The sequence below is a fragment of the Bidens hawaiensis genome, unplaced genomic scaffold (assembly GCF_021521415.1).
Source record: "Bidens hawaiensis isolate Kalapana, Puna unplaced genomic scaffold, B.hawaiensis_p1.1 tig00039502_1, whole genome shotgun sequence".
Lineage (NCBI taxonomy): Eukaryota > Viridiplantae > Streptophyta > Magnoliopsida > Asterales > Asteraceae > Bidens > Bidens hawaiensis.
This window is the reverse complement of record NW_027496947.1, coordinates 18,283-79,230: the sequence shown is the minus strand read 5'-3', so window position 1 is coordinate 79,230 and position 60,948 is coordinate 18,283. Positions and strand designations below refer to the sequence as shown.

Sequence of the window (60,948 nt, the reverse complement as noted above, 5' to 3'; positions counted from 1 at the left end):
GAAATCGAGTTATATATATAGTGATGTTGAGAAAAGAAAGAGAAATTTTACTTTTTTTATAAATTGGATAGTGGTTGGTGTTTATTTTTATATACTAGTTTTAGTTTTTTGTTTTATGGTAATGAAATAAGTAGAAAGATTTGATACATTCGTTTTGTATTATTGAATCTGTTGGCCTAAGCAATCAAAGATTTTCAAACAAATTGTATACAATAATTGTTGTTTGTGTAAAATATAAACATTTGGAGATAGAAAGAGAAGTAATACAAATTACATGATTTTGTCGTTTTTTGTTTATCATACGAAAGTAGATTTTTCTGTGCATGTCAAATAAAGCGATCAAGGGAGGTTTCTTTAAGAGTATTTCTTTGCCAAATAATGGTCCGATCTTATCTTACCTTTGATTCATGGATGATGATTTTTATACGCAGATGATGTTTATCTAGTCGGTGAAGGTAAGAAGAAAATGTTATTAAATCTTTTACTCCTTTAAGAGATGCTAATGTGACGTTTCTTATCAGATGGTGGTGGAGGTATAAGAACGAACATGAGGTGCTTATGAGGAAGGTAATTTCATCGATGCACTCGTTTAATCGTTTAGTCATCTTCAATCTTAATTTAGTCAACCTCTTTAAAGGAGAGGTGAGCTTAGATGATAAAACCCGCTTTTGGATTGATCCCTAGTAATCTTAGGAACTCATTAAGAGTGCCCTTTCCAAATCCATTTTTGAATAAAAAGGAGAAAAGTTGTATGGTGCAATTGTTTGTTTAGTGGTATATGGGAAAAAAAAGTCTGGAAACGGAGATGGAAAATGATTACTTTAACTCAGTGAGAATCCAGAGAGCTTGTTAGTTGTTTACTTTTGTTGAATCAAGTATTTTTCACTTAACAACCAAATAAATGGGTTTGGTGAAAAGACCCATTGGGATGATTTTCGGTGGTGTCCATGAAGTCTTGTTTGAATCATTGAAGATTTTGGTTCCTTTTGCCATGAAATTGAATACCTAGGAAAGTTAACACTTTTGTATTGATGGCGGAAATGGACAGGATCACAAGATTGTTGATTCTTAGCTTTAGAAACATTGATGTTGGATCTACGGTTTGTAGGCTATGTGGCGAGTATACTGAAACTAGTGACCATCTTATTTCCTCATGCTAGTTTGGCAATTTCTTATCAATGGGCGTCATATACCTCCCATTTACGCATTCTCAGTCAACTGTGTGCTTAAGATTCATGTATCAAGAAATCTTGATCAAAGAAAATAAGGGTCATACAAGACATCATTCTCACATTATGTTGGTGTATTTGGAAGGTGTGATAATAAATTGGCTTGTATTTCCAAGATGGTCAGAGATATTAAATTTTTAGGTTAATAATGAATTAAAAATAAATAATATGGGAATATCATTCTATAGAAGGATTTGTGTAATTTCTTATTATAAATTTATAATAATTGTTTTGTGTTGTTCTAATTCTATAGCGTTTCTAGTTGTGGCAAGTAATTTATGGATGTAGGTTTTTTTTTTCTTCTTATTATGATAAATCATATGATAATTAAGAAAATTCTTGATAGGATAACATATTTTGTCTTTTGTGGGATGCGATGGCAGCACCGTTTTCCCCTTTTTTTCTATATTTTTATTTGGGCTTCTATTGGATTATTTTGATGATTACTGACAGATACCGTTGATAGTGATTTGTCGTCGGGAATGTGTATTTATGAGTAACATTACATATAACCCATAAATCACCATAATTTTATACAGAACTTAACAGGTTTAGACATATAGAAATGTTACATGTCTTTATATCTTATTAAGATCCGTTATCTTTGTTATATAGATGATAATATAAACATATTAAAAATGTTAGATGTCCATCTTATTAAGTCAAATATATTTGTTGTATAGATGATAATGTAGTGGTAGTAGAAAAAAAAAATAGACCCATGCCTAATTGTACAATTAGAAGTATGAGAAGTTAACTGAGTAAATATGATAAATATACCACAAGGGCATTTTCTGTGGACATCTTAACCCATGTCATGTCTTGGGAATTCATGGTTGTAAAATTTTAACTAGGTTTTGGTTAATCCCTGATTGATCGTTAGTTTTTAGAGCACTAATAAATTTTTGAATAATCGGTAAATGGTAAAATCCTGCCAAAAACAGGATTAAGGGTGTGTTTGGGAATTGGGATTGCTTGTTTTTACCAACTTATAACTTATTATATTGTTGAAAAGTAATAAGGTGTTGGGGATTTGCTTATATTGTGATAGGAAAGTTTCATAAGTTACAATTTTGTAACTTGTTAACTTAATGAAAAAATTATAATGAGGTAAAATAAGGAATCCCAAACAATTTTGTAACTTAGTGTTTTATGGCAAGGTTCGGGACAAAATCGACGGTTTCTGACCAAAACTGACGGTTTTCAGCAAGATCCAACCAATTTCTAGCAAAAATGTATATGTATATATATAAAAATGAAAATTACATATAAAAATGTGTGATTATATATATAGACTTGAAGATTGTGCATTATAAGTCCGATCAAATTTTGTTAGTCCATCCGAGTGTTTGACTAGCGATTACTACAACCTTAATTAGGATCGAAACTAAATGGACCTAACAAACATGTTTTTTTCGTAGAAACTCACACATTTATATAGACTACTCCTAAATTTACCATATGGTTTACAACATGACTAGAACCCTTTCAAAGATAAAACACCATTTAACACACCAAAATACCATTAGGCTAAATGTCTTTGGTACCATTCTAGCATGCATCAATGGTATATTAATATCCTTTGATGACATGAAAATTTCAAGTCTTCACTACACGAACAACTTTGCAACACTAAAATTATTAAAAGTCTCGTAATTACATCATATAATACATGCAAACCTTAAATTCTGAAACCATATCTCATGGCCATATGTACTTCATTCCAGATAAACGATTAAATAAGTTACTCGTTAAATTCATCACATCAGAAAGACTAGTCTTTCCACTTCATTTAGCGACCCAAACAAAGGGCCGCTTTAACATCCAATCTCCATGCATGCCCACCACCACCCATCCTCCACGCGTCACACGGCACCGTTAGTGTACTTGAAGTCATCCGGCACGTGACCACCCTCACATTGCACGTGAACGCCGCCGGCCACCCACCCTCTAATTTCCCAACCACCACCACCACCTCATCTCCACCGGCCACCATCTCCTTATACGCTCTATTCGCCCACACCACCCTATCTCCACCGTCAGATACAAACCTCGGACACGTGTCCCTACCCATCTCCGCCCATGTCTCCACCACCACCCCACCGTCCACCACCGTCGTCTCCGTAACCCTCTCCACCGTCACAAACGACACCGTGTCCGGTAGTGTCACGTGACCATCACGTGATAATATCTTCCGTTCTGGCGTCTCTGGCATCAACGACAGCGTCACCGCCGCATCACCGCCGCTGGAAATAACTTTCTCCGATGAAGTCGACGTTCGTGCTCTTCTCTTATTATTATTATTATTATTATTATTATTATTATTATTTCTTTTAACTCTAACGTACCTTCTCTTGTTTCTGCAACTTCTACCAATATTGTTATCGACTCTCGGGTCAGTGAAACCCGACCCGGAAGCAAGCGGTTTGGGTGCAATGGGTCTGAACTTAAGCATCATCCTGTTGACCATGGAAATATCATAAGACCCGCAACCACAACCACCACCACCACCGTATGGTCCGTATCTAGAACCGTAACCTCTTACACCAGTAGTGTATCTAGTATTCATTTTGGATTAATAATTTGTTAGTGTTGTAGTTGGTTTATATATCTATATAATAACATGACTTAATATTTATTAATAATATAGGCATTTTGGATTATGGGAAAGAGAAGCAACACGTGTGAGGACTGAGGACATTGGTTGGAAAGTACAGCACACAGATCTGACTAGTGGAAACTGAAACGTGGTTTTGGTGGGCCATGTGTTTGGAGGTCACTATGTGGGTCCAGTGACTGGAAGTAAACCAATGAGTACGAGGTAAGTGTCGAGTTTTGGATCGTAGGGAAGGACATGTGGCTTGGTAGTGGTCCTAGTACTTGGTCTGTGAATAATGAGAGTTAGGGTTTCTGATGAAAGCATATTGGAAAGTGGGGTTCTAGTTCCAGTTGTTGCAGAAAACTGAAAACTAGATATGCGGTCAGTCGACAGAATTTGACTATATATTTCCAAAACTATATTATATTTCTCATGTAGATACTAGATAGTAACATAGAATTCACAACACTCCATCCATATCCAGTTTTTCGACACGTGACATTCAAGCAGGGCCGGCTCCGAAAAGACGAAATTTTTTTTGGGCCAAAGACGAACTTTTTTTTAGTCCTTAAGTAAAAGAAACATTTTGTTGGGTTTAAACAATTTAATTATAAATGAGCTTATTTGATTATGATTTAAGTTGTGTAAAAAACTTTTGTATAAAAATAAGCTTAAAATTATCTCAAATAAGACCAGAACCTACAACCTTTTGGCTAGATGTCATACCCTTTACCATTAAATCAAGCTAGTGGTTATGTAATTGTGTTGAAACATTGATTATACACATGTTTTTGATAAAAATACATATAATTTATTTTTGAAAAAAAAAAATTCGGGTCTAGCGGGGTGTCGGGCCTGTGGCCGTCGACTACCCTGCCATGCCTCAAAGACGGCCCTGCATCCAAGTCAATAATAAGATATCATGTAAAAGTGGTATAGTGATAACATGCTCAAATAATTATTGCTCAATCATTACTTTGACCAACTCTCCCCTCACCACCATTGTATACAAAATGGTAGCCATCGAAACGGTCCACAAAACGCCCAAGGCTGTGTTCCAGCGCTTTAAATCGTTAGTATAATGCTGACGTGACTTGATGTGTTGGCAATAAACTCTCACCCGACTTTTTTGATCATCTGACTTTATTAATTGGGTATTTAACCCGTATACCTCATAAATCCCTTCATATTTCCAATCGCAAATTTGAACCCAAAATTGAATCCTCTAACCCTTAAACGAGGAAAGTCAATCTCCAATCAAGCAATGATCAGGTGCTCTTCGTGTTGCAACCGGTTTCATGGTTACAATAAACCTGTCCATTGGTATAAAGTCTAAAAATCTTCAGCTTGATATGTGGCATACGCAGAGGATGAACTCATATGGGATCCAATCTCGGGGTTCTATGCTCTCAATTCTGTTGCAGATGTGGAAAACTCATTTTCACTATTAATTTTTCCAAAAACCTCTCTTATAAATGGAGATCGATCTAAATGCACAAATTAACCTTGTTGGTTGAATCTTGCATAGGATAGACAATTATTCACTTTGAACTTTCCATTGTAAAATATACCGAGTCTCCAGCACTTAATGTCCTTGAATTAACTATTGTAAGCATAGACGACAATGGATGATTACACAAGACTTCTTCCTAGTCGGGTCATCCCCTCATTATCATGTCCAATAATGATCATGGAACACTGACTTGGTTATGTGAAAGCACTAGGAATTGATAGTATGCCAAACAATTACATTTGAATCGACTTCACTTCTCTTTCACATATGTGATTTTGTCCTCGATCATTAAAGGTATTATGGTTACCACGATTAACTGAATGTTAAGCTTAGCCTCACTTTTGTCACTGAATGTCAAAGAAATGGACTATGACGTTATTTAAACACCCTTTATGGTACGGAAGATGCATATATTCAAACAGTAATGTGAAAGGCTCTCCCTTTCTAGATAAGGTTTGAGAAAACTCTTAAATACCATTTCTATAAACCCAAATGGTCGTATTTTAAAAGGCCTTCCTCTTTTTCTTGCATTTTGAACAAGTTAAAGGGAAAAAAAACTGATTAAAGAAATGGTTCACTTAACATGTTTGCATTTTATTGATATTAATTCAAGAAATATTGTTTTTTATTAAATAAAACACAGAATGCCAATAATGCAGCTGCCAAACCAGCTTAGATTTTTCAAACCAACCATTACATTAAACTTCAAAGAAGTAAACAGAACAAAAGTAAAAATTATCACACAAAAATAAAAGCTTCTGTTCAAGTTGATGTAGACTTGTCTTCATTTTGCAAATACCTTTAGTAAAAACAAAGAAGAAAGAGATGTAAGTAGAAGTGAGTTGAAGCTTTAGAGCCACTAAAACCAAAAACCAAACCAAGACCGGCTATTAGAGGTGTAAACAAGCTGAGCCATCCACGAGATTCTCAAAATCATGAGCCTAGATAAGAGCTCGTTTAATAAACGAGATCAAGCTCGAGCCAAGAGGTGTGAATTTCTGACACGACATGAACCTCATGAACCTAACATGAAATTCGAGAGTTTCGATATAATCTAAACAGGTTCAGGCCAGTTTCGAGTCAAACTAGCAAGCATGTTTAGACAAAGGTGTCGTGTTCGTGTCAGCCCGGCGTCGCAGGTTGACCTGACCCATTATTTATTTATTTCTATATTTTTTAAAAATGTGTCTTGTGTAATAACTTAAACTATCTGGGTATTTCTTATACCAAAATTTAAACGTCAAATTCAAATGACATATTTTAAATATAAATTCTTCAAAAAAATAAATATATCATGTGAACTTAGAATTTTAAAATACTAACATGTGAAAAAAATCAAATAACTTTCTTTCCAGGTTAAACAAGCTGTATTCGTGTCAACCCGTGAATAAACGTGCCATGTAAGTTCAAGTGTGTGACACGCTTTTTAGGTTAGTGTTGGGTTTTGAGTTCAACCTGCCAACACGCGAACACGACCCTTATCTACTCGAGCCCGAGCTTCACATATCAAATTTGACTAGGCCCATGAGTAAAACAAACTAATTTTTATACTACAAATATAACTATTTGTATTATATATGTAAAGTACATAATTAAATACTAAATATTAATATGCATAACACTATGATAAAATAACTAAATAATATATATTCTGAAATATACCAAATTATAACTATAAATACATAAAAAATATTATATATGTCTATAGATAAAATAACTAAATACTTATTGCTGGAATCCTTATTTTCATCCATATATTTAACTAAAAAACATCTTAATCCATACAATATATTCATCTTTAAGAAAACCCTTACATCCGATTTCTTAAACATCTCTCTGTTCAATTTATTCTTTTTAATTTTTATACTATGCTTTCTCTTTCTTCCACTAAAAAAAATATATGGAATGACTATATGGAGTGAATAATAATCCATAGAATAGAAATCACTATTTGATCCATAATTCTATGCCATATTTTAGGAGATCGGATGGAGTGCAAACTTTGATAAAAACCCTAAACTGTTTCTTAAATTATATGGTTGGAGATAATATAGGGATTCCAATGTGAATGCTCTAACATAAGCTTTCTTAAATTAAACGAGAAAGCCTCAAGCAGAGGCGAGCTCCAGCTCCGCTTGTTTACACCCTTATCGGCTACGTCTAGCACAATTTTTGGTGAAACCAAACCGTTTTTAATACACTGAAAAGGCCTTTAAAAGAGTACTCAAGCATTGTAATATCATTATACACTAAAATATTTAAAAAAATACAATGGTAGTTTCATCAAAAGTAGCTTACCCTTGATGTTTTGCCCAACGTGAGAGTTGATACAACTGAACCGTTTCATTTGAAGCATGACATCCTAAAAGCAGATAATTACGAGGTTGCACCATCCATGCAAACCTCATGAATAATCCAGAATACACACACATTGCTGCACAAAAAACGTGAGGGTAGTTTGTTGATAAGTTATCTTACTAAATAGGCTTGTCAGGCGCGTTGAATAACAATTTAAAATGTCACTTTTTATCCGAAAATATAATTGTATGGGTAGGTTGTGTGCCAAATAAGATTAAGAAACTTATATTGTTTCATAGCAACCTAACTTACTTTCAAGTTTCAACTGTTTGACCAAGTTGACCCTTTTATTTTCACCTTTTTCTTTAATTATTTTATATCCTAACAGATAAATAAAAAGCTTAACCTTTATAACCACATTCATTTAATCTTTATCTGCCTGGACTTTTTAGCCAATTAATTTTGTTAATGACTGATAAGTGTTCTCAAAAAAGATTAAGAAAACTATATATTAATATCCAACAGTAACCTATTTTTTCAAACAAAATGATTTAGAAGGTTTTATGCATTAGAAATAATACACGTTGGTCTGGTTTCGGCTCATTCAGCCAATTTGACCAATAATTTTCAACCAGTTTGACCATTTGACTTATTTTCTTTTCAAATTCTTTTGTTTTACATGTTTGACCAACTAGAGATAAACTATAAGTCAAGTGAACCTGCAGTCATGTTGCCAGATATCATCTCTGGAGGTTTCTGCATGTCCAATAGCCCCTGTCATATTTAATCAATCAAAAAATAATAATGAAAAATTCTGTGATAATATTATTAATGATGTAGTAATGAACGTACCGCAGCAACAAATCCCCAGTTGGCTACAGGACCCCAAAAATGAGTGGTTTTAGGCCCAACAGGACTGTTCAAGAATGCTCGAAAAGAAGCCATATATAGTCTTGCTTTTAAAACTTAAAGCACCTCTGAAACGATCAATTTAAAACAAATTATAAATAGTTATTAGTTCTAATGCGTGTGATGAAACTAGATATGAGCATACGATAACATCATAGAGATATTGAAAACTGCCAAAAGAAAAAAAAAGATGGCCACTGACATGACTAAAAGACTATAACTGTATGTCACATAATGCAACAGTTGCTGGAATAAGATGATATGAAATTATGAAAGGCTAAAAATGTTTTTTTCAAGAAGTCTACAAAAAACACAGACAGGAAAATTAAATAAAATGCACTAGAATATGACCAAAAAGTCTACAGCTGTATGTAACACAGTGCAACAATTGTTGATATAAAAGACAAAAATTTATACTTTTTCAATATACAAATCATGTACCATTAAAAACAGCACAAAAGACATGAAGTCCAACTTGAGTAAATGATCTTTTGTGACTTCTGTTTCTATTTTATTCAAGTAGCAATACGCAACTTAACCGTACATTATATAACAGAAACACTGAATTCCAATCACTTATGATTAAAATATGATATTACTTGTTAAAGAATATAAGGTATTGTGTTAGATACTTGACATACAATGAGACTCTTACCATGAGCCATATATGTGATACTAATACATAATGATATAAAACTTGTTAAAGCCTTCAAAACAAAAACATACTTTTGCAGATTAAACCCTAGCAAAAAAACTACAGCAGCAGATCATCACCAACAAAATCCCTATAAAACACAGTATCTACACTAATTCATCAACAATAATCGACTAAATAATGAATCGTATACGATCAATGTTGATAACTTGCAATCAATCGGAGTAAATTAACAAAAAGGATTGTAGATACTTGATAGTGTGCCCTAACTTCCAAAGCAATTGGTAATCGAATAATAATAATAATAATAATACAAGTGAGATATTGAATGAGAAGAATCGAGTGATTAAATATGACCGGAGAATAATTAAATAAATGCTTACCGTCGCCGCCGCCGACGACTAAAGTAATTGCTTGGCAGGAAAGCTCGAAGACCACTTACTCTGCTGGAATTTACAATTTTTTATCCGACTAAATATACGTTTATCTACACCCCCTAATCTATTTGTTTGTACGAATACAGTCCTTAGACATACTCAAATATATGTGGTCATACTCATAGACCTGTATGACTATGCGTATACGAGTCATGGAGATTTATCATTGGTCGAGTGGTGTGGGTATACCCAACCCCAAAATTCCTTTTTACTATTTTTTTGGACGGTGTCAAAGCAATGACTCGGTTATGTACTGTTAGGTCGACATAGTCTCCTTATATGAGTAACCGAGTTCGAAACAAATCCAATTCAAACCTCAAAAAAGAAAAACTATTTTGAGAAAGAGCCTTGACCATTTACCAAAGTGATGATGGCAAAATTCCTTTTTGTGAAAATATTTTTTTTTGGTGAGAAGTAGCAGATAGGGGTGTTCAGGAAATCCGAAAAACTCCAAATTCAAGCCGAAACTTGAATAATTTGATTCAAAATCATATTCGGATAGGATCGATATGAATGCCCGAATAACTAATTCGAATTCGGATAGAGATTTGAAAAGAAAATCGAATAGTTCGGATTATTCGAATATTTGAATAATCCAAATAACATGTGATTTAATTATTTTGAAGTTTGGCTTTATTCGTATATGTTTTAATTTTTAGAATCATGATGGATCATAGATTTATTTCGACTTTTATTTGAAGTTTGACTTTTCTTCGTGTATTGTTTATTTTAGTTTGCGGTTTTGTATTTTTATTTAATTAGACGTTTGTTTGAATGTTTGTTATACCGTTTATTTCGGGTTGTTCAGATCATTTCAGAATATCCGAATCCATCCGAAATCAATTCGGTTGGATTTGGAACGGGTAAGAACACCTCTAATTCAGATCGGATTTCCGATATAAAATTTTAAATCCTAACGATCCCAACTTAATAATAAAAAAACCGAATATAAGTCGTTAGTAGCACAGAGTCACTCATCAGTCACCAACACCGAAGAGAAGACCATCCTACGGTGATCAAATCCATGGCGAAGTCCGTAGCTGATGATCTGATCGACTTCTTAAACTCTTCTCCCACAGCCTTCCACGCCGTCGGTAACATCCTTTCTTTCTATTGATATTTATATTAACAATTAAACTGTTATTAATTCCATCATTTCATTTACAACTGATTGATGTGTGTTTCGACTTGCAGATGAAGCAAAGAGGCGATTGAAACTTGCAGGTTATGAGCAAATTTTCGAAAGAGGAGATTGGAAACTAGAAGCTGGAAACAAGTATTTCTTCACAAGGAATTACTCTACTATTGTTGCCTTTGCCATTGGCAAAAAGTATGTATTCTATTCTATTTATCACTTCACTTGAATACTTGATAATCCATAATCCATTATTCGGCACACGATTATTAGTATTTCAAGCTCGAGTACGCCTCGTTTATTTTCTTGTAGTTAGTTTTTATACAATTTTTATTTTAGTTATAGTTTTTATATTACATAATATATATTGTTTAGTATATTTATCATGATTTTGTACATAAACAATGATTATGATATAAATATATATTTAATATACTAGATGAATATTATATAAATAATAGCTTGTTTAGGCTCACGAGCTAGCCCGGTCTTGGGCTCATGCTTGATTAATAAGCAAGCTTATATTTAGGCTCCACTTAGTTTGAACTTTTAACGAGCCAATCTCGAGTAGCTCATGGGCAGCTTGGCTCGTTTACACCCCTATACATAATAACTCACAAGATGCACATCAAAACATTTTCGATGTTTTGGATACTAATTTTCCTTTTAATGTAAATCTTTGGGTTTCTTCATTTTGGGGCATACACGTATTAATGTATTGCCATGGTTTCATAACTGTAGTTTACCATAGCTCAATCAAAGGCCTTTTGAAGACACTATATGTGCATCAACTTCTTTTAGAATATTAATTTTCATCTTTTTGTTTAGATATGTTGCTGGAAACGGGTTCCACATAGTTGGTGCACATACCGACAGTCCTTGTCTTAAGTTAAAGCCTGTTTCGAAGGTAATTTCACTTAATTTTGACAGAAGTTAAGAATTATGATGTGATAATTATTATATCTTGATTAGGTATCAAAAGGCAGTTATTTGGAAGTTGGTGTTCAGACATATGGAAGTGGTATGTGGCATACATGGTTTGACCGTGATTTGACCATTGCTGGAAGAATGATTATTAAAGAAGGAAAAGGTGACGGTGCATCATACTCGCATAAGCTTGTTAGAATTAACGAGCCTATTATGCGAATTCCAAACCTAGCAATCCACCTGGCAGACAGGTAATATTTCGTATGAATCGATATGGGCCGGGTGATTGACCCGAAACACCTTTTGTACTGAAAATTAAAACGATTAGTGTGTTAACTGCTAAACATGATTGCAGAAAGTTACTTATGATACAACTCAGCTAACTTTCATACTGTTTGACCCTGTTTTCTTAGAAGCTATATTTTACCTTTTAACACAAACTTAACTTGATCTAGTGGTGTAAACGAGCCGAGCCGACTTGACTAGCTGGCTCGAGCTCGGATCTTTTAACCTACGAGAGCTCTAGCTTGAGCTCGGCTCGTTTAACCTATGAGAGCTCGAGCTCGGCTAGATTCGAGCTCAATTTCTAAAGCTCGAGCTTAGCTTGTGAGGAGTTTTTCAAGCTCGAGCTCGGCTCATTTGTTATTTAATTAATATACATTTATAATTATATTTTTTATATATATTTTAATTACAAACAAAGAAACATATCTGGTAAAATCTCACTTGAAGTAAAGCTATTAGTAGCAAAACTTATATACATGTTCATTATAAGTCATATATGTTAGTTACATATATCATCATTTTATTTATCATAATAAGTATATTAAATTATGTCTATCATATTAAATTAAAAGTTTTATAAATAATAGGCTCGTTAAGGTTTGTGACACAAGCCAGCTCAAGCTCAATAAGTGAAGCCCTGGCTTTGGCTTGTTTATTAAACACGTTTTTTTAGGCTTGAGCTCATTTAAGCTCGGCTCGATCCGCGCTTACATTGAGCCGATCTCAAGTAGCTCACGAGCGGCTTGGCCCGCTCATACCTCTAACCCAATCTACACATTCATAAATTTCAAGTAAACTGTAAATGGGTCAAAATTATTAAACTGTAATTGTTGTATCGGCTTTTGTTGGGTAGGAGCGTTAATGATGGATTTAAGGTGAATACACAAAGTCATCTGGCTCCCGTGTTAGCAACCTCTGTTAAGGTAATCATTTTAATTATTTTATTTGATATATATTAGTGACACATTCTGTCAAATAATTGGTATATGTTCATTAGGCTTCCCTCAATAAAGTGGTTACTGATAATGGGCCAGATGGGAAGCCCGATGAAAGCCCAAATACTTCTGGTAACCAGAAGCATCATTCTCTTCTTTTGCAGGCAAGTCACTTTATTTATTTAATTTCACATAATCAGTTTTAGCACGTGCATTCAAAAACTAATAGAAATTTGTTACAAGTTTATTTATTTGAATATACTAATTGCTGAATTTTCTTGAATGTAGCTGCTTGCAGCTGAAGTTGGATGTAAACCAGATGACATTTGTGATTTTGAATTACAAGCATGTGACACTCAACCAAGTGTAATTGCTGGTGCAATGAAGGAATTTGTATTTTCTGGAAGGCTTGACAATCTTTGTATGTCCTTTTGCTCTTTGAAGGTTAGAATTACTGTTTTTGTCCATTGTATATTTGCATGTTTCCATAAGAAACATGTATGTACGTGTGTGTGCGCACATATATATATATATATATAGAAAAGGGTTCAAATAAGAATAAGGAGTTTCCTAGGAATGGTAAGAATCAACAAATTTTTGACATTTGGCATTACAAATTATGATGAAAGAACAATTCTAGGAAACTATGTCGGTTATAATGATGAAAGAGTAATTCTAGGAAACTATGTTGGTTATTGGTAATTTTAAATCTCAACCATTGATTAACATGATCCAATGGCTATGATTTATTCCTAGTCTTCCTAGGTGTAAAGAAGAAGATGGTTGTAGTGAAAGTAATGTTTATTACTTGAATGTGTGAATAATACAAAGACAACTACATCTATTTATACACAAACAAACCCTAGCTTTCAACCCATAAAAGGCCTATGGGCTTTAACCAACTACATGGGCTAAAACCCTAATTATAACTAAATACAACTAACACTTCTCCTCAAGTTGGAGCATAGATGTTAATCATGCCCAACTTGTTACAAATAAAATCTATCTGAGCTTTCCGGAGCGGTTTAGTTAGAATGTCTGCTAGCTGAAAATTTGTCTTCACATGAACTGGTTGAATGGATGGAGGATCAGTTTGTGTGCCTACTACTCGATCTCTGATAAGGTGGCAGTCGACCTCAATATGTTTTGTCCTCTCATGAAATACTTGATTCTTGGCTATGTGAATGGCTGATTGACTATCACAGTATAACCGCATCAAGTCATTAGAAACAACCCCGAGTTCTATGAGAAGACGACGTACCCATGTCATCTCTGATGTTACATCTGCCATGGCTCTATACTCCAATTCGGCACTCGACCGGGAAACCGTGTGTTGCTTCTTTCTCTTCCATGATACAAGATTTCCTCCAACAAACACACAATATCCGGTGGTAGATCGTCGAGAAATCGGACAACCTGCCCAATCTGCATCTGAGAACCCTGATATCCGACCATCTCCTTCTTCCGTGAAGGCACCCACACGACAATGACCCTGATCAGAGTATAATATACCCAAACCAGGTGAGGTCTTAAGATATCTTAAGACACGAATGGCAGCATCCCAGTGACCGGTGTATGGCGCAGCCATAAATTGGCTCAGAACACTAACAATAAAGGAGATATCCGGTCGTGTGACGGTCAAATAATTAAGTTTACCAACCAACCGTCTGTATCGCTCGGGATCTTTCATTGGATCTCCTTCCTTTGGGAGGAGTTTCTTTGTAGGAAGCATTGGGGTATCAACAGGTTTACAACCCAGTAAGCCACATTCAGTCAACATATCAAGGACATACTTTCGTTGGGAGAGAAGTATTCCTTGTGGAGAGCGAGAAACTTCTATGCCAAGGAAATACCTCAATCGACCTAAGTCGCTGACCTGAAACTGAGACTGAAGAAACTGCTTGAGTTCGGTGATCCCGACCTCGTCATCACCTGTGATTATAATGTCATCCACATAAACAACTACGATAATCCTCTTTCCTTTCTAGTGTCTAAAGAAGACAGAGTGATCGTAGGCACTCCGAGTCATCCCAAACTGTCCCATAAATTGGCTCAGAACACTAACAATCACACTAGAGAATCGACCAAACCATGCCCTGGAAGACTGTTTAAGACCATATAAAGAACGACGTAGTCTGCAAACTTTCGAGGCCTCCTCCTCAACAACGAACCCTAGTGGCTGCTCCATATATACCTCCTCCTCAAAAACACCATTAAGAAAGGCGTTCTTGACATCAAGCTGGTGGAGCGGCCAATGATTAATGGCAGCAAGAGCAATACAAATACGGACAGATGGCATTTTAGCAACTGGCGAGAAGGTTTCATCATAATCAATGCCATATGCCTGAGAATACCCTTTTGCGACCAACCGAGCCTTCAAGCGGTGTAAGGAGCCGTCCGGGTGTAGTTTAACCGTAAACACCCAACGACAACCAACAATACGCTTCCCTTTAGGAAGTGTTTCAAGATCCCATGTATGATTGGACTTTAGAGCCCCAATTTCGTCTTCCATAGCCTTTCGCCATCCTGGGTGAGCGAGAGCGCTCGTCACATTTTTGGGAATCGGGTAGGAATCAAGAGTAGTGGTGTACGCATGAGATTCCGGAGATAGGTGGGTGTAGGCAACATAGTCCTGAATTGGGTAACGAGTGCATTTCCGGGGTTCTTTGCGAAAAGAAATAGGTATATCGGGTAGTGGTGCACCAGGAGGATCATAAACGGGTGTATCAGGGGTAGCTTCTGGTAAAGGTGTCGGATCGGGTAAGGATGTATCAGTGAAAGGTGTAGATTGTTCGGATGCAGACGGAGGATCTGAGGGTATTTCGGGGTTGTGGCCTGAATGTGAATCAAGTGTCTCTGATATTTGACCCTTCCCTCGCCTAGCATATGTGAAAAACAGTGGCGGAGGTTCTGTCGGTGGGTCAGAATCAGCAGAGATTGGATCGGTAGAGGGAATCGACACAGGAATGGTGTGGAGGAAGGGAGATGTGGGTATATCGAGGTCGGGAAACGGGTCAGAAACAGGAGTGGAACACTCGGGAAAGTAAGGAGACTCATGAAAAGTGACATCGGCACTAGTAAAGTATCGGTGAAGTGATGGGCTATAGCATCGATACCCTTTTTGAACCCGTGAGTAACCAAGAAAGACACAACGAATGGCTCGGGGATCAAGTTTGATGGTTTTCGGACGATGGTCATGAACATAGGCGACGCAACCAAATACTTTAGGTGCGAGAGGAAATGGATCATCGTTGGGAAATAGTACAGAAAACAGTGTTTTACCATGAAGAACGGTTGAGGGCATGCGGTTAATCAGATATGTGGCAGTGAGAACGGCATCTCCCCAAAAACGATGAGGAACACGTGATTGGATCATGATTGTGCGAGCAACATTCAATATGTGACGATTTTTGCGTTCGGACACACCATTTTGTTGAGATGTATAAGCACACGATGATTCATGAATAATGCCGTTGGTTTTTAAGTATGAAGAAAAGTCGGTGGAAAAATATTCTTTAGCATTATCAGATCGTAAAGTTTTAATGGTGGTGTTAAATTGGTTTTGAACATAAGCATTAAATTCTCGAAATATGGAAAATACCTCACTACGAGATTTCAACAAATAAACCCAAGTAGTGCGAGAATAGTCATCAATAAAGGTAATAAAATATTCAAAACCCAACGTAGATTTGATAGGGCAAGGACCCCATACATCAGAATGCAACAGTTCAAAACAAGAACTGACTCGATTGGGCACCCTAGGGGGATAGGGACGCCTGGTATGTTTACCAAGTTGACACGACTCACAATGAAAATTAAAAGACAAAAGTGGTAAATCTGGTCGCATTTGCCTCAGAACCGCTGTAGAGGGATGACCTAACTGACAGTGAGCCTCCCTGACAGCGGAATCACATAAGTTTGCTACAGGATGTGAAAACGGGAATATACGATAGAGACCTCCTGATTCAAAACCAGTACCAATTACCCGGTTTGTTCCTAGTTCATGAAAAACGCAGTGAGTTGGGTAAAAGGTCACAGAACAGTTGTTTTGTTTGGTAATCTGACTCACTGAACAAAGACTGGTAGGAAATTTAGGAACAAATAGGATAGAAGACAGTTTTAGGTTTTCCGAGTTACTGATGGATCCTATGCCGAGAACGGGACATGAAGATCCATCGGCAAGACGTACCGGTGCATGGGAAACATTTTGAAGACTAGAAAAAATACCCCGATTCCCAGTCATGTGATGTGTGGCTCCAGAATCAATCACCCATGATAAGTCAAGGCTAGAAGGTTTACCTGAATGTGCCGAGCTGGTTTGAGGATGAGGCAACTGGGAGGTAAGAAACCGTTGAATAAGATCATGCTCCTCTTTAGTAAATGTATACATGTATTTATTTTCGCCCATAGTGATACACGAAACTGAAAATTGACTGTGAACAGTAACAAGTGCGGGTGGAGGGCGGGAACAGATTCCGGCGTAAACAGTTACTCGTCGCGAACAGTAAATCCTGGCAGCGAACAGTAATTCCGGCAGTGAACAGTAACCTTCCGGCAGTGAACAGAAATTAGGGCAAATGAACAGTAACTTCCAGATGTGAACAGTAATTTCCGGTATAAACAGTAACTTCCGGCTGGAACAGTAATTCCGGCGATGAACAGTACTCCGGTGAACAGTATTCCGGCGATGAACAATGATTCCAACGTGAACAGTGCTCGTCGGTGAACAGTACTTTCACGGTCGAAAAAAAAGGATTTCGTGACAGGACAGAACAACAAGGCAGGAGCTTGTTTCAGATCTGAAGGCTGCTGGTGACGGCTGGTCAAACTCGGGTTCAGGTCAGATCGCGGCTAGGGTTTGGATCGAGAGTGATACCATGTAAAGAAGAAGATGGTTGTAGTGAAAGTAATGTTTATTACTTGAATGTGTGAATAATACAAAGACAACTACATCTATTTATACACAAACAAACCCTAGCTTTCAACCCATAAAAGGCCCATGGGCTTTAACCAACTACATGGGCTAAAACCCTAATTATAACTAAATACAACTAACACTAGGAAACTACTTGTTTTTAGGATAACCCTCCCCTATATATATATATATAGAGAGAGAGAGAGAGACTAGTTATTCCACAAAGTGGAATTAACATGTGAAGGTACGAAGCCACCAACATGGGAAACGTGGTGTGTGGGAGATGGGTATAAGCATCTGCAACAATTACACACAAATATTAAATAATTACACAGCCATATATAACTAATTACGCACAATAGTACGCACACTACATAGACGCTTTTAAAAACAGTTGATTTTTTAAAAGTACATCAATACCGTACTTAAATCAAAGAGAATAAGATGCTCGATTTTATGGTATAATTTAAAAAAGGGTTTACAAAGTATATACAAGTTTTTGCGTTTAAAATAATTAAAAGCCAACAACTGAGGTTTTGCCTATAATGCCCTTCTAGCCGTAAAATTCCTTTACTTTTGTACACATGGCACACCTCTAACGTCTCAACCATTGATTAGTATGATCGAAGGCGGGGGTCACTTACACGTTTTACATCAAAAACACTTTGTATTTGATCTTCTACACACACACAGCAGACACACATTATTGTGTATTACGGTTTTGGGTTTGTAATAAATTGTTTATAAATTTTAGGCGTTAATAGACGCCACAGAGTCAGAAAAAAGTCTTGAAGATGAGAGTGGTGTAAGAATGGTGGCATTGTTTGATCATGAGGAAGTTGGATCTAATTCAGCACAAGGAGCTAGATCTCCAGTTATGTTTGATGCTCTTTCCCGCATTACAACCTTCTTTTCTTCAAATTCACAGGTAATAATAATAATAACTTCATACCCTAATTCTTTCTTTTTAATCTGTAATTAGACTTTATAACCAATCACAAAATACAAATCCATCTGTAATGTTATGCAGTTATTAGAAAAAGCCATCCAAAGAAGCTTCCTGGTGTCTGCTGACATGGCACATGCCTTGCATCCAAATTATATGGTTTGTGTGTATTTATTACATTATTATTCTTTTTATACAAAGACTAATTCATGTATTATCTTTTTTTCTTTTTCTCTCAGGATAATTATTCATTTTATACAAAGATTAATTCATGTATTATCTTTTTACTTTTTCTCTCAGGATAAACATGAAGAAAATCATCAACCGAAGTTACATTCTGGGCTTGTGATTAAACACAATGCAAATCAACGATACGCTACGAATGCGGTTACTGCTTTTATATTTAGAGAAATAGCAGCCAAACATAGTCTTCCTATTCAGGTGGGCCCGTTAACCTTTTGAACTTTGATAAGATTATAAAAAGTATGTAAATTAATAGTTTGTTTTTTAATAATGATTAAGGTGTTGTAATCATTTGAATACTCTTTGGGCTGCTTTCACACGTTTAAGTCTGGTTGGTGGGTTGACGGGTTGAATTGTTTAACCTGAACACGACTCGTTTATTAGTGTCAAAAACCTCAACCCTAATGTGCACACACTTAAAGTCGTGTAGCCCAAACACAACCGGTTTAACTCGTTTATCTAAACGTGTCAAACAGGTTGGCGGGTAATACTCAAGTTGTAAATGTGTTAATCGGGCTGGAAAAAACTGGGTTAAACAGGTCATAAACGGGTTGGTGGTTGACATGTTTACTAAACGGGTTGGCAGGTCGACCCATCTAACTAAATGGCTTAAACATGTCAACCCGAAAACAACCAGTTTATGATCCAACCTGGCCCGTTTCAACTAATGCCACCTCTATTGAAAATAAAGATGAAATAACCAATAAGTTTGTACATTTATTATTATTCTAACTAATGCGCGCACACACACTTAATCAAGAAAGGTTTTATGTAAACAGGACTTTGTGGTTCGGAACGACATGCCGTGTGGTTCGACCATCGGGCCGGTCCTGGCTAGTGGAATTGGGATTCGAACCGTTGATATTGGGGCCCCACAATTGTCAATGCATAGCATAAGAGAGATGTGTGCGGTTGATGATGTGAGGCATTCATATGAGCATTTGAAGGCATTCTATGAAGAGTTCACATGTCTTGATGCCAAGATTGCAGTTGACATTTAGGTTCATCAAAGTGGTTTATTGTCGTTAGTCAAAGCTCTTGTGTTTCAGCTATTGATTTTATACATGCAGTTTGCTTTTGCATTGGTCTAGTGTTTGGTTTAAAAGTATTGTCACCTGTAATGAATGGATTGGGATGGTCACTACCATTTATAGTGTAACTATCAATATAGATTTGAGATAGAAGATAACTGTCAATGCAACTATTAATGTGATTATTCTAAGTATACTGAGTATCATTCATGGGTAATCTGTGCAGAGGATAATCAGAGTATAGGTTATCCTAAAGCATAGGATAATCTAGACCAGATGTTTTATAATCTAGTCGGAGTGGAGGTTATTTAATTAGTTGACTGAGCAGAGGATGTTTGTATGTCATGGCTAACCTTAATTGATCCCATATAAATACTCACTTTTGTACGTTTAACGTTTCTTGAGCACCTACTAGAAAGATAACTAGCTGCAGAGAGTGGATGTAGATCAAACAAATCGAACCACTATAAATCTATTGTGTTCATCTTGTTATTTCATATTAGTGTGCGCGTATGGGTATATCTTGTGTTTGTGTTGCATTCGTGTGATTGAATCGAAACTCTATCGATCCTGACAATGTTTTTGTATGTCTAATTATTACAAAAACTAGGATAACTTATCCAAAAATGATGAATTCAGACACACTTTAATATGCATTATATATGAAGACTCGTCAACTTGAGACTCGAGTTACATAATTGAGTTCAAATAAGATTTTTGTCCATTTTGCTCTTCATGTACTTAGGAGTTAGGTCCGTCTCATCTAATGATTGGTTATATAGGAAATGGACTTACTAAGCAATGTCATTCTATTAGTGCAAAAAGGTGGTGTGGTTTGCACACATTTCCCTCTGGTTTCTTTTTATTTTCATTTGTTAATTTGTTATATATATATATATATATAATTGTTTATTTATATTTCACCGATGAATGTCACGTTCAGATGCCAAAGCCCATGACAGCTCTTGAAATAAAAGTCTTCATCAATAACTTCACATGTAGCGAAAGCGAACAGTGATGGGTCTAGATGACACTAGTCCCCTTTTGATGTTAACAGATGTATCCATAAATTTTTATACACCACATATATGCATCATCTGCAAACATACACAACCATATTCTAGGATTTTCATTATGTTATAAAAAAACTGAATTTATTTTATAGTGTTTTCCCTAAATATGTAGAGTGTAGACAACCATATATAATTCATGACATTTGCAGTTAAACTCACCCCTTAAAACTCATCAATAGGGGGAAATTAATACAAAACATTATCCGAAGTGCATACCAATTGCATCCGCATGCATAAGCTTCTTGTACCCAGGCCCACCATTGGCATTCAGTATCTGAAGGCCCAGTTTGGACCATGAGACTAAACCATGCTTTTTGTTTAGCCCAAACTTTAATAACCCAGTTACAAAATGATTAAAATATGATTGGTTTTCTCGTTTTACTAAAGCTTGAATTTTTTTTTTTCATATACAATTTACTTTACTTTAAATACGTTTTCTTTAATCTTATTAAATGATCTTGTCATTTGGATTTTACAGTTTTATTATTTTTAGGTAAGAGAAGATAATATTGTTTGTAGTTATTAATTTTGTATATAACTTTAATATAAGTCTTATATTTCAATATTCAATAATTTTAATTAATTACAATTTATGCAGTTCTTAAAACCTGTCAAAACAATCTAACCGGTCAGACCAATGAACTGGTGACCACCAGTTCGATGTCCTGTTCGGTTGTGAAAACATTGGTTTAGTTCTAAATTGTAACTTATGCCATTTATAGTTTGGAATATTTTCTAGCCTATTTTCTTTTGTCCAGTTGGTCCAAATATGATTATGTTGGCTATTGGATCACTTATATAGATTGGCTTTTGTAATTTAGTTGGTTAATTAGTGAAAATATAGATTTTATGCTTAGAACGATATAATTTTAAGATCAAACTAATAGTACAAAACATGTTAGTTGTAATTCATAAATTAGATATTTAATTTGACTTCCTAATAAAACAAAACCTATGAATCATCACTTATATTCACTTACTCGTGGACGAGCTTATTCTCACGGGTCGGGCCCAACCCCAAAAAAGTAGGACGGAAAATGTGCACTTTTGGGGTATGTGTATTTTTCTTATGGAGACCACCCTATAGAAGACCCACTTATGAATTAAATAAGTAACCAATAAACACAAGCCGTCAAAATAAATGAATAAATATGATCCACAAACACTTGATAAGATGACATGCTGAAGTTTGTAAAAAAAAAATGTTTTGAACGACGAATATTATATAAAGCACCGACTAGCAAGAAACTAGCCGGGTAAAAACAAGAAAGAAAATTACATGAAGAAAAGAGAGTTCTTCAACCATTCTAGTCAATTAACTTTACACCTATTTTTCCTACACGAATACTAAAAAAAAAGAAAGAAAAGAAGTAACATCATCAAACAACATCGCATACTTGATACGTCTTTTCAAAAACGACATCAATTCGAAGCTTCCAAATTGTTCACCAAGCGACATATATAATCGCACCCACAATTTCTTTCTTAAGCACACTTAAAGACGAGTTTTCATCCCACTCCATGAAATCAGTTGGAAAATGCATGGCTGACAACTTCACATCAAGTCACATTTCAACCAAATCCCAAATCTTCACCGAGGCGCACTCTCCAAAAACATGAATAGCGGATTCCGACCCATTGTTACACAAGGGGAAACTAGTGGACGGAACATCTATCACCATAGTAGCCAAATTTGTCCGAGATGGCAACCGATTTCCCACAACCTTCCATCCATAAATCTTTATTTTTCAAGGCAAACAAGGGAACCAGTTAATTTCCTTGAATCACTAAAGAGTGTACTATTATCATGTGTCTCTCAAATCCCCTTAACCGAGAATTCATGCATCCCTTGCCACGACCGAACCCACTGATCATTAGCATTCGAAAGCGAAACTTTATCAATCAAATTTTGCATAGTCATTTCAGCATCCCATCGGAGATACCTACACCACTCCCACGACGAGATCTGGCATATCGTGTATACCCGTACACGAGAAGACACGAACACGAAACATGTATACATGTACACAACACGAAAACTTATCGTGTACCTGTATCACAAACCTGTTAATGTTAGGTATACACGATAAGACACGAACCTATTAATATCGGTGGCACCACTGCAACTGCGAGGAGGCTGAACTGCCGGAGAATCAGAAATGTGGAAAGATAGACTTAAGAATCGAAGGGCTAAGACTACAATAGATGTGGAGGGAAACCACCGGACTACCGAATATTCGGAGAGGGAGAATCGGATAAGGGTTTATACACCGTCTGCTTATGTTGGATTGGAATGATGTGCGTCGTGTTCAATTGCTTGGTATAAAAATTTAAGGTATACAACATACTATATTATTATATATATTATTTATAAAAAAATATAATCAGGTAATTAACAGGTACAAGGGTATTTTACGCGTTTAGACACGAAAATTAACAGGTCGATTTGTGTCTACCTATTTAGTACACGAACCTATTAAGGCCATACATGATACATGCTAAAGTTGTGTAGGTTCGTGTCGTGTATTTGTGTATCATGTCCAAATTGCCAGCCCTATCCACGACTCTTCCATCACCCTTTGCGCCACTGAACAATTCTTTACCATTACTAATGCGTATAACCATGGAAACTTCTCTTCTAAACATAGAGTATGGCACCAAGGATGATTCCAAAACAATGTTTCTATTTCCACTGCCAATTTGTTTTTTTGATCAAATTGAAAGGTATGATATCTGAGACATTAAGCTTTGAAAATTATTTTAACATTCTCTGTCAAACGCTATTTCCTTTAAAAGAAGAAAACAAATCTCTTTTCAAATCATTGAATATAAATATTCATGATGTGGACGCTGACTAGGCAGGTAAGGACGCTTAAAAGCCTCTTAGCATTGAAGATAGTCTTATTTAAAATAGTTGAGTTTGAAATTGAGGCTTTGGACTATCCGTTATGGGAGGTGAAATGATCAAGGTGAAAGAGACAAATTATGACGTGTAGGAGATGGGGTGGTAAATCGGTTTTCACTGTGTTTTAGTTGGTTTTAAGTGAAGATAGATTTTCCGCTATGTAACGATTGAAACTTAAGATTAAACATATTATAATATAATGTTGTAAAATTTTTAAGATCAAACAATTAGTAACAAACATGTTATAAAGTTGTAAAACTTTTATATCCAATTATCATTACTCAATAGGTCAAAAAATTCGTAATATGAATAATTTATAAAACTTCCTTATTTTTATTAACTATGCCATCTTCATTTTAAATTAAACTGTCATTTTCCACTAGCATTTTGTCAAGTTTTGTAGTTGCATGTGTCTCCGCGACCATGCGTTCTTTTATATAATAATTTTATTTGAACGTCCTTTTATATAATTATTATATAATTTGACTTCCTAGTTGAAAACAAAAAAGGATAAATCATCGACTCTTGTTTCAATTATTTATAGATGACCTAGTTGTGAGGGTCGGGCCCAACCCATAACGTGGTTTGGAAAATATGTAAGCACTTTTTGAGGTTTCTTCTATCGGGACCGTTTTTAAGATTGTGACCACTCTTATTAATATATTAATGGTTCTAGTGTTCCGACGTCATTCCCAAAGTAAGTTTCACACCCCTCAAACTCATACGGCCGTTTGTTTGAAAAGTACATGAGCTATGATGATTTGATATTCTACCTCGCATACTGTTTTTTAGGGATGAGCATTTTGTCCCAAATACCCGTACTCGTACCGATTTAGTATATTCGATACGAGTATTGGTACTCATTTTTGTTGAATTTTGGTACGGGTATAACCGGGTACGGGTACGGTACAAGTACATTCGGTATATTATACCCGTTTGGAATGCGTAGAGATTTTTATGTGATTCTCAATATTTACTATCTATAATTAAATTCTCTATATTCAATTCTCCATATAATAATCAAACTTATCATTATCATTATAATTAATATTAATATTTCACATAACGATTAGGGCTAATTCTCCGTATTTCATTCTCCTTCTCACTTCAGTCATCATCAATCAACCAACTGTTGGAGCATCGAACATCATCAGCCATTAAGCATCAACATCATTTAAATTATATATCATAAAAAAACAGGGACTCAAGTCAATTCATGTTGTTTGTTACTTGTAAACATATCATTACACGGACTAATTCATGTTGTTTGTTACTCGTACCGGTGTCGGTTTCAAGATCATTAAAGATTTGGATATAAAAAAGAAAAGTTGTACATAAGCGGGTACCGTACCCGAAATACCCGTACCAATACCCGTACCCGTAACTGTACCATACCGAAAAATTTGGTACGGGTATTGGGACACGATTTTATTGATTTTCGGTACGGGTACAACAGGGTACAAGTACAGGTATGGATACTGTTCCAAGCTCATCCCTCCTGTCTTTTGAAAAGTTGAGAAGCTATAATTTGATATCTTAATCTTAAACCGTTGTTTGAATAATCCTCAATGTGGGACTAGAATGAGGATGACATGTGTATAGGAGGTCCCCTTAAAGAGTTATAGAAGTAGTCAATAAACATAAGTGAGTCCATGCAAATAGACAAATACAATCTTTAAATTTTTGACACGTTCGTTTTGAATGATATTGATATTTATTTATATATAACATTTCAATTTTAAACAAATACAATAAAACAATACCCAATTTCATGTTGGGTAAAATAGTTACAATATGAAGTAGAAAATATAGAATTACTAGAACCGTTGGATGTTTCAAAGATAACCAATCAATCATCCAACGACAAAAACAAGCTTTATATTTTTTTATTATGGTTCACAATAGTGACTCCTATTGCGAACCCTAACTTTGAGCCCACCATTCATGTGAGCCGTGAGCATTGGCACAAAAACCGGTTCTTCCGAACTAACCGGTTCAAGCTCGAACCGGTTCAAAACCGACGCCATTACATATTTCATTTGCATAAACGCCATTTCTTTGCCTAAACAAACCCTTGGACCGGCTTGAAAAATAGGAAACTTATACGGGCTTTCCTTCTTTAAAACACCCGACTCAACAAACCATCGGTCCGGGTTAAATTCCAAACAATCTTTTCCCCATATTGTTTCCATCCTCCCCATACCATATGGGAAGTACATCACTCTGTTCCCCTTGTAAACTCGTGTCCCATCTGGTAACACGTCGTCACTGGCGGCGTGCTTAGAGTCCCACACCACCGGAGGGTACAACCTCATCGATTCACACAAACACGCTTTCAAATAATCCATTTTTTTCAAATCGTCAAAGTTTAGTTTACCGTCGTCTTTATTAATGAACGCAACATCCTTTAAAACATTTTTCTCGGCATTCAAATTTCGTTGCAACAACCAAAAAAGCCATGTCATTGCCGCTGATGTCGTGTCTCTTCCTGCCATCAAAAAGCTAATTACCATGTCACGAACCATATCATCGTTGTGACCGGCGGATATGAAACGCGATAACAAATCTCTATTGTTATCGCTCCCGTTCATCTGTTCTCGCCGTTCACGTATTATATCGTTAACGGCTCGATGGACGACTTCAACAGCTTCTTTTAGCTTCCTTTCACTTCCCACGTTAAAAAATCTCTTGACCTTCCACACCCAAGTGGCCAGCGCCCTGCCACGCATGGCGCTGGCCCCCGCTGCCACATCAAATGCTGGTGCTAGTGGTGGGACAGATCTAGTGTAATCCAAACAACACGGGTCCCACCCTAGTGATATTTTACAAATAGTATCAAAAGCTAACCTTCTAAGGACATCTTGCATGTCCAACACCTCGTTGTTTTGGACAGCGTTTTCTAGTAATGGAACAAGTCTATTTGTCACTTCTTCTTCAAGAACACTAACCACGAACTCGCGCAACGATTTTGCGCTAAATTCGTGGCTAGCTAACTTTCGTTGGGTGCTCCATAGATCACCATCCACGTTAAATATTCCCATTCCTAGAAAGTTTCCTAGGAGGTCCGTGAATGGTTTGCCTTTCGGGTAGTTGTCGAATTTTGTTTTTAGAATATGTTCGATGTTGTCAGGATTTGCGGTGACGATCATTTGGTTTTTTCGGCTACCAAATCGATTTAAAGCTATGGTTTGCGATGGTGACACCTTTAGGAGGTCAGTGAACCAGTGGATGAGCCTGTGGCTGTTCTGATGGAACGAAATCAACGAACCGATAACCGGATATGAACTATGTCTACACCCGGTGGCAGTGGTGGTTTTGGTGGTGGTGGACTTGATTAATATTCTAAGCATGGAAAACAAGTATAGGAGTACAAAAACAAGAGAGAGAAAGTGGAGGAGAGAGAGTAAGTCCATGGTGGTGTAGTGGTGGTGGTAGATGGTGGTTGTGTACTTGAGTTATGCAATGGTGGTTGTGATGCCGTTTGAGAGACTTATGGTTTACTCTTTTATAGCATAAGTATTTAATAATGGCACGATTATCACGCATGCCGTAATATCTAGAGATCAACTTTAAATGATCATTTGAAACACGTGCTTAAAGACACGAGTATTTACTTTGTAAGATTGTTGAATTATTATTTCAATATACTTTTAGATGGGTAGTTGTCTCAACAAGTAAGGAATCATGTGGTTGATAATCATGTTTTAAACTAAAATATAAAAACATATAATAATAATAATCACCGACTAGCTATATCATATATGTCTGTATACGTAGTTTGTTAACCTTAATAATTCGTTCATTGCTTGAAGATTTGGATTCTACATTGGCTTTAAAGGTGAGGAGTATGACCATAGCAATGATGATGAACCGCATTCATCTTCAATTCTCTTACCCGAAGAAAATTAGATATCTATACTGATAACTCAAATCATTATTGTAGGTCGTCGAAATGGATCTGGAAATGTAATTAGTGTTCGGATCATACACAAGCCTATCAATAATATTGTCCTACGATTACCAATTAGGAACTCATAGTAACCCAATCACACTTCATTCCAATAGTTTAAAGAATACGCTCGCTCATTGGTCCAAAAGTTCTACCCGAATATCCCAATTGAAGAAACACCAACCCCACCCGATTCATGGTACGCCTTCCCTCATTTTCTTCAAGTTTGTGGTGGTGGTGGTAGAGAGCAAGCAAAGATAGATAAAGGGGAAATGTAATTCTGAAATTCGACTTTCAAAGAATGACATAAATGATACTCCATGTAAAAAAGAAAAACGGGAGTAGTCTTTCATTAGCTTGGGAATGTTGAGAAAAATAGGTTGAAAGTTGGGATTGTCATTAAATATTTTTAAGTTGCGTTTAACGTCGGCAAATAGATCAAAGCTAAGATTATTAAAATTCAATTAAAAAAATAATGTTAATTTGTGTTAAATTACTATGCTTAGCATATCTAATTTTAGTAACGTTGTTGTTATTGAATCTTTAATTTGAATGTTATGGCTCGATTTTAATCTATGAAATAGCTCAAACTAGTTATCGGTTTGGTTTCACGATCAATTTATTTTTTACTTAATGTTTAATCAGTCGATTTCAATATTTTCAAACCGTAGCAAACAGTTTTATTTACTTATTATGCCGAAAACCAGTCAAATAAAACCAACCTGAACAGTGAGAATTTTATATATTGCATGTATGTGTGTGTATGCTAAGTTAATGTAAAAAATCAATAGTTTTGTGAGAAAAATAAAAATAAATCTAGGCCTTCGATTTATAATCTAGTAGTTGAGATTAGTTGTTTCTAAAAACTATATGGTTTCTTATTTACATAGTATAGTGTTTTATTTACATGGTGTACTTTATTTTAAATTCTTCTCATATATACTTTTTACAAAACAATTGTTTTTTATGTATACACACATACATACATACATACATACATACATACACAGATATACATATATATATATATATATATTATACGTAAATAAAATTAAAATGATAAAGTATAATTGATAAAAGTAAACCCATCCCCACTTGTGGCCTAGTGACATAAAGGATTGGGTTTTCTAGTGAAGACCCAAGTTCGCCCTATTTGCGTCACTTTGGGTTAGTGGCGAAGCTTGGACTGAGGTACCGGGGGCGAGCTCAAAATGTATACAAAATTTCCCAAATGATGGGGGGCCGGACTCAAATTTTCGGCCAAAAAAGGCTAAACTTAGACTACGTATAAATTTTTTCGATCGAAAACGGGTAAATTTACACTACTGCACACAAAAACAGGGGGGTCGGGGCCAGCTCTGGCCCCAATGAAGATTCGCCCATGCTTTGGGTGGATATTGGTAATGAAATATTTGAGCTATGCTTTGCGAAGTTGGCAGTTTGGATCCTGAGCGCACCCAGGTTTTCGTCCCACCGTGTGTTACGCCATAAAGTTCTGCTCTTGTGGTGACACAACGACTGTCAAGTGACAGTCGACGATATGGTTTCCGGATGAACACCCAAATCAAACTCTGAAGCCAGCATGGATCCGTTTAAGGCAACCTAGTTTGACCAGAATAAGTGGGACAATGAAACTCTACAAGTTTGAGAGTACAATAATGTTTTAAAAACCGGTATTTTATTTGTATCGGATTGGATTAAAAAATGGTACAACCGGTTGAACCGGGTTAAACCGTAAGGTTCAACTAGTTGAATAGTTTACCTTATAATTTTTTATAAATATAACTTCAATCAAAAAATAACACAAAAGTAAATGATTTCATACCAAAAAATAATCCTACATTAGAAAATAATGCAAAAGCACTCATTTTTTTAAAAAAATAGTCATAAAGTTTACATGTTTGAATGTAAAATGTTAGGTTAAAAGTAATTTAAAAAAATATGGGCCGCAAATATCAAATATTTTTCGGACATAAAACCGGTTTGCCGGTAAAAACCGGTATTTTAGACAAAAATCGCCGGTACGATGTTCTAGCAAACCGACCAAAAATACCGGACTCAAAATACCGGCATGTTGTACGAAATCCGGTTCACCCGACCGGTTTAAACCGGTTTTTAAAACATTGATACAATCCCTAAACACTAAAAAATACAGTGGTCATGTAATAAAAAAAAGACACCAAAGTGGCTCAGCCCATTTTCACACAGTCAAACGTCAAACATAGTAAGTCGGCCCTCTTCTGTGGGTTTTTTAAATTCGAACTTTCCACGTTCCAACAGCAAACAACTAAGAGTTTAGAGCTTATCTTATTTTATATTTTTACTTGTTTCTGAACAACGTTGTTAATTAATTTTTTTTTTCACATTGTTTGGGGCATGTTTGACAACTTGTTATATCCTCTAAATTTTGAACAACTTTACTTGTATATATCATACCTTATTTTGAAGATCTTGTATAAAGGCCCAATGAGTCCGAACAATGAAACCAAACCATACTCAAATCGTCATTAATGGCTTGATTTGATTTGGTTTAACTGTTTTTTGGTTTGGTTTCGGTCTACCAATATTAAGAACTCGTTAGTAATGGTATAACCAAAAACTCATGAAAACCGACCTTAAATACCCCATATTTTTAATGCGAGTTAACTGAAATTGAGGTGCGTGTGACAAGTTGGAATTCAATTTTGTTGATCTTGTATATTTTGAGGGCTTGTATCTAAAATTATTTTCTTTTTTTTTCGTTTTCTGTTTTGCTCTTTTTTCCTGTTTGTTTTTAATAATTTTTTTAATTGTGTTATTTTATTAATATTTTAAGAGAGAGTTGAAGGGGACCAAATTTCGGCTATAAAAGAAGCAATTATAGTCACTTACCGTCCAACACAAGCTACCACTTCATAAAGTGTTGTCTTTATCAAAACCAATCACTTATAATTGGTTACTCGTTAATTTAGCCACATGTGTAATTTATTATTATTATTTTCGATGATGATGCCGTATACGTTCAATTCTTTATGGTTCTTTAGTCTTAACTTGAAAAAGAAAGCACCGAATGCCTATAAAGAGTTGAGAATAATAATAAAATCAATTATGACTTTCTTTTTAGATAAAATGGTCGTCTTGCCGTCAAATTATATTTAGCAACGTGATTTTAATAATGATATATCTTACTTTTTTGGTGAATAGTAACTATGATTAAGCTTCAACGTTTTTTTAAAACCAAGACTAACTCGAACTTAAGTTTTGAAGAAACACTAAATGACCCCGGCAGATTACGGATGATCTTAGGGTTAAGTAGATGTTTCCCACGAGGGTTAGATCCGGCAAAGATGGTTATTCTTCTTGACCTGCAAAACAGACACCGTGAACTCGTCACTGAGAAGGGGGGGTTCCTTCTTGTGACCACCATCCGGCGTGAGAATCAGACTAGATTGCTCTGAATATAAGTGTATATTGAGAGAAATAGCTAGAGAGAGGATAAGATGATGATACCGTTCCAAGATGTTGGAGTATTTATAGCCGAAGGTAGGTTTCCAAGCAGGTACGGCCAGCTGTATAATATTCCTTTTCCACCAACTACGGGCTACGTACGTGCCACGATGGGAGTTGGTGGGTAGGCAGCGGCTGATAGTGACATTTTGTACTGGAGCGTGCTCCTCCTCGTACTATTGTCTACTTTTTTAGCCCAACTATGAACTTAAGTTTTTAGCTCAACTTAAACTTTTAGTTGAACTGAACTTGCAATGACACGTTTCATAAACAATCCTAATATACATAGATATGCTTATTTCAGAAACAATAATATATTTGGACTACAAAAGTTGCACAACTCACTTGTACGTCGGTTATATGACCGTTTGATGCATCATACTAAAAAATCTACGTAATACGGTTATTTTGTTACGAAGTGAACGTCTCTCTCCCTCAGTCCGTCCCTCGCGTGTGTGTCAAGCAACTTCCAATAAAAGGTTATGTGTCTTGTTTTATTTACGCCGAACATTTTGACCCAACCTGCCTCCCATGTCAAAATGCTTTTGCAATCATCACTGCGTATGACACGAATATGTGGATAGTGGATAATTATTCGACAAGTATGGCCCATTTATTTTCTGATAAATCCATTTGTTCCTTGAAAAAATGTTAATTATGATCAGACAGACTTTGTACAACTTTACAAATCTTCTAAGACGAGAATTTAATGGCATCGTTTAAAACATGTTGAAAAGATTTCGGCAACTTGAAGACTTGAAGTGTAGAGTAGACATTGGGCACACCGTCCAAAATGAGGATGCCCAGCCTGTGTGCGCCCGTACCAATTGGACCAAGCTCATCCACAAGTTGCAAGACATGATGGCGTTGTGGCTTTTAAAGTAGAAATGTTGGAGAGATGTCGTTTGACAAAGGTAAACAACAAAATAGTTGTTTCTGATATGTTACTTCAAAATTGACCTGTGAATTATATTTTGAAAAAATATGTGTTTATATTTTTATTAGTGGTTTTCGTTCATGTAATTTGTCTAAATTTGCGGTTTTAGTCCAATAGTTTTAAATTTGCGGTTTTAGTCCAATAGTTTTTAAATTTACGATTTTCGTCCGTGTAAATTCATTTCATTTGCAATTAAACCCGACCCCCACTAACTCCGTTAAGCTTGGTCGTTAAATCCGTCAACGTGCCCCTCACGTGAGGGACAGTTTTGTCCTTTTTCTCTCCAAATAAACCTCAACCCTAATTCGCAAGCCACCTCAGGGGGTGGGGTGGGGTGGGGTGGGGTGGGGTGTATTCGAGAAAAAAAAAGGACAATATTGCCCCTCACGTGAGGGGTATGCTGATGAGTTTAACGATCAAACTTAACGGCGTTAGTGTGTTCGGGTTTAATTGCAAGTGAAATGAAACCACATGGACAAAAATCGCAAATTTGAAATTATTTGACTAAAATCACAGATTTAGACAAACCATATGGACGAAACCGCAGTTTACTCATTTTTTAAGAAGATCAACTAACTTACTGTTACCAAACACACACTACCTAACAATAAGAATATAAGATCATAAATTGAATGGTAAGAGTTTTGAAACATGGCTAATACATTATACAATTGCAGATTAAAATAGTAAACCTTAAAATAATAAATAGGATAATACATGTGAAAATGACTCGTGTACAGACTAATTTTTTTTATCAAGTTCATGAATATGTTAATATTACAATTTATTGGTAACCCAATTAAGCATCGTGTTTCTCTATATCTACAATTACCTTGTAAGAAACAAAGATTCTTTTCAAAAGATTATTGTTGTGGTTTATTAAGGTTATCAATTGTGTCGGTTGACGGGTTCAGATTGAACTAATTTTATTTATATAACATGGTTGAAGCATATTATATACAAGAAACGACGAATATTTAATGGCAAGTTCAGTTTACACAACTTGTTAATTTGAAGCTCTGAACCGTCATCTAAATAGCTAAACCCAACTTTTTAAACAATAAACGGAAACACAATATCTTAAACCGGATGTATCTATGCTAGGGAGGCTTCAACGATTTACAAATGCCATTTTTGTTTCAATAAGTTAATCGTTTTTTGTTTATTTTGTCACGAATTTTTTGTACATCCTAAACTTGAACTCGGAATCTTTGGATATTTAAGAGATTTTGTCTATGCCACTTGATCACTAATCCCAGGACGTAAGTGATTTTGTTTTACATTTTCGTTTTCTTATCCACTAAAAGTATCAACTAAGAATGACATTCATAAAACAAAACCACCTTAATTTTTTTATTCTATTACATAAGTAGTAGTGTATGAATCAGTTTTCGTAGTTCATTTAAATATAAGATGCAATTTATACTTCTAGTTATTATAATACAAAAAAAATTATATTTGAATATTTTAATTTATTTATTAAATTTTAAAACTTACTATCAAACACACACCACCCAAGAACTAGATAGCAAATTGAATAGTATTTGTTTCGATTTTTTAATCCTGCCTCACACATTATACACTTACATATTAAAAAAGTAGACCATATGTTAATATGATAATATACGTGAAAGTGACTAATGTTCAAACTAATCTTTTATTATCAAGCATGTATTTAAACTACTTTATCGGTAATCCAAATAAAATAAAATGCAATACCCTTGTCAAAAGCAACGATTCTATATAAAAACACTAGTGTTTTCCTTGTCGTATCAATAGTGTTGGATTGACAAGTTAAGCAGAAAAATCAAATACTACCTATAATTTTATTCATGTGAACAAAAATAATCCTAACACGCACACACTTAGAGCCATGCAGCTCGAACGTGTTTATCAATTTGTAAAAAAATGTATTGTTGGGTAGAAATGTCTAACTAAACGGTATAAAGAAGTCAACCCGAACACAATGGGTTATATATGACAAACCCAAGACCATATTGTTTAAAGTCGTGGCATATATTGACACGACGACCCTAGTTTTTTTTTTTACAATACTATGTTATGTGTGTGGCCAACGATCTAAACCACTAAGAGTGGCTCTATAAAAGCGTAAGCTATCCCGAGCTCAAGCCTAAGGTTCTTTAACAAACAAGTCTACTCCCGAGCTAACTCACAATCCTAAACGAGTCTATGATTTATATAATGCTTAATTTATAAGATATATATATATATTTATATAATTATTATATCTATAATTATGATAAAAATAACTAAACTGGAACGACTTCTCATATTTCACACACCAAGATGACTTTTAACATGGACTTATAAACATATATAAATTAATTATTGAATAATAATTAATTATTGAATAATAAACGAGCCAAGTTTTAGATTGACAACTACTCGTGAATTGAGCCCCCGCGGTCTGAGTAGGCTAAACGTAACATCACACGAGAATCAAAATAACTGTATTACCAAAATGAACTAGAAAGATAACAACAGTACAGTACACCCCATGTGCCAGTAGTAGGTCACATCCAGAATCCACATGCACAAAACTTCTAATTAAATAACAGTTAAAAGTGACAACTCATTTCACTGATGCAACCAAAATACACAAGTAATTTGGGCCCAGTAAGAGTCTAGAGGGTGCACTTAATATATAAATATATAGATATATATATATTCTTACATACTGATGCACAACCTTATAATGGGTTGGCTGCAGATGAGCTTGCAGAAGCAGCACTTGATCTCAGCCGTCCGATCAACTCATCCTATCACCACAAACACCATATCATATTAATCTAATTGCGAGATAAAATGAAGAACAGAAAATTAGGGAACCGGAAAGAAGACTTTGAACCAAATACAAACTTGAAGTTTTCTAATTAAAAACAAGACATGTGCATACACACACATATATATAGAGTAGCGAAAAAGAGAAAAAGATTAGAGTATACAATGCTTGTGTCGGTTTTGGGTCCAAACCTAACTTAAAACTGAAAACTAAGAGTTTGGAATTTTGAAAACAGTTCAATTTTGGATTTTACAGTGGGTTCGGTTCGGTTTCAGTTTTACCAGTTGGGCTCGAAAATTGTGGGCCAAAAAAAATGATAAGAGTTTGAAATTTGAGCCTAATTATTTTTGTTAATTAATATGATTGGTTGATTTTTATAAAATTTGGACTTAAAATTTATGGACTATAACATTTGTTACTTTCTAATAACTTACTTAAAATCGGTTTTCGGTTCGGTTCGGATGCAGCCTATTCGGTTTCTCGGTTGACAAAAACCCAACCAAAAAATCATTTTGTAAAAACATAAACAAAATCTCAGTTTTTAATCGGGTTCTTCTATTAAGTAGGTTCTTTTGGTTTCGTGCACACCCCTAAAAAAAGAGGCGGTTACATAACCGAACCGAAAACCTGTATGGTCCAGTTCTCTGCCCATGATCTGGAAAAAGGCGTCCCGTCCGATCCAAATCCAACCCCAATTATCCTTAGTTCCATTATTTTGAAAACCAATAAGAAGATAGAGAGTTCAGGCTAAGTCAGACGGGCCTCGGTTTGGATCTTTTTAGTATGAGTATGGGCCGATATATGCACACCCATGGGTATAATAGCATGTAAGTCAATATCTCAAAATGTTAAATTAGGTTATTTTCTGGCATAATGAAGCATTTAATCCCTGAAATTAAATTAGGTTATTTTCTGGCATAATGTACATTGATCAACGTTTCTTAATTTGGAGGGAGCGTTAACGATCTTTTACAGTTATGAAACTGTTGATTCAAAATAAAGAACTATAACATAAGTTAGTACCAAAGTTCTAAATTCTTATGTGTTTATACGATCAAGACAATATATGTTTATCAATTCCAGGCTTTGTATAATTCCAATAAAAAATTCAAGTGATTATTGTATGTAATATATAATTCATGTGATGTTTATATGCAGCAAAGAATCTTAAATCGTTCAATGTGAAGAAAAATTGTATAATGCAAGTTATACATACCTTCTTCCCTCTGACGGAGAGACCTCTCTCCTTCAAAAGCGCTCGAAGTCTCTCAACGGTCAAACTTTGAAGATTTTCAGGTAACTTAGTTCTTGATCCGTCTACATGACGAAGAAATGTCACTAAATGCATCATAATGAAAACTTTTGCCACCATATTACCAAATGAATAGATTAATTAATTTAATTTTAAGTAACAGTTGCAATTCAACTCCTTTACTTGTGGACGGGTCAATTCCAACTATTAGGTCAAACAAGCAAAAAGGACCTAGCTTGAGAGAAAAAGGTCAAGTGTATCAAAATTCAACCGTTAACCAAAGTGTTTCTTAATGCATAAACCTCCAAAATCATGTTGTTAAAAAAGTAATCAACTATTAATGAAATAATATAATTTTATAAATACACTAACTCTTTATGGAAATTGTGTTTCGGATCAGTTTTGACTCGTACTTATAAAATTACTAGTTTTGACCTGAATCTTACACGTACCGTTTTGGCTGATAGATGCCGTCCTCTTGGCAGAAGCCCTGCCATCAGCTGCTTTTTCCGGGGCCCTATAAGTAGAATAATAATATGATTATCAACCAATAAGCAATAAACACAAATAACTGAATACTTAACATCTTCAAGACGTGTGTCAAACATTAAAATTCAAGATTACATGTAACATATATAAAATACCTCTTTCTTGAGTTTTCACCAGTACTCTTTGACCCCTTTGAACTTTGTTGCTTAAGCACAAGCGATCTAATCAGTATGTTCACTTGATCCGTCTTTATAAGTTGACTTTCTGAGTAAACAAAACATCGAGTCAACTCTTACCGTTAAACATGCCACATTCAATATTTCTTTATTGTCATTATCCTTATCACATTCACAATTCACTATCCACACGTGGCGTAAACGTGCATTGCAAATTATAACACGGCAAATCAAATGAGAGTCTGAATTGTGTCATTTGAATATATGGCAAAAAAGATAAGATTTTTGAAACTGACCTGGAGGTGATGTGTCCTTCACAGGTACATAGACCTTCATTGTGCCCTGCGTAATCACATGAATTCAACAACCAAAAATAAATACATATCAAATGTCCCACAAATTTAAATCTTCACACATTTTTACATTTATGTGTATCAATTTGGAAGGTGTTTATGACTGATCACAAGTTTAAAACAATAGATCTTTAACAATCAAGTTCATTTCTTGTCAAACAAAAACTTAATAATCTAACAATTTAATAAAATTTACAACAATTTGTGTGTGTGTGGGGGGGGGGGGGGGGGGGGGGTGCTTAAAAAACCCTAGTTGAAAACAATTTACATTTCATCAAATTCAATTTAATCTAATGCAATTAATCAAACCCGAATTTCGATTCGCATTCTATATCCTCGGAAAGTGAGAACAATCCAATCGAATCACGATTTCAAACATAATTACAAAAATTGAGTTGCATTTCATAAAATTCAACTTAACCTAACACCATTGATCAAATCCGAAACTCGATTCGAGTTCTATACCATCAGAAGTGAAAAGGGAACTGACTGAATTGCGATAAATTAAAATAAAGGTCCCAACCCAATTTTTATTTTATTTTTGATGCCCAATTAGTTTTATCGATTAAAACGGAATTAAAGACGAACGTAATAAAAAAACCCTAATTGCAGAAAATTGAGTTACATTTCATCAAAATCATTACACCCAAACATTATTGATCAAATCCGAAGCTCGATTGCAATAATTTAGACTGAATTGAGCTCGATTGCAATAATCCGAAGTGAAAAGGGTCCGACTGAATTGCAATAATTTAGAGAAATGAAATTGAACAGAGAAAAATTAGGGCTTTTTGTTATAAAAAATTGAGTTACGTTTCCTCAAATTCAAATTGCCCGAACTTCATTGATCAAATCCGAAGCCCGATTCGCATTCTATACCATCAGAAGTGAAAAGGTTCCGATTGAATTGCAAAATTTATAAAAACTGAAAATAAACTGAGAAAAAATAGGATTTTTTTATCAAAAATTGAGTTACATTTCGTCAAATTCAAATTACCCAAACGTCATCGATCAAATCCGAAGCTGGATTCGGGTTCTACACCATCGGAAGTGAAAAGGATCCGATTGAATTGCAATAATTCAAAATTAATATTATTGATGTTTACACCGGGACAATTACAGACTAACGACAGATAGACGGGCAACAAGCTGCGCCGCTACCCCCTTCTGAATAGCAAACCCTACCCTACTAAACACAACGTTCCCTTTAGCATTGGCGGAGTTACTGCTGACCACCTGCTGAACCCGCTTAAGGAACTGAACCGCGTCAGGGCCAAGAGCGCCAAAGGTGTCAAAAGCAAACGGTATGAACACGTGCTGATTCTCAAGGCAAGCTTTCTCGTGCTTAGCTACTTTACCCGCCTCTGCCTTGTTTATCGCATGACCCACCACAACCCATGGTCCCGTAGCCCAACGAGGGGGGACACACCTGTCAAATCAACGCACGCGTGCTTCCCTTTTTCCATCCAAAAACAAGAATATCAGCGGGTCGTAGGGTTGATCTCCCATCTAAAGGGTCGGTTAAGAAGTTCACCGGGGCTTCCTTTCTTGCCGAGATCCCGGCCCGCTTAAGGACGTCGTAAAGCACATCTCGAACTAGATCATGTCGATATTTAAAGCCTGGTAATTCTTTGCAATGGACTGCATGCTCCCCAAAAGAATCCAAACAAGCCTTTCGGCATACGGGACACGGGTCATCCACCGGGAAAAGGGGTACCATCAACCGGTATTTGAGGATGGCCCGATATTCCACTGGCGACATACATTGCCCTAAACCTTCAATGGGAACAACTGACAGGAAATCCAGAGCGTGAGGGGCACGTAAACACTCAAACACGGCTCGCTGTCGCGGGGACAAAGCGAACTTCTCTTCAACTGTCTTGACGATTTCACCATATAAGGCATTCGCCAAAATTTTCTGGGCTTTAGGAGGGGCAGTGTCTTTAAAGTCAAAACCGCCAAGATCAAGATCAGGAAGAGAATTATGCAGGGTATCCAAAGCACCCCTATAATCAGAGTCAAACAACCCACCCCCACACTCCGTAGGATGTGGTCTTGAAGAACCCAAGATTGGGCCCTTGAAGCCACAAAAGCGTAGGAAGAGGCATCCTCGGCCGAGCAAATCCCAAGACCCCCAAAACGGGTTGGGAGGGAAGCTAACCTCCATTGGAGGTCCCCAAAAAAGCACCACCACAAACAACAATGTCCTCGATCGCTTTCTGAAGACCCGTGTCAAAAACAGAGACGGCTCCTCCGACATAGGAAGGCTGACACGTCCTAAGCCCAAACAGTAGTTTAGCGACCCCCATACACGAACGAAGCAAGAGGAGTTCACTTTGAGGGTCACGAAGGCCTTTGAGGCATTTCATCAGCTTAACCGCACGTTTTGCTCTTTTGAGGGCCAAGCCACTAATAAACTCCTCGTTTCTACTGACAGCACCACCCAAAAGTTTCACACCATGCACCGGCCTACCAATCTCCCGCGGAAATAAACCCTCTTGATTCTTCGCCCCATCACATGTAGGCCAAAAAACTTCAGTTTTTTTTATGTTGAGAAGGAGGCCCAAAGAGGGGCCCTTCACTCTGATGATGTCTAAAGCCTTGGCAACCTGAGTAGATCGATGAGAAATGAAAAAAAATAGGGTTTTTGAAGAAGTACCAAATTGGAATAAATGACGGGTGATGAGAAGAGGCCTTTGGATGGTAGATCGATGAGAAACTTGGAGGCGCCGTTAGGGTTCTTGGAGAGAGTTGCAGGTCCGTCCATGGCGCCGGTTGAAGATGGTTTGATTTTAGCGCCGGCGGACGGTGGAGATGAAATTGATTTGACTACAAAGTGCCCGGGAAGATGGAATATATATAATGTTTATATTTTAGGTTACGTAGTACAATAGATTTTTTTTTATTTAAAATTTTAATTAATTTAGACAATATGTGTTTGGGAAATTGATGAAGTTAGTAAACAAATTGTAAAAATGTTGTTGAGATTTAATTCATTTGTTGAGTTAAATAGCTTATGCAATTGGTTTGGTTTGATTTGTAAACGAGTTGAATTAACTATAGTTTCTAGATTGTAATATCTATAGTTCAAATTAAGCTTAAATACTTTCAATGTTTTTAAATTTGATTTTTGTCATAACTTTCTTTTTCGTGTTTTAACTTTTAAATCAACTTAAATGAGAAAGCATTGACTAGTCTTTATCAGTTCATTTACTTATCAGTCATATATCATCTTTTAGATCAACAACTTAGGGATTGAATTAGGCAAGTTAGAAGATTGCAATGTGGATTATAAAATCTAAGAGATTGTTACTCGGCAATAGTTTTTGATTCTCATGACTTAGTTTCCTTCCTAGACTCGTCCAACTAATTCACAACTTAGGGATTAAACAAAGTTCGAAGATTGCAATGTGGATTATTAAATCTAAGAGATTGTTACTAGTCCTGAGTTCATGATTATCGCGACTAACTTTCCTTCCCGGACTCGTCCAACTAACTCGCAGCTTAGGGCTTACGTGGCTCACCATGCAATGTTATGTAATGATTCTAAAAGTTTTATAATAATTTATAATTCGGATTGAGTTCACATGAGATTGTATCATTTAATATAGTATGAAACATCCTTTTATTTTGCGTCGTCGAATAGTGAAAGAGGATATATGACTACACGAGTGCCGAGGAAAAGGGAATTTATATATGTGTTTGTTTAGAGAGTTTAGTTTTTTTGTTATTATATTTTTTTTTTTTAATTACAAATTTATTTTATATTGACAATATGTGTTTGGGAAGTTGATGAAGTTAATAAACAAATTTTAAAATGTCATTGAGAGTTGTTTGGTATGAGAGTTCAAATAGCTTATGAGTTGATGCTATCTCATAAAATTTAAGACTAAGATTGGTTCGGTGTGTAGATGAGTTGAGTACAAGCTAAATATGAATCGCTAGTTATTGCTCATTTGCCTTGCTTGATTGACTTCGACTTTTAGATTATAAAATTTAAGACCTCATGTGTATTGACATTTCCATGCCACTCCAAGCCCAATGCATACAATCAATGTTTCCTAGCATTTCGGGAAATTCGTGCTTTAATGAGCGTGCTTCTAGTAAATGTTGTATGCCGGAAGCATTTGGTCTTCTCAGATACTCATTTTAGCAAAATTCAATAACACATTAACAAAAATTTTGAAGACATTCGGCAGCGGTAGTTTCACCAATCCGTATGTATTCATCACATAGGTTAGTTGTTTTGCCATTTGCCAGCTGAAGTATGGCAGCAATGCATGTTTGTATATGCGAAAGACCTTTTATGTCTGTACAATCATATCTTTGTTGAAAATAGGGGGGAATGATTGGATACGCCTTCAACAATTCGACTGAAAAGTTGTTTGCTCATTCGAAACCGTTGTCTAACTTAACTTTCAGGATACACCGATCCAAAGAGTAGTCGTTCCAAAGACGCATATCCACATCATCACGATCCCTTTGTGTAGTTCTACGTTTTCTCTTCGTGCTTTGAGAACTTTTAGCAACATGAGCCTTCATTACTTCCAGAAATCCTTTGTCGACATCATCATTCATCATTTCTTTAAAAGCCACATTCACAAAATCTATAAATGGCGAATCGGAAGGTGAATGGGCAGACTTCCATTACCAGTTGAACTCATTTTTGTGTAGAAAGCATAAAAGAGAGGAGAGATATATCGGGGGATGAAATTGGAAAAAAATAAAGATGTTGAAATAATGAATAATATACAGTTGTATATATATAGAAAATATAGCGTTTTGTGGGGAGTTTGAAAATATAGTCGTTAGGGAGGAGGGGGGGGGGGGAATAAAATATTAAAAAACAAATTTTAAAACTTAATTACTAAAAGTAATAAACTATTTGTAGAAATTTAGTAGGTTTAGAGTAGAAAACGTGTTCGATGGTAAAAAAATTAATAAGTTATACTAGAATAAATATAAGATAATCAATTATTTTCGTTTATAATATTTACTTTTATAATTTATAAAGTATTTTTATATTTTATAATATCATTACTAATGTGTACATATATATAAATCTATATAATATCTACGTATTTTAAACAAAGATTATTAAATACAGTGTTGATTTTTCATATAAATAAAATCCAACCATGGCCCCCAACCCATATTCCTACCCATTTGACACTTCCTGCAAGAAACTCGTTCTTTTATATTCGTGTGGAAGAATTTGTAGCTCAAGAATCTAACACTCCAATGAATACGTGGGAAAAAGAATGCCAAGTAGGCATAAAGAATGACCAATAATCTCCTATAGGAGATGATCTTAGGTGTTATATATGCTTTTCGAGATATCTAGGCTTCGGTGCATTTTTGTTTATGCTTTTGAGTTTCATATGCACCTTGATCTTTGGTTTGTTAAACTGTTACTTGTATTTTTGGTTCATATCGATTACTTTTTATATGTATTATGCTTTGGTCCAATCCAAATATGTTAACTTTGCAAATAAATCTAAAGAATTTGGGTAAATACTATCATTCTCATCATCGATTAATTTTTATCTTCATTAACAAGTTTTTAGATTAAGTCAGGCAGTACTAGAACTACTCGAATTTATGACTTTGTTTCACCATGGACAAAATTGTAATTTTCCTAAACTATTTTTGTAATGAAAATGGCTGATGATAGGCTTTTATGAAGGTAAAAAATGAAATACAACAATAAAAATGCTAGAATCTCAAATTTACATTCATATGTAAAACATAAACACGAATTAAATAATGCTGTGAGTTCAATATCACTATGAGTTCGAAGAAGCATTAAAACAAATCCAAACGTATTCACAACAATATTAAAACCAAAAAATTAGAAGTACATAGAATGATTGATACATGTCATATGATTATAGGACTGTAAACGAACCGAACGAACACGAACAAGGCCATGTTCGTGTTCGTTCGTTAAGGAAATAATGTGTTCACGAACGGTTCACGAACACTTACCGAATGGGATTTTATGTTCGTGTTCGTTCATTAAGGAAATTAATGTGTTCACGAACGGTTCATGAACATAAACGAACACAAGTAAAATCGGCAGAGCCTAGAGATTGAGACCGATGTATTCATTAATGTGGATAATGAAAGCGTGTAAACGGTCGAATTGAACGAACACGAACTAGGGCATGCTCGTGTTCGTTCATTTAACTTTAAACGAACACGAACACTTAATCGAAAAAATATTTATATTCATGATCGTTTATTACAAAAATGAACATTTGTGTTGATGACTCATCCAAATAATATTTAATTATTTTTTATTAATAAATAAACATACATAAACGAACGTTCATGAACATAAATAAACGAACGGAACATGTGTTCATGTCCGTTCGTTTAATTAAACGAACACAAACTGTTTGCTCATGTTCGTTCGTTTATTAAATAAACGAACATAAACGAACTTCCCGCCGAACAATTCACGAACAGTTCACTGAACGTTCGGTTCATTTACAGGCCTACATATGAAAGTAACTACTATGAAAAGTTGTTTTTGTATGTGATCATATTTCTTTTATTGAAATTGATTATGTGATAGGTGTTTATGAAGTAAAAAAAAGAGAAGGAATTGACGGTATCTAACTCGGTTTTGTAGCTTTTCAGAAAAAAAAACATGAATTATAGGACTCCAATGTTTTTAGTTATAAATAATCAAGGTTTTAATGTTTAATAGTTTTTTTTAAATGATCATGTTTAGAATATTATATTAAAGATTCAAAATTAAATAATCACATAATTGAAAATTTAAATAAAATAGCATAATTAAAACTTTATACATTAAGTCTAATTATATTTTAGATATTAAATTGTTATAAATGGTCATTAATGTGTGCATACTTCAAATATATTAAAATGTGGTAACTTATGGGTCAAACTATTTTCACCCATTACCCGTGCCCCGTGGATAACATGGATTAAGAAGAAGAGAGATTAGAAGATATATGCTACGATTGAATGTGGTTAGGACAACTAAGCATCATTACTTTTGTTTATTAGTATAGTAAAATAAGATTATAATTTCCCAAAGTATAATCTAATGAAGATAGTTTGTTCTATTAACCGAACACCCAAATATTTCATGTACTTGCTAAATATGTCGACTACCCCGTCAGACTATTAACTATTAATTTGTTGACGAGGAAAAATATGCAACGGTCATATTTTGAATATTATATGTCCCTTATAGCCCATGGTATGTTAGTAACTCTATACAGTTGTGTAGCCCTCGCATGCCTAACAGATGTACGAATGAGACATTGTAACAGCTTTTTCAGTCTATACGGATCGTATAGCCCCTATACCAACCGTATAGGCTTACTATCTCGTATAGACTCACTAATCACATCTAACCTATACAAGTCGTATAGGGTCTATATGACCCGTATATATAGAGCCGTATAGGGTTTATATGACCCGTATAACAACTATAGTTCAAAAGCTTAGATAACTTGTATAGGTGTCAACCAGATGTGATTGTATGACGACATCTAAAAAGCCGATACCCGAAACACTCATGTTGTTCGTAGGTTGTTTGATCAGTATGGAGCAAAATTTACGTGTTTTTATTTTATAATCAACTCGGCTGTTATTTTCAATATTTTGTATCTTTAAAGTAATTTAAAAAGAAACTTAACGAGTCAAATAGGTGTTATACGAGTCACATAGCCATATATGGCTCGTATATGGGCTATACGATACAAGGGGACAACATCTGACATACTCAGACACAAACATACATACTTTTGCACATATACGACTCGTATAGCCCCTATACGAGTCATATAGGTGTGCCTGGTGTCCAAATAACCTATATGGTGTTTGAATAACCTATGCAATTTGAATTAGTAACATATTTTGTTTATATTTCTAACATATAGCCGTTGGCCTATTAATGGCAAAGATATCAATTTATTTAAAACTTGTAATTAATTACGCATACAACGGTCATATTTTCAAATTTTTTTGAAAATAACGTATTCTAGTTTGAATTTCAAACATGTAGCCGTTGGTTAACGTTAAAGATATTAACTTATTTAAACCGGCACTTCAGCTTCTCTCCTCACCTCAGTTGTCTATGTTCTTCCCTTGTTCATTTTCCTGACAATAGTTTCTTGACTATTTGTCAAACATAGTTCCCCTTAATTCCTAGTCATTCATGCTTACATATTTCTCTTTAATGGGAATATTTACCGCATTCGACAACTATTTACTCTCCCCGGATAATCTTACACCTCCAAATGATCTTTTTGTGGCCAACAAAGTCTTTAAAGAAAGTTCTAATGTTAGTCCTTATGGAGAGTCTTCTAGAATCCTTGGGTGAACCGTCACTAAGCCCATGCTTTTAGGACTAACAATCCGTGCTGTAAGATGATGTCTAGCTCAAGATGTTAGAGTCGTTTTGTGGTACTGATTTGGCAAGGGTGAGCCGTGTTAGCTCAAAATTGAGACATTTGAAAATGTGTGTGCTGAAATTGCTACCTTGTAGTATTTTTGTTCCAGTTCTTAATCTTTGTCTGGTGGTTTGGGAATGAGTAATCAGTGTGGGTTGGCTTGTTAGATGTAAGCGGTGTCTGTTCGTCTTTGGAAATGTTTAAATCCTTGTGGTGTATGTTTGTGGTTTAAGGTTTTATGTTGTTTTATATACATCTTGTTAACTAACACCGAAAGTAAGATAATATATATATTTTTTTGTCAACTTTATTGAAAGATGATTTCTAAATGTGTGGTTTCCTATAAACATATTGCCGGTTTGGTTTTAATTTTTATAGTCAATTAGTTTAAATTAAAGGTGTTAGTCGAGTTGGCGGCTTGAATAGTTGAGCCCGAACACTATTGAGAACAAATTATGTTTTTTATGCTTTCTAACATAATTCATTAAACATGGTAAACATATTTTAAAACACATATAACACGAGTACAACACATCACTATAGGGGGGGGGGGGGGGGGATAAAGTATTAAAAAATATATTTTAAAACTTAATTACTAAAAGTAATAAATTATTTGTAGAAATTTAGTAGGTTTAGAGTAGAAAGCGTGTTCGATGGTAAAAGAATTAATAAATTATACTAAAATAATTAACTATTTAATTAAAATCTAAAATTCTTAGTTATTTTCGTTTATAATATTTACTTTATATAGTTTATAAAGGATTTTTATATTTTATAATATTATTACTAAAGTGTACATATATATAAATATTCATAATATCGTAGATATTTTAAACAAAGATTATAGAATACGGTTTTCTTTTTTATATAAATAAAATCCAACCATGGTCTCAACTCATATTCCTACCATCGGCATCTGACACTTTCCTGCAAAGAACTCATTCTTTTAAAATTGTGTGGAAGAATCTGTAGCTCAAGAATCTAACACTTCAATGGATATGTCGGAGAAAGAACGCCAAGTAGGCATAAAGAATGACCAAAAGTCTCGTATAGGAGATGATTAGGGGTTATATATGTTTTTCGAGATATTTTGAGTCTATGCTTTTGATATCTTGAGTTTCATATGCGCCTTTGTCTTTGGTTTGTTGAATATATTTTTATCCTTTCACTAATAAATAAACAAGATTCCTTTCAACTTTATTTCTTCATAGTATATTTCTTTGAACATGAAGCGCATTTTGAGAATTTTATTTCTTTGTTCGAGGCTAAAAATTAACTTGAACAAATCGACTATGAGGGGTGTGGGGGTGGAGTGGAGTGGAGTGTAGTCAAACGGGAGGCGGAAATGAGGGGCTTTAAGGCAAGGTCCATTCCGTTTACATATTTGGGTATTAATGTTGGCGCGGACATGAATCGGATTGCTAATTGGGAGCCGGTGTTGAATGTTGTTAGAGCAAGGTTGAGTAAAGGGAAGGCCAACACCCTATCGATAGGAGGGAGATTGGTTCTTGTTAAATCGGTTCTTGAAGCTCTTCCAATCTTCTATTTCTCATTATATAAAGCCCCTAAGAAAGTACTTCATGATTTGGAAGCGCCGATGAATAATTTCTTATGGGGAGGTAATGAAGATATTCGAAAGCTCCATTGGGTCGCCTGGAACGTCGTTACTCGTCCAAAGAAAAACGGTGGTTTGGGTTTGTCGAGTTTGTTTGATATTAACAGAGCTTTAATTTCTAAATGGTTTTGGCGTTATAGGACAAAGATGAACTCAATGTGGAAGAGAATTGTAGAGGTCATTCATAATTCTAGTAGAAAATGGGTGGTATATATCCTGTGAAGTGTAGTTTGCCTAGTGTTTGGTCGAATATAATTAAGGAATGCAACAAGTTGAAGGTGGACAGTCTCTCTTTTAATGATCTTATAAATTGTTCTGTGGGAGACGGGTCATCGGTGCGATTTTGGTTAGACCGGTGGGTTCCAGGTGGTTGTTTAAAGGATAGATTTCTGGATCTTTTTACTTTGGATCTTGATAAACGATGCGTGGTGAAGGATATATTAAGATGGAGGGTTGTGTGTTATTATTGATGTGGTCTTGGAAGAAAGATCCGGCTCGAACTGATACATTTGCAAGAGCTGATCGATGTTAAAGCAGGTGGCTATTAAGAAGTCAGCGGATTCGTGCAGTTGGGATGGTGACCCAGGGGGGTTCTTTTCGGCTGCAGCTGTTAGAGGGTGGCTGGCTGGTAGACGCCTAAGTAATATCGAGTTGGCTATAGAGTGGTGTAAATGGATTCCGGATAAGTGTAATATCTTTATGTGGAGAGCCTTATTAGATCATCTTCCTACTAAGGCGGCCTTGCGTAGAAGGAATACAAACACCGATAATAGTGTTTGTGTTTTTTGCAATGATGGTGAGGAGACGGTTGATCACATTTTTATGGCTTGTGGGTTTGCTACAGGGGCGTGGGAGGGGGTTTTAAGATGGTGCGGGCTCCCTAATTTCTTTGTGTTTAGCGTGAAAGATTTGATGGAGTTGCATAAGTCGAAGGGCATTTTGTTAGTGAAAAAGGAGATTCTTAAAGGCATGGTTATGATTTGTTGTTGGCGAATATGGAAAGCAAAGAATGAACATATTTTTAATAACAAGAGATGCAAGGTTGTGGATATTGTAGCTGATATTAAGGCGTATGGTTTCCTGTGGTATAAGAATAGACACAATGTTTCGGTTAGCGATTGGAATTCTTGGTGTAATTTGTATCTGATGTAATGTGAATTGCGGACCCCTCTCTCCTTCTTGGAAGTTCAACCTTAAAAAAATAGTATATTTTGTGCTTTCTTTAAGTTAGATTGCTAGAGCTAAACTTTTGTATTTTTGGTTTTTATACGCATTATGCTTTGTTCCAATCCAAGTATGTTAACTTTGCAAATAAATCTAAAGAATTTTTGTAAATACTAATATACTATCATGCCCATCATCGATTAATTTTTATCTTCATTAACAAGTTTTAAGATTAAGTCAGGTAGTACTAGAACTACTTGATTTTTATGACTTTGTTTCACCATTCACCAAACTCTATTTGTAATGAAAATAGTTGATGGAAGGCTTTTATCATATACATGGGCGGTGTTGGGAATTTCGGTTCAAGTCCGTTACTTTTTGTCCGTTACTTTTCCAACTGAGAATTAATTCAATATATCAATTTTAATAAAAATTGAACCACCAAGACCCACTTCAACAAAGATGCAGGTTACGGATTTGCAGTTCCCAAAATCCACTACTGAAGGACGCCGGCCAATTAAAGATTTGCTTACACCGGTCGCCGATTGATGCTGCTCGGAATTTCCCTCACGTAGCGGGTTAGTCCGATTGCAGGTCTTGTAACACAGGTCTGAGAGCGCCGATTCTCGCCGACGAACCCAATCGATCGCTGCTGCTTCTCCCCTCACGACACAGGTGAACGGAGCGCCGATTACGATTGCAAGAATCAATTCTCGTGAACGCGACTGGTATCCCAAACGCCGCCGGTGGGAGCTCCCTCACGTCACAGGTTACTCCGACCTTCACTAGCACAGGTCCGACCTCCACGCCGGTTCCAGGTATGTCGATTAACAACGCTTTGATACCAATTAATGGAATTGGTACCTGGTATTGAACACGTTAATTTGGCTAACACCCAAACACGAATATTATTATTGAGAAACTTCACAAAACTCAATTACCCAATTACAATCTCTAAACCCCAAAGCAAAGCACAGGTATTTATAATCTGACCTATCACGTTTAGGCTACAACTAGGATTGCTAAATAATATGACATAATAATTATACTAACAATTAAACCTAAGCACATTTAATTGTCTATAATTATCCACTCCTTAAATCTTGTTACTTAACCTTGCACGCCAAGTAACGCCCTTGAACGGAAGAGTTAGATTTTCTGATTAATAAACAAGAGTTATTTGTTTAATTCATGTGTTGATTATCGATCCGGGACTTGAGGCGGACCTATGCTTCGGTTGCAGGGGTTGGCCGTACCCTTTGAAAAAAAAAGTTTAGTGTTATGTATACGATTAAATTCCAACCGAGCCCTGTAAAATTTCAACGCCGACCAATGTTAATTACTGAAAAATGAAGAAAGAAAGATGGCATGAGAAAAGAGTGAAAAAGGCGTTCACAAATGACCTGCAAATTTTCCCATCGATGAGTTAGTTTTGGAGAAGATGACTGGATTTTGATATTTTTTTTGGTCATTTATCATGGTGGGGGTAATATTGTAAGAAAAACAACTATTAGTACACATGCACTAGTTTTCCAAATACTCAACCTTGAATATTCTTCTAATTATATATCTATATTAATTTACAACTCTTTACTGCTTCTATTATTGTACTTTTGGCTTTGTAGGTTATACAATTTTCGTTCATATTTGAAAATGCTCCACGTGTTGTTGTGAACCATACACCTGTTCTCCACTTTCTCATCAGTCGCCATTCACATTCACCTTTTCGATGTGTTCATTAATCTCTCTATTTCACTGGTAACTTTGAGAGGTCACCGGTTGTGTATCGTGGTGGCGGAAGTATGTCGGTGATGTTGTGCCACTTTTGTGGCTCCGATTCCTTCTGTTATGGCTTCGATTCATCTGTTGTTGGGTACAGAAAGTATGATTGTCGTTTTGTGACTTCGATTTCGTCTATTACGGCTCCAGGATGTAAACTAAGGGATGCTCTGACTGTTGCCGGGTTCCATTTTGGAGACCGACGACTTTCGGTAGTCTATGGCTGTGGCAGAAGTAAGAGGTGATGTTATTCGCCTATTTGACTATTCCCGGGTTCAGTTTTGTTATGATGCGTATTGGGATTCCCGGTATTAACAAGGTGTTTATTAAATCGGGCAAAGTTAACAGATTTAATTCTGATTTACACTATTGCGTCTCCGATCATCTGGTCTTTTCCGCGGTTCCATTTAGGCGACGGCGGCTCCGATTCGTTTGTTGCCGGGTTCAATTTTGGAACCCTTGGCTGTCGACCACCGTCGGCAGTGGATTGAGGTGTGTGTCCTTTTTGTTTGTTGTTCGTATTTGGAATTTACAATTTGCCTTAAATGTGTTGTTCAATGTAATGCCGTTGTTTCAAATATATTTGTTGCGGATTCTTTTTTACCAGGACCTTTTTTTAGTACTTAGAGTTGATTGCACAAGATAAGGACACACAGTTTGCGGTATTTGAGGTCAAAACGTTTCGTTCTGTTTTAGAATCACGTACACTAAATTATTAGTTTAATAATAATACGATTATATGTGTTGGGATCCAAACAGGTTTTGGATCAAGACATCATGAAAGACAAGCGTTTGGGGATAGCAAGTTGCCTCTTATTGATCTTGAACTGGAAGTTGAAAAGGAAGTTCAATTTCAAGATAAAGGATAAAGATAGAGGAACTCTCGCATTTAAGGTATGTGGTTAGTGTTCTATATAGTTGATTATTATAGATTACGAGCGTGCATGAGTCGGTTTCGGACTCAAACTGAACTTAAAACTGAAACACTGGTTTTGGAGTTTTATAAACCGGTTAGTTTTGGTTTGGGTTTGGTTCAGTTTCAGGTGTATTGATTTTACTATTTGGATATGAAATTTTTGGGTTGAAAATATAATCTAACCCAAAATAATAGATTCGGGCATAAATTATTTTTATTAGTTAAATGATTAATTATTATCATATATTTGGGCTAAAAATTTTGGTTAGGCTACTTATTAAATTCTAATAAATTACTTAACATTCAAAGTTGAAAATAAAAAATCTATAAATTTGGTTCGTTTTTTTTTTGTTGAAACTTTGGTTTTTACAGAAACTATATATGTCTATTCAGAAACATTGAACTACATACATAGCCTCCTTTTCGGTTTGACTTCAAATTCCACACAAATGAGTTCTGAATGGAAAAGATTTACAGCTGGAGTGGGATTAAGGGTAAGATTCTTGGTTGTTTGAATAACAATAAATTAAATATGGATTGTGCTGGATGTTTTGACGTAGGGAATGGGAATGAGGTTCCAAGATTTTGAAAGGAAGGGATATAAATGATTTATTGATTGATGATGTTTTGAGTTTAGCAAGTGGTGGTGTTAATCGACGATTGGTTCCATTTATCGACTACTAAAAGTAACATTCTTAATTATAGTTGTTGAAGTTACTAATGCTATAGTATTCCATTGTAGTTTTACTATAACGGAAATGATGTGGCATGGCAAGGTTCGGACAGTTTTTTCTCTCTTATCCGATGATGATGGTGGCCAACTACTTGGCATGCAACTTTGGTTGCAGCCGTAGTGCCACTAAGCTGTGCTTTGTTGGCGATGGCAATGATGAATTGTTTACCTGAGCCTCTTTGTTCTCCTCTTTGTTCTCCTCTTTGTTATCGCCGGTTACAATGGAGCTTTTCCAATTTCTTTCTTTTTTGTTGGAAGGTTTTAGCCGGCGGGTTGTGGTTTGTTGGCAATGGCCATGAGGAATTGTGTGTTTCGAGCATCTTTGTTGCTGATATGTAGATTTGAGTAAATTGGTTTTATGTTTTCTTTGTTCTCTCTTTTTTTTGTCAATATGGTTCCATTCACAGTTTCGCAACTCGTGAGGTCGAAATTTCTAGACACAAACCTGCGCAACGCACGGGTTATAAAACCTAGTTTTTTTTAAACGACAAAACAATCATTTTTATATTTGATTAAAACCAAATTAGAGGAGATAACTAGCACGTGCTAACCAACAGAGTCAAAATTACCATTTCACCTACAGTTTACACACCACCCAGAATCATTATACATTAACTTACAAATTACTAGTACGCCTTCATACTTCAAAGGCTTCTCATTTCTCCCACCACCCAGAATCATTATACATTAACTTACAAATTACTAGTACGCCTTCATACTTCAAAGGCTTCTCATTTCTCCCACCACCCAGAATCATTATACATTAACTTACAAATTACTAGTACACCTTCATACTTCAAAGGCTTCTCATTTCTCCCACCACCCAGAATCATTATACATTAACTTACAAATTACTAGTACGCCTTCATACTTCAAAGGCTTCTCATTTCTCCCAAGTTATCGAGGCTATGTTCGGCCTATTTCGTACCACACTACTAATTTGCACTGGCTTTCCGTTAAAGACCGCATCATTCTTTAAATATTTACTAATGATAAAAAAAGGAATTAAAATAACTTTGTATCCTTTTTTTTCCTTCTTTCTAAACGACATCTTTTATTCTACTAGACTTCTTGTTTTTTTACAAATTTCAATGTTAGGTTAGGTTATAATTGTATATGTTTATTGAAAAAGACTTGCTTAGGTTGTGAAACCAGATGATGTTACGGCTATACTTTAAAAACTGAAAACCCGTAAATAACAACTTTAGATATATTGTATTTTAATTATACATTTTTAATGATGTTTCACTTGCTTTTTTTTTATTATATGATATTTTGTTTAATTTTTTTTGAATGACCCGACCCGACTGGAACATCTGAACTGGATACAAAAATCTTGTATACCAATTTGACCCGACCTGAACGTTTGAACCAAACAAAAAAAAATTATATATCGATAATTACCGAGTATCGGTCAAAACAAATTCCGACCCCTGTAAGAAAATTTCATGGGTCCGCCACTAATCATATAAAGAAAATTATAATTTCACAAAGTATATTTCTAATGAAACTAGTTTGTTCTATTAACCGATTAATTTTGTTAGCACCTAGTATTACATGTCCTTGCTAAATATGTCGACTACCCCAGTCAGACAGAAAACTATTTATTTGTTGACAAGGAAAAATATACAACAGTCATATTTTGAATATTCTTTGAATTAGTAACGTATTTTGTTTATAATTCTAACATATAGCCGTTGGCCTATTAATGACAAAGATATCAACTTATTTAAAACTTGTAATTAATTATGTATACAACGGTCATATTTTGATTTTTCTTTTTTTTAAAAATAACGTATTCTGGTTTGAATTTCAAATATATAGCCGTTGGTTAACGTTAAAGATATTAACTTATTTAAACCGGCACTTCAGCTTCTCTCCTCACCTCAGTTGTCTATGTTCTTCCCTTGTTCATTTTCCTGACAATAGTTTCTTGACTATTTGTCAAACATAGTTCCTCTTAATTCCTAGTCATTCATGCTTACATATTTCTCTTTAATGGGAAGATTTACCGCATTCGACAACTATTTACTCTTCCCGGATGATCTTACACCCCCAAATGATCTTTTTGTGGCCAACAAAGTCTTTAAAGAAAATTCTAATGTTAGTCCTTATGGGCATTGGTCTTCCATTTCGGACGGCCAGGTGCTTCGGATCCCACGGGTCGCATAACTCAGGTGATTTTTCTGAACTCTTTTTACTCTCCAACTCTTAATATTAATCAATCTTCGTGTATATACAATATGGCGATCAATGAAACCACATCAACCACGTAACTATACATCTTAAGTTTAAGATTTATCGTTACAAGGTTGATATGTCGAATAGCTAATCAGTGTCCCAAAGTTCACCTGATTAGGATGTAAATGCAAGCTACAACAACGTAACGAAACTCATATGGTTTTAGGATATTAAAAGTTAATGAATAGAGTATCCTGCAGTGTATTAATCAGCTTAAAAATTTATTTAAACTATAAACTCGTTATGGTATTTATTGTGTTCATGGTTTTATGTAGGTTCGGTGCTATGTATTTGACAGAGCCCGAAACATTAGTTCTGAAAAGGGGAAAATGGTTGATTCCTGCAACTCCCGTTCAGAAGACGATGGAGAGTCTTGTAGAATCCTTGGGTGAACCGTCACTAAGCCCATGCTTTTAGGACTAACAATCCTAGGACAAAGGTATTGCAGAGTTTACGGGTGCATTCCTGTGCTGTAAGATGATGTCTAGCTCAAGAATTTAGAGTCGGTTTGTGGGACTGATTTGGCAAGGGTGAGCCGTGTTAGCTCAAAATTGAGACATTTGAAAATGTGTGTGCTGAAATTGCTACCTTGTAGTATTTTTGTTCCAGTTCTTAATCTTTGTCTGGTGGTTTGGGAATGAGCAATCAGTGTGGGTTGGCTTGTTAGATGTAAGCGGTGTCTGTTCGTCTTTGGAAATGTTTAAATCCTTGTGGTGTATGTTTGTGGTTTAAGGTTTTATGTTGTTTTATACAATTTTGTTAACTGAACACTGAAAGTAAGATAATTTACAAATTTTGTCAACTTTATTGAAAGATGATTTATAAACGTGTGTTTTACTATATAAACATATCACCGATCAATTAGGAAAGTGAGCAGGAGTCGGCTTGGTTTGATTACTGATTGAAATCAAGCCTATTACTATTTTGGCTTTTGATTTTTTTTTGTTATTAGGTTAAGTTAGAGGAGTTAGTCGAGTTGGCGGCTTGAATAGTTGAGCTCGAACACTATTGGGGAAAAAATTAAGCTTTTTATGCTTTCTAACATGATTCATTAAACATGGTAAAAATAGTTTAAAACACATTTAACACGAGTATAAGTGTACAACAAGTCACTATAAAAGTACTAAAACCACTTAAAAACCTATCAGTTCATGCATGACTACTTCATTTAATGGCATAAAAAAACACCAACAAAAAACAAGCATACAGGTAAAACGATATTCTAAGTCTCGAGAAATCTGAGTAAAATCTGATCCATCTTCGGCTGATGTTTTCTAACCTGCAAGTCAAAAAATAATTGTCAGCAACTAATACAAGCCGTCAAATAAGTAGCTGATAAACGAGTAAACGGGTTAATTTTGTAGATTGTCGGGTCAACCCCGACACGAACCTGAAAAACATGTCACACGTGAACCTAAACATGACGCCTGTATTTGCCGGTTGACACGAACATGACCCGTTTAAAAAAAAAGCATGTATTTAATTTTTTTTTTTTTGCATATTAATACTTTAAAATTACAAATTCGTATACAATTTTATTTATTTAGCAATTATTTTGGATTATGTCAATTTATTTATAAACTTTCACATATAGACATAAAAGACCAAAATAGTTTAAGTTATTACATAACATACATTTAAAAATATAAAAATAAATGAGATAAAAGTTTTATGCCTGCTCAACCATACAATGATACAAGTAATTAAGAGCAACTTACTTTTATGCCTGCTAGAGATAAAAGTTTGTGAGAAGCAGCATAAATAACATCAGAATTCTCCAAACTCTTTTCCACAAAATATATAACTTCAGAAACCCCTGACTACAATAAACAAAAAAAAAAGGGTAAATTAGTAAAAATGCAAGAAAACCCAAAAGATAGAAAAAAAATGCATGCTAAGAAAAGGGCTTCAAACTCACCTGAATGATAACTTTCGCACACTCGTTACATGGAAACATTGTTACATAAAGCCTCTACACATTTATAAAAAACAATAAATAATAAAAAAAACTCGTACTCAGTCAAATATTTTCACAAAAAAAAAAAGTTGGACCAACCTGCCCTGCAGCAGATGCATGATTTGTGTTCAGGATGCAATTAACTTCAGCATGACAAACATAACTGCAACATGAAAATAACGGGTCAATTTGTTTTAAGTTTTACTTCTAAAGGGTAAATCGAGTGAAACAGAAAAGTGTATTTCTCATGCATAAAACTTCTTAAACCATGTTATTATAATACAGCTGACATCACTTACGGATATTTTGTCTCTAAAGGATTGTCATTCTTGGATTTCTGAAAGAGTAAAATGAGATTAGTGATGAACTTATGATAAATTATTAATAGATAATAATAAAATTTATTTTAAATAATACCGACTTTTGACCATGGAAGTTTGTCATCAGAACAGCCACGTGGAAACCCGTTGTAGCCGATGCCTGTTTACAGATCACAATTATTATATGAACGGGTCAAACGGGTTGTGAGCGGGTTAACATAGGTGATCATTTGGTACGGGTCAAAACTTGGTGGGTCAGTTGGGTCAGCCTGAAATTTTAACTTTTGTGATGATTATAATAATCACAATTGTCAAATACAATTTTAAAAAATATATAGAACGATATAATAATTTGATGAATAAAACTAATAAGGAGGTTTTATGCGGTTAGAATAACACTTTGAACTTTTGACCCGCTTGACTCACTAGAAGTGAAGCATAACCCAAACAAGCCCGTTTATAACAAACTTCGGGTTTCAAAATTTAAAATTCCTTTGTGTTAAATTATTCAATGTCCATATTAAAATGTCTGTAAAATCAACTTCACAAATTCAAACTTAACTCATTTATGCTTAATTATGTGTTTCATTGTTTTGCAAATTTCTCATTATCTTCACAATTTTGCTTGATTTCACAGTTTAGTTTGTATTTTTTCAGACCTTATCGAACCCGCTGACCCGTTCATTTATTGGCGAACATACGCAATCTAACATAAGTATCATTCTTCAAGTGAAAACATATATATTACGTAAATATCTAATGAAAACATAAGAATATAACATTTTTCAAAAATTCTTACCAAGTATTATACCATCTTGGCTCACCAAACATGCTCCAACCTACAATTATAGTATAAAACATTAGCAACATAAAAAAACCATCCATAAATCATAGCCATAATTATAAATCCAACATAACCAGCTAGCTTTGTAGCCATAATCATTAATCAAAACAGAAGTAAATTGAGAATCAAATAATATCAAGGGCAAAAGCTCAACCTGCCTGTTAGGATCCTTGGATCTCTCAGCTGACAGAAATGCAATCGCCATAAAATAATCATCCCACGATAAGTACCTGCATCGAAACCGATACAACTTCAATATTAATAACTCTCTGTACTTCAAATTTCTCAATTAAAAACAGATTCACAAATTTTCTTTTATATAAAAAAAATGTATTCTTAATGTTTTAAGCCCATTTTATAACCAAATAAATAAATAAATAAAAAAATCACAACCCAAATCATAATCATAAAAAAAACTCTTTTTACTAAAAGAGGCCCAACTTTGTCTCGCCTTCGGCCTAAAAATTTTTAACGATTCTCGGAGACGGTCCTGTACAAATGATTAAAATATTCATTATCGAAGGAAGTTAAATTAACTTTACCCCTTTCGTTTGGACGGATCGTAAGGATCGTTTGAAAATGAACTGTTATGCAACACATCTTTTGAATTAGATGTATCGGAAAGCAGCTTTTTGCTAGGGTTTACTAGATAACGAATCGCGATTGCGGAGGCCAATGCGCCGGCGACAGCCGCCGTAGATATGAGAGTCAGGTCTCTTGAATTCATGGCCGGAGTTCGACGATTATGACGGATTTCACCGGGAAATTTGGCGCCTCTGTTGAAGTTGAACTTTTGCCGCCAAAATGGTAGGTGGAGATGAAAAAAGAGCGGGAAAAAGTGTGACATTTGTGTTGGGCCTTTTTTTTTACATAAGTTAGCTATTGGGCTTATTTGGGCTTTTCGGTTATTTGATTGTTCATAGTCGTAAAGGTGAGCAAATAAACCGGTTAACCGAACTGATTTGAAAATTAAATTAAAACCGATTATGTAGAATCCGGTTTGGAATCGACTGAAATCGAATGTTCATAACCGGTTTGTAATTTTCTCCAAAAAACTGGTTAACCGAACTGAAACCCGATCAAAACCTGAACTGAAACCGATCAAAACCCTAATCGTAACATGATAAGAAACCGGTTTCAACCTGAACCGAAATCGATCGTAAGCCGATTTTGACTTTTGTTGACCAAATCGAACGTTTTAACCCAAACCGGTTTTTGAGTTTTAAACCAGTCACAACACTACCATCTAAAAGGTTATAGGTTATGGTTTTGGATACGGTTAATTCAGATTGGTTAATCCGTTTTCTCCTTTTCTTTTATTTTCTTTTTGTGTCCTGGCGTTTTATTTAGTTTTGTTATCTGATTAAACTCTTTATTATTTGGTTTATCTTATTGATGTAGGGTTGTTATATGAATGCAAGTTTTTATACAAACCTAGGGATAGATTTGGGATTTTGAATTTTTGATCAAAGTAGTTAATAGTTTAGATCTGTAACTTGCTAAAAAACATTATAGTAGGGGTGTGTATGGGTTGATTTGGGGTGGTTTTGGGCAAAACCCGTAACCATAACCAATATGTCGATTATGGATAACCATAATTGATCCGTTATGGCGGTATCGGTTAATCGTTTTCAATGGTTATAACGAGACACTTATGGGTCGGTTAATCGTATCCAAGACAATGTAATTGAGCCTAAAAGTTTGGTACCAAATATTAAAAAAGACGACATGACACCATCCAACAAAATATATATTCAGTAGCATTAATACCAAATATACAAGAAAACGACTTTATATAATCCATCCATCAATTAAATTCAAGTTAATTCGATCACTAACGTTGAACCGGAAACATAAAAATGTACAATCCGAGATGTTTGGTGAAAGTTAATTCCAAACACATTGTTAGTTAAATAAATGGGTTGGTTTGGTTATGGCGGGTATGGAATTATCTTTAACCAAAACCGACCCGTATTTGGCCGTTTTCAAAAATTATTTAAATCGACCCATTGGTTATGTCAGTTATCGGTTATAAACGATTTTGTTATGACGGTTATGGTTCGACTAACAGTTATGACGGTTAAGTTGCTCACCCCTGCCTTATAGTATCTTATTTAGGATGTATAGTGTTCTAACCACTCAACTTTCATCATTTATGAATTTTATTAAAATAAAGAGCTTTTATATGAGTCGAAATGGTCATATAAAATCCATATAATTTCGGCAACATTATAATGTTTTAAATAAATCTTATATACAGGTTTCATCCATTAAAAATAAACTTTGGTCGACTTTTAACATGTTGGACTCGTTCCTTTTTCCAGCGTAACCCTTTTTTTTTTTATCAAACAAATCGTTATTATGCTAAAAATAAAGCGTAATAATAACAAATAGATAACTTTTTTTTTCTTTCGAATTTATTCCATTTATAAACATCCAAACAATTTACAATGAAGTGACAGATAAGCCATAAGACTTGATGCTATGGGCGCTATTGGGGTTCCCATGGGGCTTCGAAGCCCCTGCACACCGCAAGGAGGGTGCTCAGGGAGGGGGGAGGGCAATAAACTTTAAATCACAGCGGTGCGTTATGGAGAAGAGCATCGAAGCCCTCATTGCTCACGTGGCGCTAACGTGGCACTGTGGAGGATGCCCCCACCATAGAGAGCAGCCTAAGCGGGCAACCCCCTTTGATAGCAAACTCAATCATACTAAAAACAAAGTTTTAGTTCTTATAGACCAATAAATTTAATACACATGACTTTTATGAACACTATTCAGAAAGTACACCGACATTGGGAGCTAAGAAAACAATGTGTAAACTAGATAGTTTTGATTCCCTTATGATAAAGCTAGACTCCCATTGTTCCACAATAAAACATTATATAAAAATAACATGTTTCAGCTTCAAGTTACCGTGACAGGTTCAAACGAATAATATCTTCGTACACATAAGAAAATGAAAAAATTAACAAATATATTTATCAAACTCTGTGTAACATATTTTATAATACATATGCGATAAATAACTCATACATGAACATTGCTTTCGCCCATAAGTATTTATTTTGCCTTCTCACGTAGTGTTTTAACCTACAATAACATATAGCAAGTAATTTAATAGTTAATACTAATGCTTCTAAAAACTGAACCAACATCAAACATCATAACAGTAAATCTTTACACTTTCCATTTAAAAAATTGCAGAGGGTTGTTTGTTTACTTTGTGGAATTTAGCCAAATTTTCATAACAGATAACATATTCCATAAAGATCTTTGTTTCTTATAAAGATACACGGTAATGTTGACCATAGTTTTTGGAAAATCGTCCAAGTAGATTTGTAAACGAGCCAATCCAGTGGTTGAAGGTCAACATGGCTTGAGCTCGGGTCAATGGCTCAACGAGCCTTCATGTTGCAAGTCCGGGCTTAGCTCGAGAGTTCAAGATCAACTTGAGCTCAACTTGA

The 60,948-nt window shown here is 35.3% G+C and overlaps 7 protein-coding genes across 8 annotated transcripts; 2 read left to right on the top strand and 5 right to left on the bottom strand.

Annotated features, from left to right (window-relative positions):
* Positions 1 to 3,021: 3,021 nt before the first annotated feature.
* Positions 3,022 to 3,798, bottom strand: LOC143591292 (uncharacterized). The gene is made up of 2 exons (XM_077071542.1): positions 3,578 to 3,798; positions 3,022 to 3,475 (listed from the first exon to the last, which is right to left on the bottom strand). The coding sequence occupies exons 1-2, from the start codon at positions 3,796 to 3,798 to the stop codon at positions 3,022 to 3,024; spliced, it is 675 nt and encodes a 224-aa protein (XP_076927657.1).
* A 2,148-nt stretch (positions 3,799 to 5,946) lies between these two features.
* On the bottom strand, positions 5,947 to 9,022 carry LOC143591281 (mitochondrial pyruvate carrier 1-like). 2 transcript variants are annotated; one of them, XM_077071531.1, is made up of 4 exons: positions 8,492 to 9,022; positions 8,359 to 8,413; positions 7,640 to 7,775; positions 5,947 to 6,140 (listed from the first exon to the last, which is right to left on the bottom strand). In XM_077071531.1, the coding sequence occupies exons 1-4, from the start codon at positions 8,582 to 8,584 to the stop codon at positions 6,104 to 6,106; spliced, it is 321 nt and encodes a 106-aa protein (XP_076927646.1). In that variant the 5' UTR covers positions 8,585 to 9,022; the 3' UTR covers positions 5,947 to 6,103. The 2 variants fall into 2 exon arrangements, with proteins under 2 accessions (XP_076927646.1, XP_076927647.1); XM_077071532.1 differs by lacking the exon at positions 5,947 to 6,140 and having other exon boundaries at positions 7,636 to 7,775; positions 8,492 to 9,018.
* A 1,633-nt stretch (positions 9,023 to 10,655) lies between these two features.
* Positions 10,656 to 20,132, top strand: LOC143591272 (putative aspartyl aminopeptidase). The gene is made up of 11 exons (XM_077071524.1): positions 10,656 to 10,734; positions 10,835 to 10,970; positions 11,604 to 11,682; positions 11,748 to 11,953; positions 12,841 to 12,910; positions 12,985 to 13,086; positions 13,211 to 13,366; positions 18,592 to 18,765; positions 18,868 to 18,942; positions 19,084 to 19,224; positions 19,806 to 20,132. Exons 1-11 carry the CDS (start codon positions 10,665 to 10,667, stop codon positions 20,025 to 20,027), a joined length of 1,431 nt encoding a protein of 476 aa, XP_076927639.1. The 5' UTR covers positions 10,656 to 10,664; the 3' UTR covers positions 20,028 to 20,132.
* Positions 20,133 to 25,777: 5,645 nt separating this feature from the next.
* Positions 25,778 to 27,728, bottom strand: LOC143591280 (cytochrome P450 94B3-like). The gene has a single exon (XM_077071529.1). It carries the CDS (start codon positions 27,446 to 27,448, stop codon positions 25,925 to 25,927), a length of 1,524 nt encoding a protein of 507 aa, XP_076927644.1. The 5' UTR covers positions 27,449 to 27,728; the 3' UTR covers positions 25,778 to 25,924.
* Positions 27,729 to 34,863: 7,135 nt separating this feature from the next.
* LOC143591279 (protein LOWER TEMPERATURE 1-like) lies at positions 34,864 to 40,328 on the bottom strand. The gene is made up of 6 exons (XM_077071528.1): positions 40,140 to 40,328; positions 37,424 to 37,469; positions 37,107 to 37,215; positions 36,915 to 36,979; positions 36,427 to 36,527; positions 34,864 to 35,187 (listed from the first exon to the last, which is right to left on the bottom strand). Exons 1-6 carry the CDS (start codon positions 40,245 to 40,247, stop codon positions 35,119 to 35,121), a joined length of 498 nt encoding a protein of 165 aa, XP_076927643.1. The 5' UTR covers positions 40,248 to 40,328; the 3' UTR covers positions 34,864 to 35,118.
* A 7,724-nt stretch (positions 40,329 to 48,052) lies between these two features.
* LOC143591291 (uncharacterized) lies at positions 48,053 to 48,679 on the top strand. The gene has a single exon (XM_077071541.1). The coding sequence runs from the start codon at positions 48,053 to 48,055 to the stop codon at positions 48,677 to 48,679; it is 627 nt and encodes a 208-aa protein (XP_076927656.1).
* A 6,838-nt stretch (positions 48,680 to 55,517) lies between these two features.
* On the bottom strand, positions 55,518 to 58,241 carry LOC143591278 (uncharacterized). The gene is made up of 9 exons (XM_077071527.1): positions 58,024 to 58,241; positions 57,636 to 57,711; positions 57,437 to 57,476; positions 56,739 to 56,797; positions 56,617 to 56,654; positions 56,417 to 56,480; positions 56,279 to 56,332; positions 56,079 to 56,180; positions 55,518 to 55,639 (listed from the first exon to the last, which is right to left on the bottom strand). The coding sequence occupies exons 1-9, from the start codon at positions 58,206 to 58,208 to the stop codon at positions 55,583 to 55,585; spliced, it is 675 nt and encodes a 224-aa protein (XP_076927642.1). The 5' UTR covers positions 58,209 to 58,241; the 3' UTR covers positions 55,518 to 55,582.
* Between the last annotated feature and the right edge of the window lie 2,707 nt (positions 58,242 to 60,948).

Bases quoted from the DNA above. Each gene is read 5' to 3' on its own strand.
- LOC143591292 (XM_077071542.1), bottom strand. From the start codon at position 3,798: ATGAATACTAGATACACTACTGGTGTAAGAGGTTACGGTTCTAGATAC. The intron at 3,476-3,577 runs GTACGTTAGAGT...AGTTATTTCCAG, and splicing joins AGTTGCAGAAACAAGAGAAG to CGGCGGTGATGCGGCGGTGA.
- LOC143591281 (XM_077071531.1), bottom strand. From the start codon at position 8,584: ATGGCTTCTTTTCGAGCATTCTTGAACAGTCCTGTTGGGCCTAAAACC. The intron at 8,414-8,491 runs GTACGTTCATTA...TAAATATGACAG, and splicing joins ACTGGGGATTTGTTGCTGCG to GGGCTATTGGACATGCAGAA. The intron at 7,776-8,358 runs GTTCACTTGACT...TTTTTTGTGCAG, and splicing joins ATCTGGCAACATGACTGCAG to CAATGTGTGTGTATTCTGGA.
- LOC143591272 (XM_077071524.1), top strand. From the start codon at position 10,665: ATGGCGAAGTCCGTAGCTGATGATCTGATCGACTTCTTAAACTCTTCT. The intron at 10,971-11,603 runs GTATGTATTCTA...CTTTTTGTTTAG, and splicing joins GCCTTTGCCATTGGCAAAAA to ATATGTTGCTGGAAACGGGT. The intron at 13,367-18,591 runs GTTAGAATTACT...TATAAATTTTAG, and splicing joins TGTCCTTTTGCTCTTTGAAG to GCGTTAATAGACGCCACAGA.
- LOC143591280 (XM_077071529.1), bottom strand. From the start codon at position 27,448: ATGGACTTACTCTCTCTCCTCCACTTTCTCTCTCTTGTTTTTGTACTC.
- LOC143591279 (XM_077071528.1), bottom strand. From the start codon at position 40,247: ATGGACGGACCTGCAACTCTCTCCAAGAACCCTAACGGCGCCTCCAAG. The intron at 37,470-40,139 runs GTACTTCTTCAA...GTGATTACGCAG, and splicing joins CCGTCATTTATTCCAATTTG to GGCACAATGAAGGTCTATGT. The intron at 37,216-37,423 runs GTCAGTTTCAAA...TTGTTTACTCAG, and splicing joins GAAGGACACATCACCTCCAG to AAAGTCAACTTATAAAGACG.
- LOC143591291 (XM_077071541.1), top strand. From the start codon at position 48,053: ATGTTAAAGCAGGTGGCTATTAAGAAGTCAGCGGATTCGTGCAGTTGG.
- LOC143591278 (XM_077071527.1), bottom strand. From the start codon at position 58,208: ATGAATTCAAGAGACCTGACTCTCATATCTACGGCGGCTGTCGCCGGC. The intron at 57,477-57,635 runs GTTGAGCTTTTG...CTATAATTGTAG, and splicing joins CCAAGGATCCTAACAGGCAG to GTTGGAGCATGTTTGGTGAG. The intron at 56,655-56,738 runs GTCGGTATTATT...TTACTCTTTCAG, and splicing joins ACAAACTTCCATGGTCAAAA to AAATCCAAGAATGACAATCC.